The sequence below is a fragment of the Anguilla anguilla genome, chromosome 8 (assembly GCF_013347855.1).
Source record: "Anguilla anguilla isolate fAngAng1 chromosome 8, fAngAng1.pri, whole genome shotgun sequence".
NCBI lineage: Eukaryota > Metazoa > Chordata > Actinopteri > Anguilliformes > Anguillidae > Anguilla > Anguilla anguilla.
The window spans coordinates 15,923,990-15,996,078 of NC_049208.1; the positions used below are offsets into that span (position 1 = coordinate 15,923,990).

Below are 72,089 nucleotides of genomic sequence, written 5' to 3' on the forward strand. Positions count from 1 at the left end.
CACATCACTCTCTCCTCTTGACCTTGTGTAGTGATCCAACAATCCTGATCTTGTCACAAAGGCCTGTTTTAATGCATGTGTCAGGATCACTCCATGATCTAACAGTCAGGCAAGCTCAGCATGAACTCCAGTTCCCTCAGCATCTGCTCAGTCTCTTTCGTACTTATGCTGGACTCCATCTACAATTTTTGTTGTTTACACTTTGTACTCCTGCAAATTGGGTTTGAAATGAAACAATGAATATACGACTGTCAGCTGTCAGTGAACTATGCATAAAAAGAGCCGTAATTCCTGCAGGTATCACTTGATATGGATGCAAATATAGGCTACCCTCAAATTAAAGCTGACAGTCTACACTTTAACCTCATATGCATCGTTTCTTTTCCGATCTAATGAGCTAGAGTAAAGAGCCAAAACAACAACAAAAATGCGTCTCTGTCCAAATACTTACGGACTCAACAGATAAATTCGGCCTCTGTTGTGTTTCTTAAACCTGCACTGCTTTGATACCACTACTTTGCCAGCAGTGGATTTACGACTACAAGACACGCGGCATGCTGGCGCGAGCAGTTCCGACAGAAATGGGGCGTGAGCTCTGGCTGCAGTCTACGGGTGCACTGCAAGAAATGAACGCGGCAGACATGGCAATATTCCCGTCAGTTGCGCCTATTTTAAGGGCTGCTTTAAAATTGTCACCACCCCACCATATGGGTTAGGAGTTAATTCTCTTGTCTCAAGACGCGGTCTTTCCAATGGGCAGATAAACGTTAGACAATGATTCTCTGTGCCATGTCGGTATAAACTAAGGTTTTTATGTCAATTGCCCGTTTGTTTTGTCCTTGCTTAGATATGTTGTCCCTGTACAGTATTCTGCAGTTATCTCCGTGGTGCTGTATCGAAATGGTGTGGGAGAACCGCAAATCTGATTGGTTGATTAAGGAATTTCATCACTGAACACCCACGTTCAGTACCACTTTTGTCATAGGAAACATTATCTTGGTTTTACTTACCGCCAGCTTGTTTAACAGTATGCGCTTTCCTCATCAATTTTGGATCGCTGTGACGTTTAAGCAGTCAAACTTTCGCCCTCTCAATCTGTCAGATGAAGTATTTCTGACCGATAAAACAACTTTTCCATTTCTGCATTATTAGACAGTGACGATATGTGGTTGTGCTATTGTTAAAATACGCCACTATTACAAATAGGCCAGGCCACCGAATGGCAACCTGTTGTTATTGTTAGACAAATACATGCAATTAGTCTAATGTTGTCATCATTTGCAAGTTTTGTGATTTTTACAACGCATGTATTATTATTATTATTATTGTTGTTGTTGTTGTTGTTGTTGTTGTTGTTGTTGTTGTTGTTGTTGTTTGTTTTAAGAACTGGTTTGCCTACAACTTAGTTCAGTATTTCAATAGTTTAGACCAATATAGGAAATTACGTTACTTTCCAAGCATACAAGTGATTTCTGGAGATCTGCGCATTGTGACACAATAGATGTCTCTGAAGGCAAATCGAAGGCAAAATCCTTTACAAACTGCTTCAGCGCGAGTTTAACATCAAATTCAGAAGGTCTACATATACCGTATGACTTTCTCGCTAAATTGTCAACGTTGGTCTATTTTATTTTTACAGGAATGACTTTTACACTGACTGCGAATTCAGTGGTCGTAATGCTACCTTTTTTGAGTGAAATATGCAACGTGAGATAAGTTAGGTCAAATGTCCGTTTACGTTACGATTGTGCATTTTTATTTTTAGATTGGTGCATATTTACCCTACCGACTAGAGACTGTACTACAGATGTAACAAGAACCTGAGAATCATTTCGTCAGCATGTCGGAGTAACTGGCCTCCACCTTTCTCTAACTGTCAGTCAGCAGAGTGGCACCCGGCCGGAAGCCTTGGAGTAGAGCTGCAGATTTTAAAACGATCGGAATCAACGTTTCGCATTTCTGCAGGACGAATATTTTCTATTTTGGAGCAAATGCATATTTGTCAAAGTTGTCATCTTTCGGGGGACAGCAGAAGTGTGCAAAATAGTAGTGGACGGCGTTGGTAGGCTCTCCATTGGGGCGCTCAGGCAGCCAGAAATGCGGGGTATTTTATACCTTGCTTTTTAAATTGATCAGCCAGTTATATGAAATCAGATCTTTTTAGAAACGTTACGTTTTTTGACGACCTTTCGTCTTGAAGATGGCCTTTGCTGTACCAGTGCATGTATATTTGTAGATGCAGCTTGATCTCGGGTTTGAAGGAAAGGGGTGATTGTGGTGATTGAAGAAGAGGTGGTAGTGGCTGGCTAGCTAAGCTAGCTAGGGTTCCGTCATTGACAAGCTAAAACGGGGTTTTGGGCTATCGCTCGCTAGCTATGAGTGTTTGAAAAACAGCAGGCTAGCTAGCTAAAGTAGCCTCGATCCTGGCAGGATGTGGAGAAGAATACGCGTATAGCTAGCTAGCTTGCTAATGATATAGAACGAGCAAGGATAGCCTTTAGCTAGCCAATTTAGTCAGCTTGTCGGGTAGCAGTAGTCCAGCAACGTTTCTTTTTCGATTAGCGAGATATCGCTAGCTCCAGTTAGCTAGCCCATAAACATCGTTGTATATCTAGCTTGCGGTGGCTAACCGTGTTAACTGCAGTTTGATAGAGAGGCGCATGATAGCCAGCTAACGTTAGCAAACTAGCGTAGGCTAACAGCTCTTTTTTACAGCAAGACGAACTGTCAGTTACCCGTTCATTCAAATTCACTTAGCCAGCAAGCTAAAAATATTAGACTAAACATGGCTACTCCTGGCAGCATCGCGCAGTCCATTGCAAGTAAAACGAAGACGAAGAAGAAACACTTCGTGGCTCAGAAAGTGAAGCTATTTCGTGCCAGCGACCCTCTGCTCAGTGTCCTTATGTGGGGAGTTAATCACTCGGTGAGTCAAATCGCTTCATGCTCTTGCTGGATAATATTGGCTAGCTAGCTTTAGCTTGCTTTTGTCTGCCAGTGTGAACTTCATGTCTGCTGTCAGGTGCACCTGATTCAAGAAATGAATTGTTGGCTGCTCTTGCCTTGTCATTGTTGGCCTTTACGGTTGTTAACGTTTGCTAACTTACCAGTGTTTAAAATCTGTGCATGCAATGGCATTGTGCAATTTAGAATATCCAACCTTTTTGTTTGCAAATCGGTCAATGGATGTGGGCGATTCAAAGGAACATGATCAATCAATGTGATATTGCTCCACTTTCTCCGGGATTTGTTCTGGAGTTAGTCAGCTGCGTTTCATATGCAGGTCTTGTGTGTATCACAGTGTGCAAAGTGGTACAGTTATTGTCATCGTGGTTAAAGTTTTTTGTGTGCCAAAATTAAGCTGTACTCTACTGACCCATACCAATGCCGGCGTTGTGTTCTTTGCTAGTATGAACACCATAGCTGTCATAGTCCTCATAATGGCTTTTCGATGCATATTACAGTCCTTTCTTAAATATGATACTTGATTATTTTCTAATATCAGTGTGACTGAGATTTGCTTTTATAACTTTTAAGGAAGAAAGCTGCAGGCTTCCTTCACCATCTTCAAATTTGCCCTGACACTATTACCCTTGGCTTGTTCTGCCTGCACAGGCCCAGGTATCTTCCTCTCTAGATGTAATATTTGGGAAAAATCATTCAGCTTCCCCACCTGCCCTTGGAAAGAATATTTGATAGTGATAAACATTGTAAAGACACTACCACTTAACTTAAGTTACTTAACTTATGCATCTGTTTTGCGGTTCCAGCCATTGAACCACAAAAAGTGAGGCCAAAGAGACCTGTGCGTGTGTGTGTGTGCGTGCATGCATGCTTGTGTGTGTGTGTGTGTGTGTGCGCGCATGTGTGTGTTGGGGGTGGGTGGGGTTGGATCGGGACATGAAGGTTTCTACACAGGATTAAACACCTATAGCTCAACACCAGACATTTGAGTCAGTCAAAGATTAAGGCCTGCTGTCTGCTTCCGACACAAGTAGTCTGATTTCAATCCTATTATGCAATGCTTACACCAGGAATCTGGTTTACAATTGGTTGAAGTATTTGAAAGCTGTTTCACAAGCAGTTTCAGGTGTGAAGCTTGCTGCACTCGATGAAATTGGTTCAGTAAATGGACAAACACATCTGTGAACAAGCCATTTCAGCTGAAACCTCAGATTAGTATAGTATCCATTTGGATTTTTAGAATTTATATTCTTTACACTTTATGTGCAATTCTATTCTGTGGTGGTCTTTCAGTTCTGTGATATGCAGCTGGCTGATATGCAGTTGGCCTTTGTGAGGCATCTGTAGGTCTGTGACTTTTCAAAAGTAAATATTTCTATGGTAGAATTACAGAACCCAAAATCACTAAAATGAATACTTTTAAATAGGCCTGTAGATAACAACCCTGCACATAATGTCAAACATGCAGGTGCTGGGCTGGCAATAATTTAATTATGAAAAGTCATTGTTACATTGAATTTTGTCAAATAAATCAGTTTGAATAGACATAATAACATTGTAACTCCCAGGTGTTGGAATATATAATTCTGCTAAATCACACAACACCAACAACTGTAGGCCTCTGCATTTTCGATTAAATTCAATGCTTTCAGTACCCTTACCATTCTACCTGCCTGTCTTGATTCAAAGATTTAAAAAACATACTGTCTGTGGTCATTATGTGTTCCAGGCATAATGCAGAAATATACAGAATTATTATTAGTAATAGCCTAAATTATTATCATTCATCTAAAGTTGTGGCACCCTACCTAATGTGCAGAGACCACATAAAAGAATAGTGCTTATGCAACTATGTGAAACAGTTGGTGAGGCAGTGTAGTAGGGTCCGATTGCCAACGGGGTGCTGCTCTTGTACCCTTGAACAAGGTGCTTAACCTGAATTGCTTCAGTAATATGTTCAGCTATGTAAATGGGCTGTAGCCTATGTAAAATGTAATCTGTGTAAGTCGCTGTGGATAAGAGCTTCTTCTGAATGGAAAGATGTTGTGTAGTTTCGGATACATGATTCTATTTTGTCTTGAATGGATGGTAGTCATTTTTATTAATATTTATCTTGTTTGTCAGAGCACCCTCTAATCTATACCATAAGTCTCAGAAAATGCAAAGGAGACGGTAGTGTACCTGTATATTTCAAAAGGCGAGCAATCTTAAGGTTTACAGTGCTATGCAGAATCTAGGTTACCCTGTGGGGAACCTGAAAAACAGGTACCGTCCTGTCAGTCACTGTACTGAAATTCTCAGGTTCAGAGTTAACACATATGGGGACACTTTAACAGACACAGATTAAGTGTAGTCCCAGCCTAAATTCAATTTTGAATGGAGATCCATACAGAACTCAATTTAGTCCAGGGCTAAATTTAATCTGCCTGTGAAACTGGCTCAAAATAGGCTAAATAATCTGGAGACTATGGGAGGTGTAGCCTAAATCACATAAAACCAAAAGATTGTTCTTTCCTTAACCAGGTTAAACCAACCATCCTAAAAAAAACATGTTGGCCCCCGGTGTTTTGTATATTGAAAGAAAATGGAAATGTTGAAGCAGACCTGCTAGGCTAGTTTAAGAAACACTCCAAGAAATGTATAAAGGGTTAATTAACCTTGAAATAATGTTAGCAGAATAAAACTGTCACAGTGTTTTATCCTGACTTTTAAAATCAGACCTACTTTAAAAAGCTGAACTGCAAATATGCAAACAGAACACTACCAGCAATATGAAAATCGTACAGCTTAAAGGAATGTGTTAGCCTTCTGTAGGTTCCTTGATGGTTAAGAAAAGTGAAGCTATCATTGTGTTTTTGTGTTCTTAAAATATTCCGGACTCATATTAGCTTCAGCATGATTTGCGACTGCTGAGCTTTCTTTTTTTGAGTGCGACTGATGCAATTAAATGAAACTAAAACAACAGCCTCAATCGACAAAAATAATTGCTTTTTTTTTTTGCTAGAAAATGCATGTTACTACAAGACCTTATATGTATTTTTTTATATCTTATGTTGTTGAATAGCAGTATTATGTAGGTTCATGACTTTAGAACGTGACATAATTTGTTCACCTAATTTATTTTAAGTGTAGTGTACTGAATGAATATTATGGTAGATTACTAAATGTAGCTCTATTCCTTAAAGGAATGTTTAGTCTCAAAAGGTTTAGGCTATATTGCCTGCTGTACATGATGGGGATACACATTAACCTTTTTGCAGCATCCTATCAGTGCCTTTTGTATCTGGCTGATAAATGTGATAGTCATTTGATCAAACTTGGATCAGTTCCAGTTAGACTTATTTTCCCTTAAGGTGCAATAAGTCAGCTTATCCCTATTAAAGCTTTAGTGTCAATAAAATCTGTACATTGATGTGTGTTTAATGTTGAAGGATAGATGGTGAATGCAAAGCACCTTAAAAAATAAGGTTGCTTCTTCAAAGAAATGCATTGCACCGGAAAACTAGGCCTTGTATTATTGATGACTCAGGTTTTCCCTGGTTTTCCAGACAATAGAGACCAAGGCTGAATCCTCCGTCTGGTTCTCTGTCTGATTTTCTCCTATACGGAAAGAATCCTTATTGGTTGCTGTGTTTATTCAGCTCATCTTCATAACGATGGTGGTTCAAACGGGGCTAATAACCCGTTGTTTGCTGTGCCTAATTTGGCCAACCGAGAATTGATTTACTTGTATTTGCAAATCGCATGTCCTTGGTATTAAGATAAGGTTTTTTTTGCGGAATGCTTTTAACCAGCGCCTTATTTGAATAAACCCAGTGGACTTGTAGCCTCACAATGACACAAAGAGGTTGCATTGTTTTGGAAAAAATTTTGTAAGCTATAAATACATTCCTTGCATTTCCACTCACTGTACCAACTAAAATCTTTCACACACCCTCTTAGATTCTTCTCCTTCTATGTATTATAGACAGGAAGTGACATAAGTGACTCACTCATTCTAGAACAAAGCTTTAAAAACAGCAGGAAACAACACCTAGAGCACATACAAGTGTGCATAGACATCTGCTTGAAATTGTGGCTCCTGTCCATTATGCAGAACACATCCATGGATTGTAGAGTGTACTTGGCATTACTTGGGGTTGAAAAATATGTTCACAAAGTCCTGGGTTTTTTTTTTTCAGCTGATTGTTGAAGGTGCATTTGAACCCTTTATCGAGCTGATTATGACTATCGCCAAGCAATTTTTTAAAAAGGTTTGGACTCCCCTCTCCTTCCCTCTAGGTTGAACCTGTAGCTAACTTGGCAGAACATCCAAAAGCTTCTTTAAGGGAGCTCCCTCTCGAATCCAAATCAAGTCAAAAATAATTTACTAAGGGATCGTCTCTGACTGCTTTAAAAATAGCCTGATCTCCCCCTCTAAGGTGCAGACTCTGTCCTTGTTTTCTCCCGTTCATACCGTTGAAGTCGGTCTGATGCTGAGTTTGCATGGAGGGGGTCTGGAAAGGATTAGCCTACGTGCGGCTGAGTCATTCCCAGTCCTGGCCCAGAGCAGCTGCCTCTGGGAGAGCTTCCTGCAGACAGAACATGCTCAGCCCACTGTGGGCTGCGAGCCTCAGGCTCGTCTGCATTGCCAGCACCGGGCCCAGGATATATTTAAGCCCTTTTTTATTCCTTCTCCAAGTCGTGATGGAAGAGGGATGGGCCTTGCATGGTGCTGTAATCTGACCCCGCACCGGTTTTAGAAAGAGGCTGTCGACAGGTCTTGGATGAACTGCGTCTATACCCGCAAATAGCCTGAAAGGGAAAGCCCCAGACAAATGTAGAACTGGGCAATTTCAGAGTTTACAGCGCTGGCAGTGACGTGGCAGGATAGCGGATGAAATGTTGTGTGGCTCGCTGCCATAAAGACACTTGACAAAGCTATATCTGAGCTGATAAAATGCAGAGGGCGCATTCATACGTACCATCAACATTCGAGGGGCCATAATGGCTGCCCCCTTACAGCTCAGAGTACACAGAGAGCTTTAGATTATGCCTTATCTGGATATCTGTTATCATATGCTAGCTATTATCCCGATATTACAGATGTTAAGCTTTGGCAGCAGGCATAGAAAATGTTGAGTGTTTTAGCGGCGTAGAATGTCAGCACTTTAGCTCATAATAAGATCTGATTCCGGTGACTGTGGCAGATGCTCATGATGGAAGGAAACCTGTCGTGTGCTGAAGATTCGGTCGTGAGTCAGCCCTCGTCTGGGTGGAGATATCTTATCTTTTCAGATCTCCCTCTGCAATGCCAGGCGATATCCCCCTAACCTGTAACCATCTTCCACCAGACTGGCCCTCTGTTTCCTTGACAGTGTCATTCTGGCACAGCAGGAGTACCGCAGCCATCTCTGCATTTTGGCTGCGGTTTGAACACACTTTGCTGTTGGCTCTGGCGGAAGATGACTCTGGGGAATATGCGTCAATCACTAGCATCTCACTTTTGCACCTGTGCTTAAACACAAGGGACTTGCTTGGCTCGTTCCTCTCTCCTGTGTGTGTGTCTCTGCGTAAAATTCCAGTAACTTGGAAAAACAGCAGAAGCAAAGTCTGTGGAGTTGTCGGCGCAGTAAGCAACAGTGGGTTACCAATTTTAGCCACAAACGTGATGGGCTAAAAATGTTGGATGTTATCGCTCCATTTAAGGAATTAAACATTTGTCAAGGTGACAGCCAAAGGTTTCCCGTCAGGTGATGACTAGAGAAGTTACAAGCCAGAAGCCATCTATTCCTGCCTTCCTGAAAGGAGGCACAAGCGGACTGCAGCAGCCATATGTTAATAAATTTAGCTTTCACACCTATTTCACACCTGTTCCTGTTGCGCTTTCATGTTACACTTGTATCTCCATCCAGCACTTATAATGCACTCATATCATTATCTTGATGTTGTAGCTTGTAGTCATGCCTCTAAGTTTCACTTACCATAACTTTCTGACCTAGCCTGCACTTGCTGTGTGAACTGGACATAATGTGTTCATGGCTATGGATAACTGTTACATAATGAGTATTGTACCTTACAGACCTGTGTTTTGTAGTTGTTCCAATGACCTTCAGTATGCACTTATTGTACATCGCTTTGGATAAAAGCGTTTGCCAAATAAATGTAATGTATTGATGCCTTTCGCCTCACAGTAGGCTGATCAGTAGTCAAATCACGACTGTCAGCTGGGTAAGCTAAACCTGCAAAGTGAACTCTAATCATCCAGTATGGTCCATTTGTGGTCCTGGCAAATTTTTTCCAGGTCATTTACTTGTCTGGCACATTTATAACTGACAGGGGCAGTCTCAAATGGATTTGAAAGCCTAACCAGCACAGATGAAGAACCGTGCACTTATTCTTTCATTACTCTGCCAAGATTAGGGAGGCCTGCTGTCTAGAAATTCATATTATAGGACCTAACAACAATGGTTTAGGTTAAAGGAGTAAATTTGTCAAATGACAATTCAGATGGAACAAGCTTGAGCAACTGTAGTCCATACTCAAGGTCCAGCACCAAAAATATACTCCAAAATATTCCTGAAAAAATCAAAGTCCATTTTTCTTGTATTTTGTGAAATGAGCCAAAAGCTCTTTTGAGAAATCCTGAACCCCATTGATCTTAGTCACCTTTTTACAGCCAGAGAAAGATGATTGGTTGAGCCCCTTCTGTTTACATGGCAACATACTCCAGAGAGTTTGTGGGTTGCGTCACCTCAGGCACTCGGTGACCCGCAGTGATTCATTGATTAATGAAGCCGTGCCACAAACTGGAAGGGTAATTCGGCGAAAAGCGCTTTCCGCGTGTTTACTTAAGACAGAGCTCGGCACAGAGTCACCCACACACGGCTGATCTCCAGAGCACTGCGCAGGCCCTTTGGGTATCCTGCGAGCATGGAATTTATGGAGAGAGGAGGAGGCTAAGAATGCACTAAAAATGCTGGAGGCTGAAAAAGCACAGAGCCATCTTTATCTGTGATGACCTCATCAATTAGGACACATTGGCGTCTGCTTCCTGCAGGGCTGAGTTTTTTTTTCCCCCTCACTGTGCAGCGGCGTTCTAAATCACTTTGGTCTACTGCTGCGGTTGTCTTTCAGATAAAGCGATGCCTCTCATTCCCAGAAATGAGCAAAGAGGCAGTGGCATGCATCATTAGTGTTTCGCTGTCTGTGCGGAAGTGGCGTTGCGGCGTGAGGGGCAGCTCAGCACCTGGACTGCAGCTGGATCGCCTAGGAGGGCCCTTCCATTTTGGGAAGCGTTCGGGCCACACGCGTGAAGGACGTCTGCGAGGTCGTCCGAGCGGCTTTTCCGTTTCCCATCATTCACCCCGACAGAGTGCATCTCGGCGATTTCCACGCATTATTCATGGCCCATGTGCCAGCCTGTACTTAAAGGGTGAAGACAATAAAGAAAAGTTAGTGCGTAAATTCAACGAGAATGTGTCCTTATCTTAGACCAATAATTCGAAAACCAAGGATTTTGTTTTTCTTCACTAACACATTTTGCAAGTTCGGCAATGACTAAAACAAACTCAAACCAAATTGAGTTTAAGAAAAAGTGTAATACCTGTATTTACTTGTTTGTTCTTATGTGACTTAAGGTGTTGATTGAATCTCGGCCATAGTCGACTCTCAGACTGGGATGGTATTGAATGGGTCTCAGCTTGTGTGCATAGTAGTGTAATCCCTTAAGTACTGCTCATTGTTGGTGCTTCGTCTGGCACACGTTCAGCAGCTTCAAAACTGCAGATTGTATCACAGCTATTTACTATGCACTTGAAGTGGAAGCTCTCAACCCCACACCCTCAGACAGGAGAGCGTCTCTTTAATTCACAGTCACGGCTCGCCTGAAAAGTTTGTGGAACGGTGGAAGCTACGAGTCAACCACTGAAAGAGGCTCGTGTCCCAGCCGACGCCGCAGCCTAAGTTTGGTTTGCTACAGCGTCGCAGCGACGTGCTAGTGCTTCCTGGGATGCCAGGTGGACAGCGGCGCACCTGAAGCCAACGCTGACGGTGACGCTCGTGAATCATGCATGCGGCATTTCGGTCAGAGTGAGGTCAGACTACTAAGCCATAAGTGCCAGGCAGTCCTTGACCAGGAAGGAATAAGATCTTCTGCCTCATTTGACTAGTCCTTGAGAGCCATTTGACTGTGGAGGGCTTAGTCGGGAAGAGGTGAGCTTTATTTAGCTCGTCTTGCCCTCACGGTTTCTGGCCTAGTCATTCAGGACACTAATGCTGTCGTGTTCACCCATTCTGTCTCTCTCTTGAGCGATGGCTGGGAATGGCTCTAGGTAGGCTAATACAGAGACCATTACCATATCTGTATTACTCTGGTATACTGAATGATCCTGAATGGTCCTGTAGTGCTCAAATATCAGAATGTATGGATATTTTTTGTTAAATACTTAAAAACAAAATGGTTTCAAAGTATAAGAGTCCTTTCGCTTTAACCTACATGGCACATTTTCATTCAATACTTTAGGGCAACAAGGCAATTGCCTTCACTTCCAATGTCTGCTTTCAGTTTAATGTGTACTGTCGGAAACACTGAGCAGTTGTGTGAGAAGCGATAGTTTATGGAATTCTATCTCGGTGATAGTAGTAGACTGTGATTGAATTCCATTAAATCCTGATGGAGATTTAGAGTGTCCAAGTCATACTGAAACTCAAGTCCACTTATTGCAGGTGAAACTGCCAAGCCATTTTACTGAAGTGGACAGGTAGAAGATATGCTCTCTGTTGACTTAGTGTTTAATGTTTATTTTGTAGGCTAGGAAGACCAGTCCACTTTCAACATGTTAGCTTACTAATGCTTTCTGACACATGTCATTAGGTTTTATTTTTCAATTAGGCTGTCAGTTTTCTTTTCAGATTGACCCACTAATTGGGCTTTATAAATCTGCTGGGATTCTTAGATGTCTGGCCTGCGTTTTCACCACTCCATTCTCATCCTTCTCACATATTGCGCCCCAGTCTTGCCATTCTGCTTCACACAGCTGGAAACGGTCTCTCTGCGGCGCATTGTCACACAGGGCAAGCTTCGCAGCCTAAGCTTCGCTCTGTCTGATGTGTTTTCATGGTCAACTGCAAAATCAATGTCAGGCTTCGACCTGATTACCATACAGCTGCCCCCCTTCTGGCCGCGTATATTAGCATGCTGTCAGGCTCCTCAGGAGAGAGTGGGTCACCTGGCGGCTGTCGGTACTCAGGTAACCATAGGCTTTTGGATCTCAGTGTTAGAAAAGTCTAAAGGGGAAACTGTTTGATGGAAAGGTCAGTCTAAGTCACTATGACTGTAACTTCCTCAGACCAAACAGTTTCTCATAAAAGATCTGTTGTGAAAATTGTTTTAGGAAATTCATTATTATTAGTTGTCTGGTTTCTGTTCTGTTGAATGAATAAGCTTCCTTTATAAAGTGTCATCATTTGTCAGGACTCGGAGGGGAAACGATTAATGCCGTTAAATGTAATAATTCAGTCCGTTGCAAATTTGCAGTTCAGTAAAGGCTCAGAAATGCCCCGGCTGCATTTAATGTGCCGAGTTATCGCCATGAATAGGTGTAGCCCCTGGCTGAAAGAAAGCCCTGAAGATTAATTATCTGCCCTTAAAGCCCTGGGCAGTTGGTCTCTCTCTCTCTCTCTCTCTCTCTCTCTCTCTCTCTCTCATCCCTCTCTCTCTCTCTCCCCCTCTCCCTCTCTCTCATCCCTCTCTCTCTCTCAGGCTAGCCTATTTGTTTTCCCTTTCTGACGTAGACTACTCTGGTCTCTGCCAGGATTGCATAAGACGTCTCTAAAAATAGCCAAGATGTGGCAATAGGTGAAGGGAGACGGTGTGTTGGAAGCTGGGATGTTCTCCGCAGTCAGAGCATCAGGCAGAGGGGCGGGCTGGTGTCTGAGGGGGGCGGGCTGGTGTCTGACAGGGCCTCCACGCTACGAGGCAGCGCAGCCTGTTGTAAAGTACAGACCCTCATGCTTCAGACAGACGAACAGAGAACCGCAGTCTTTCCCTATCTGAAATCCTCTCGTTAGGTTTCGCCCGACTAGCAGAGCGTTAAGGGAGGCTGTCGGGGTGAGGGCTGAACCAGGCTGATTATGTTTTTTTTGTCCTGGGTGTTTGTCCTGCGATGAGTCAGGATGCGGTCCCCTTCAACAGCACAGCAGGGCTGTGTCTCAGAGACCTTCTCATTCCATTCAGATTACGAGCAGCAAGCAAACATGCTGGTCTCTTACTAAAAAGCCCATTCCACACGCGGGCTGGACACTAAATCAGCGGCATACCGCGGTTCTGCAGCGGCCCGGAGAAAGGCCGGCCGGCCGGCAACGTGAAATTTATTTTCCTGAGAGTAAATTTCACACCGCGCATTTTAAACAGGTGGAATTCGTCACGGTGCGCCGCCCTTCTCGCCCGCGGGACCGCGCCCGCGAGGGTCGGCGTTTGCGTTTCGCCGCTGCACTTCTCGGCGGGATGAGGGGGGCCGAAACGCGGCTGGGACGCTGCGTCAGAAGCGCCCCTCTTCTGCCAGCGCCGGTGGCGCGGTGGATCCCTGGAATAAGAGGGTCGCGGGCCGCCCCGCGGGCCGTTTTAGCTCCCGCCCAGCGAAGCTCTGTGAGCTGTTAGGCCAACTCTCTCATTCAGACTTTTTGGCTCGTGCTGGCGGTGACGCGTTGGGCTACTCCTGCGCGCCCGTGAGGAGAACGGTCTGACTGGGGTTCCCCCGGGCGTCCTCGTCAATGCCGTGAGCAGGCCTCAGAGCGGGCCTGCGGGGAGCTCAGCAGAGCTGGCCAGCAGAACACGCGCACTGAGTGTGCTGGCATTCAGGGATCTTCCTGTGAGCAGCGTGCCGTCTTCTAGGATATTAAGATCGTTTGCAAACATTTACCTTGCCTTGATGCTGGGTTGGTCGTCACAGGTTGTGTACGTCCGGACTGCAGCCGACGCTGCCTGACTGTCTTTGTCAATAGGGCTGGGCATGATTAGAAAGTGAATAAACCTGACGTTTGCGATGTGAGCAAAATGAGGCTGAATGAATTTGTGCTGAATGTTTTGGAGTAAATTAATTCTGTTTATTTCACCATGTGAGGTGACACTTATGGTGGATAATGAATTGTTAGTTATAACATCATTTAAGTTTCCTATTAGAAGCTAAATGCCATGCATCCTGTTTATTACTTCTCCTTCAATCCATCACCATTTAAAAACTCCTAAACGCTCGTTTGCACAAGATAAGATGTTAATTACCTCGCTTTGTTTTTGCTTTAGCTTTCATATCTAGCACTCTACGGAGCTTTGAAAGGATAGTTCGCCTTCTGGAGTTTTTTTAATATAGTTTCAGTTTTTGTTTATGTTTTCAATTGGCCCATTTACCAGCTGTTGTAAAGCTGGCTGGTTGTAAGAAACTTCTATAAATATCTGAAGTGTCCTCCATTGTACACAAACACTGTCTGGGCCATTCAAAAACATAGGCCTACATTAAAGCTGAAAATGCAGAAAGTCAACTGCCCCTTTAAGCCATTTTGGAAAAAGGATGTTTCTCATCTTTTTTTTTTTTCATTTGGGCATAAGCAGCTCTGAGACTGTTACTGCATTATCCCCGTTTCACTGCAAAATTACTTTTTTTTTTAAGCACACACAGATTTATTTAAAATTGGGCCTTACAGTATCAGATGCGGGTTGTTGGTAATTTCTAAGGAAATAAATGCATAAAAACATTGTTGAGTTGCAAATTTCTGTGCCAGTGTGAAAACCATCTCATCCATTGTCACCTACCCTGCAGTTACCATTAGCATGGGGTTGATTTGGTTTTTTAGAGTGACATTTCATGTAATGCAGCCTATTATTAATTCTTAATGATTTAAATAGTAAAATGAAGTCTAGGGTGAATATGCGCAGCGGCAGTGTCGAACAGTTCATCCGCTTGTGTACGCACCGTTTGCGTTTCAGAAGGCACAGGTAAGACTCAGAAGTCGAAGCGCGTAATGCAGTTTGGGCGCGGTTCACTTGGGTTATTGAAAGGGGGATGAATGCCTGCCTGCTTGTGGCCTGGTGTGAGCCTGCGCGATTCTTCGAGCGGCTTCGGCGGGTCTGAGCGGGCAGCGGAGACGCGGCAGGCTGCGCGCGCGGTCGGCGGCTAACCCTCGCCCAGCTGCGCTTCCTGCCGTCAGCGGCGCCGCGTTTAATGCGGGAAAACCTGACCTCGCTGCCATGGAGACGCGCGGCGGAGGAAGCGGCGGTATGAAACTCGGAAGACGAGACGAGCGTCGAGAGAGCGCCGCTGTGGCAACCGCTGCTAGCAACGCAAGAAGAAATGAAAACACCGTCCCCTGCCAGAGTCTCGTCTACGCACTGTGCTCGCTACAACTTTTTTCCCACAATTCAATTCAAATTCCCCTAATTTATCTACGTGACGGTATAAACTTTGATTGTGCTCATCTTGCAGAACACTCCGCCAAGTAACATACTGTATTACCTACGTTTTCTATGCTAGGGCTTTGGCCTATACTAACATGGTACATGCTGAGTCCTATTAGTGCCCTCTTGTGCTGTGCTCACATTCAGGTCTTGCAGTGTGGTTGCTTTCTGTTTGATGCTGCCAGGATTTGAGGAAAAACTCTTAAGGACAGCGAGGTGAGGAATTTGAGGAGAGGAGAGGCGCTGATTTGAGAGGAGATCTGGAGATGAAAGCCTGCAGAAATTGACAAATTTGAGAGGAGATCTGGTGATGAAAGCCTGCAGAGATGGACTTGTGTTCATAGTTCACTAATGAGACAGTACTGATCTTCATTCGTGGTTCTGGTGGCCTGCAGGGTCTGCTGGTTTTATTTTAGTCTTAATATCAGCAACCAGTTTAGACCCAGGAATCAAGGTAAGATGAGTTAAAGGTGTAACGACTGCTTTAATTTATCAATTAAGTGCCGAGTAACAACGAAAACTTGCAGACCCTGCGGTTCGCTAGGACCAGGAATGAAGATCACTGCGATGCAGCCAAATCAAAGTGGCTGAAACTAGACCTGGGCTGTACAACCCTGTTCCTGGAGATCTACCATCCTCCTGTAGGTTTTCATTTCAACCCTAATTTGGCACACCTGTTTCTATTAATTAGCGGTTTAACAAGATCTCTAGCTCTCTAGATTAAGGTGTGCTTTGTTAGGGTTGGAGTGAAAATGTACAGGACTGTAGATGTGCAGTAACAGGTTCGGGCAGCCCTGAACTAGACTATAGGGTTGAGCCCGCACTCATAGTGTCTCTACAAAGTGAACAGTTTGTAGCCTGAATATTAGCCTAAATCTTTGAAACCATGTCAAATTCATCTGCATAGTTTGAACTTATACCTTGACTGCATCAGAGCAAGTCAATTTAGCCAGTTAGTGCGAAATGTGGACAAAACCAATGTTTTCCGTCTGCAGTGTGCCATTATTTCAATGGGCTGAACTGTAGGTGCATATAGTGCTCAGACAGCATGGGGGGAGGGTACCTTAACACAAACGTGCCTCTGTGACCAGAAAACATTTACATGCACGGTTATTGACAGCACAGGTTTTTAGCTTCTGACATTTCACACCTTTTAGTTCTTGCTGTTGAGGTAAATTGGCTTACCTCTCACCGAAACCCAATTAAAAAGCCATGAAAAGGTTACAACTGACAGGTTTGCTAGAAAAAACGGGTCCTCTGTATTCAAAACATCTGAGTAAAGCATCTGCATGTCTGCTCTGCCTTGGTTAACAAACTGGGTCTACATAGCAGACCTGTATTATTATTCAGTCTTTGTGACGGGCACACAGACCCCGGAGTCTGGGGTTAGCGTAGCCTACCTGAGAATACACTGAGTATAGAATGCAGGAGGGGAGTTCAGTATAGGGTGGTCACATGACAGACACAGGAGACAGAAAAAACTGAAGGCCCCAGGGCCTATTTTGTCAATAAAAAAAATAACAAATTGCAGACTGCAGCCTCAAATGATTTTCTCCAGCTTTTAACAATTTCAGTTTCGATTGTGCGACTAATGGCGTTTGTTTCCGGGCGCTGTCAGCCCTGTCTGGTCCTGTGCTGCCCCAGCGGGCTCCACGTATCCCCCTCTCCTCTGTCCCTCTCCTCGTCTCCCCCTCTCATCGCTGATGACCTTCTCGACGCTACGGGGGAAGAGTAGTGTAGAGGAGATCAGTCAGACACTCAGTCCTTCTGGAGTTTTGGAGAAAGCGTCTGACTGGGGTTAGGCTTCGTCTTGCAGGTAACTAGCTGCAGAACTAGTTTTACGATTCTGGATTTATGAGTCTCACTTTATCCTTGCAAGCAAATCACTGTGATTGGTGTGTGTGTGTGTGTGGAACTAAATTTATAAACTGCAGCCCATCCAAATGCTCAAATCAGGCCTGCAGTCATCCAGCGTATGAACGCACAGGAGTGTGGTGTAGGCCTGTATGAAGTATTTTAATGAGGTATTTAAGTAGTAGTATTGAGTGGTATATGAGAGTACAGGAGTGTGATGTAGATCTGTGTATGTGCAGTAATGAAGTATTTCAGAGTGCAGTACTGAGGTGGCGCAGCAGTGTTTAGTGTAGACAGCTCTCAGGTTGCTCGGTGGGAAATTGGCTGTCTGGCCCACACTTAAATGAATAGCAGACAGTCCTCTGAATAGAAGTCCTGAGGAAGAGGAGGAACAGGAATAAAGACATGCTGCTGGTGTCTCCAGCAGGCTGTGTTGTTCTGGAGATGAATGGGACTTGCACCCGGTTTCCCCGAGTGAATTTGTACAGTTTCTCTCTCCTTTTTTAATCTCTTAGGGAAACTTGCTAAATTTGTTTTTGGAACCAAGGAGCGTGCTTGCTCTGTGTCTCAGGGCCAAGTCAAGCATAGGCTATTATTTTCTTGTCAAATAATTGTTTTTGGCTAAATTGTTATTGCGAATGCCCTTTAGGTTTTTTATTTATATAGGCCTATTTATTTATTTTGTTGGCTGGTACAATAATTGCAGCGCTGTTATGAACTTTGGGGTGAAATGTCCCTGCTCTACTGCCTCACTTGTACTTTATAACAGTCCTGTGCTTGGCTGATAGAGACTGTAACCCATGTATCCATTTGCAGGGGGTCTGTTCATATTAGGTTGATTCATTTGAAGCACAGTGGTAGAAGGATAACTGGAACCAGACCTTACTCCAAGGCTTGGGTTGAAATCTCTGGAGTGCTCTTTGTGTCTGTATTTTTACGTATCGTCTGTGTTCTGGCATACAGCTGCACGTGTGTGCGTGCATGCGTGTGTTTGCGTGTGAGTGTGTTTGTGTGCGCGTGCATGCGTGCATGTGTGTGTGTATGTGTGCGCGTGCATGTGTCATGCTGGGCTCATACTACAGCACTAGCAGCCTAGCAGCCGATGGAATGATGCTTCCCACGCGTCAGCCCCTGCTGTATTGAGCGTCTCTGCTGTGACATCATCACTGCCAGCGACAGCAGAGGAGCAGGCCGCCGTGACTCAGCTGCGCGTGTGCCTAGCTGTACCTGCGCACCTGTGTGCTCAGTGCTCAGCGTGCTTGCGCGCGTGGTTGTGTGTGTGCTTGCGCTTCAGTCTTACCCTTTTGCGTACCGTTTCTTTTCTTTTCCCGGCTGTCTGTCCGGTGTCCAGCAGAGCTGAGACGTGCAGTGTCTGCTCTCATTAACCCCACAGCGGGCCTTGGGCGTGCTCTTCAGAGACTGACGCACCGCGAGTCCTCCACAAGCTGTCTGGCTTAAAGACATCGCTTAGCACAATGCAGATGACGAGAATTAGAGCGGGCTTAGACCGAGTTGCTTGCATCATGTCCATAGTGTGAGCTCACATTCATTCAGTTGTGAAATTTTGAATGGATTTTGAGTGTCATCCAATGGGAGATGAACTGTGTGGGTTTTCGTGGCATTACATTGCATACAATTACATAACATTGCATTTCACAATTAAGAGTTTTTTTTTTTTTTACCTAATATCAGTTAATACAGCTGCATATAGCTATACTGCAGCTATATCCAGCTGTATTAATTGATATTAGGTGCCGTGCTCAAGGGTACAGCAGCAGCACCCCCATCATGACTGTGGAATGATGCAATGGGCGACACCATGGTGCAGTGGATGGCACTGTCGGCTCTCCACGCGCGGGGCATGGGTTCGAGTCCCGGTAGGGGCGGGTCTGTGTGGAGTTTCCTCCGGGCACTCCTGCCTCCTCGCACAATCTAAAGACATGCAGGCTAGGCTACTTGGTGGGGCATGCACATTCACTCAGCAAAAGAGCATGCATGCTCAGTCAACCAAACTACCTTAATAAATTATATAGATTAGGCTTTTCTTTCCAAATTGGTTTTTTCCCCTTTTTAATATCTTTCATTTAGATAGGGCCGGCAGTTTACTGTTTCTGTGTTTTTTTTGTTTTTTTTCCAAGTGCCTCTGAAATTGTTTTTTTTCTCTCTCTCTCTCTTCTGTCTTCTCCTTGTCCTGGTGCTTTCTTATGGCGCATGTAGGCTATGTGGTATAGTTAGGTTTTTTTCTTGTCAGGAAAATGAACCTTTTTTATTGCTGGCATGGCGTTTCCTTGCGTGTTCAGTGTCTTGTTGGTCATTACTGCGTGTTTTCAGCCAGTTCCTGCTGAACATTCTGTGCCGTTCAGTACGCTTCCTCGAGGGAAAGGTGAAATTGATTCCATTTTTCACCCTAATGCATTTATTCCTAATGATTTCCACTCTGCATCTCCGCCTGTGGGCAGAGGGCTCTGCGATCTGTGGATGAGTCTAGAAAACATTTTATTTAATGAACTATTCATGTGCTCAGTCAGAGAATGATGGCAGACACTTTTTTTTTTTGTGTTTTTGTGATAACGGTTGCGAGAAAAGGATATAGCAAGATGTCTAAAAATAAAGCAGGCACTGTAATGATGTGCTCTCCCTTTGGCTTGATTAGGCCTTGTGTGAGTGGTGCCCAGTTAATTACTCTTGCTCGTTAATTGATGCAGGATTTCTGGATTGCTCAGTAGCTGCTAGCCTAATTGATAAAGCTCCTTCCTTCTAAAATCGAACCTAGTACAGTATCGCTCAATCCTGAGTATTCTCAGACTTTGTCATGCCAGTTGTGTTATCTTTGAAGACAACAAAATGTAATCTGCAGAGAAATAGTAATATTATTATTATTAGTAGTAGTAGGCCTAGTAGTATTAGTAATAGTACAACTAATAATAATTAATAAGAACTTTTTGATTATTGTTATATCGATTGTTTACCAATCAGGCTATTGGTATATCAATCAGTATTTGAAAATGCCTTGGCTATGTTTGTGTGCTGAAGTATTGCTAAGGTACCCACAATGCACACATGTGCCAGATGCAATGTGTAATCCTTCTATTCCTGTTAATGCTGCCATGATCCACAGGTCATTTAATTAGAGTGGTGTACAGCTGGCTCCCAATATCATCCAATCAGCGGCACTTCTTCACATTTGTGTGTGTGTGTGTGTGTGTGAGCGCGCGTATGTGTGATTTGTGTGTGTGTGTGTGTGTGTGTGCGTGCGTATGTACATGTACGCAGCATTTGTGTGTGCTAGTCGGTTGGTTATCTGTCTGTCTACACTGCTCTATAAGATGGTGGATGCCTTGCTGACAGCATGTTACATTAACACTGTGAAACATGTGGATGTTGTCATTTCACAAGGTCACAGAGCCAGTGCACTGTTTGGAAATGTATGATATATTACGGGGGAACATAGCCTACCTCCTCTATAGTCCTCGCTGGCTGGAGGCGCACAATCTACTACATAATCTGCCTTTATCTGGACTACAAACGAACAAAAAACTACAGGCCCCAGCGTGATTGATCATGTAACTAGACAACATGCATTACAATGAGTGCAAAACATTGGCCCCCTTATTCGTAATGTTGTACAACATTTTTATCAGAACACTTTGTAAATGGTTTCTGCTGCACGGCTGATTCAGATGCCTTTTTTAAAATTCATTTCTTTTGTGTCTGTGTGTGTGTTTGAGAGGTGAGGATTAGTCATTCTGTGACATTAGCATGACAAAGGTGCTGGAGAGGAGATTAGCAGGCAAGGTGCCCGTGTCTCTCCCTCTCCTGAATCACTTAGGTGTCGGTGAGCAAATCTGAAAGCAAGACGGGCTGTCGTTAGGACACGTGTGCCGTTTTCCCGGATTGCTGGTCTGTCCGTGTCTAATGTACTGATAGGAGAGAACGGAGCACTTTGAAGCGAACCGGGGTGGATTAATCGTGACTCAGGTTCTCCTGCTGTGGGGGAACTTACAGAGGCACGGGTTCGGTAAGCTGAGGATAGGAGGTGCGCTTCAGGGTCGATGACCTCGGATTCAGTTCCCTAGCAACTCCGCACAGGCACATCACGCAGTGGCGCCCCTGTAGGCAACAACACGGTGTTTACACATGTCATTAACCTGACTCCCAAAGTGCAGCTCGCTACCGGTGTTACACTTAACTCTGGCCAGTTTGAACAGGTCCTGTGCGTGTGTGTGTGTGTGTGTGTGTGTTTGCATGCGTGCGTGGGAGTACAGATTCGCTGAGGTCGCCCGTTCTCCCAGCAGCCAGCGGGAACAGGAAGAGGAAGCGGCACATTTGAATGTCAGAAGGTAATAAGTCTCGGCTTAGCTTTCCGAGGGGAAGCAGAGGCATACCTGCGCTCCATTCCCACCCGCCCGCCGCGCTGAAAGATATATTCGGCAGAACGCTCCCCTGCCCCCGTCGCCGTAGAAACAGATGGGAGCGACGGGAAGGCGGGCCGAGACAGAACAACTTGCAAACATGTCAGCGGAGGCCGAGGTCGCCGCGGGGGAGGCGCCCGGGCACGGATGTAACGGAGGCTTTGGGAGGTGCCAGGAGGTGCCGGGAGTCAGAGGCTGAAGTCAAGGCAGCGGGTGACCAGTTACCCTGCTGGGACCTGCTGTTCTTTGCCAGGGCCAATTAGAAAAGGGACAACAGTGTTTTATTTTTAAGAAAGAGTAACGCCAGCTAATTCTACACATAATTTGGAAGCACACAGTTTGAAAGTTTGCTCAGTATTCTGATAAGTTAAAATTACATTTTGAATAATGTATGAATCGGCATGAATAATTAAAGAAAAAGAAGGTCATATAAAATAATTGGCTGTCGGAAAAAAAAAAAAGACTGGCAGGATTTTTCCGGTGATTTCCGCATTAGACGGGAGGCGCAGACTGCATGCGATGTGTGTGGTTAACGGGCAGAGGTTGGGGTAGGACCAGCAGGAGCTGAAATAATGAAAAGGCCGGTGCCAGGGCGAGACGTGTGGCGCGATCTGTAGCGTGGCGGATTCTCGAGACCTTTTGTGAGTTCCCTGCTGCTGTGGACCCTTCTTTTTTTTATTTCTCTGCTTCTACCCGTCTGAATAATGGAGAAAATGGGAAAGGAAGGCTGGCCTGCTGTCCTTTAAAAAAAAAACTGCTGCCAATGTTTGAACCCTGGATAGATCCAGAGTGTTTCAAATGTTGGGCCCTGTGTTCAGGGCAGTGGTTGAAGCTGAAGCTCGATCTGGGCTGACCGATCTGATCTGTGTGTGATTGTTAGTGGAGCTTGTCTTCCTGTGACACCAGAACGGATCCGTGCTGTGATTCGCGGGCTCTGCGTCAGTGTCTAACTCTGCCACCTGGGGCCTATTACCGTACTCTCTCGAACATCTCTCTCACTTTATTTCGCTGCAAGTACAGAGGTATTCCAAGCCTGATTCTTTTGTTTCTCACTGTATAACTGATGGGTGGAGCAAGTAGACCCTCAGAAGGCAGAATTCCTGAGCGAGTAGTAGGCTACTCGAAACGGGCTGGGCTCTGAGCATGTGGAACCCAAACGGTAGGACTCCTAGCATGTAGAACCCAAACTGTAGGACTCTGAGCATGTGGAACCCAAACGGGCAGGACTCTGAGCATGTAGAACCCAAACGTTTAGGACTCTGAGCATGTAGAACCCAAACGTTTAGGACTCTGAGCATGTAGAACCCAAACGTTTAGGACTCTGAGCATGTAGAACCCAAACGGACAGGACTCTGAGCATGTAGAACCCAAACTGTAGGACTCTGAGCATGTGGAACCCAAACGGGCAGGACTCTGAGCATGTAGAACCCAAACGTTTAGGACTCTGAGCATGTAGAACCCAAACGTTTAGGACTCTGAGCATGTAGAACCCAAACGGACAGGACTCTGAGCATGTAGAACCCAAACGGACAGGACTCTGAGCATGTAGAACCCAAACATTTAGGACTCTGAGCATGTAGAACCCAAACGGACAGGACTCTGAGCATGTAGAACCCAAACATTTAGGACTCTGAGCATGTAGAACCCAAACGGACAGGACTCTGAGCATGTAGAACCCAAACATTTAGGACTCTGAGCATGTAGAACCCAAACGGACAGGACTCTGAGCATGTAGAACCCAAACGTTTAGGACTCTGAGCATGTAGAACCCAAACGGACAGGAAAAAACAGGAAAAGGCAGAGGAAAAACAGGAAAGGTAATCCATGGATTCATGTAGAAAAGCGATCTGCAGTCTGATGAACTGTGTATTTTATTGGTGTTTTGATACCACAGAGGACCTCTAGTGGAAAGAGCTCTGAACAAAATCATTGGCTGGCAGAGGTGTACTGTCATCCCTGTCTTAGCCAGAGGAACCACCTGAATTCTTACTTGTCATTGGTTTATTGTTCTGCTTTACCACTGGCCTTCTTGCTCCTCTACAGTTGGTTCATACTCCAAAATATTATGGTAAGATTAGCTGAAGACCCTTTGCGTGTTTGTCCCCTGTTGCTGATTTCTACTCTTTTTGCGTCCATTTTTAACAAGGGTAATAGAATATGTCAGTTTATCTTGGGGAAAAAAATCAAGCTGTGTGAACCATTTAGACAAACTTACTTATGGAGTATGAGACGTGTATCTCATCAAGTCGCTCAGCATAAGGGTGTCCACGATGCATTTCAAATCAGCTGCAAACGCACACGCTCTTCAATGACTATGCGAATCAAACACAACTCCAAGGCCCTCGCTTGTCTAAGCATCCAGCTTTTACCTGTTGACATGTACTGTGTGTTCTTTGACATGGAGACAGCTGATTCTCTTCTTTAAAAAATGCCTTCCTTGTCTGATGAAGACGCTCTGCGTGCTGGGTGTCGTAAGGGGATCCCGTTTGTGTGGCGTTTAGCAGGGCCGCGCCGCGCCGCGACCCAGACCCTTTTGTCCGCGAGGCGCTTTGTAGAAGGCGCATTTGCATCGAGCGGCTAGCGCCGGCCCTGTAATTGCTTCGCGTCTCTTTTGTCGCGCAGGGTTTTTAATTAAAAGTGTGAGTCACCGCTCCGTTCGCTCTGGCGCTGGAGAGCGTCGGCGCGGATCCGCTCATTGTGCGTCGTCCACTTGAGCGCCGCTGAAGGAGAAACGCGCTGCTCTGTTTGTTTTGCATTCTCTCTGCGGAGAATGGCGGGTATAATGGGGAGCACGCAGAATGAGAATGCAGATCGGGAGCGAAAACAGCACGGTTTGTTAAACCCGTCCGACGACGCGTTGGGATTGTTGCCGTAAGCGACGCTCGTTAATGAAGACGTGTGCCGGTGCTTCGTGTGTGATGCTCTAAATTTAGTTCAGAGCCCTCAAACTTCAATATCGGGTCTAGTGTATTTGTAGAAGCAGAGGTAAGAACAAGAAAGGCAAACAGTCGGTCACATTTGTGCCTTAAAAGTCCTACTTGCTAATTTGTAGAATCACTAGTTTTTCATGTCTCCTGTTGGCTAAAAAGGCTCTTTCCCAGTGGTCCGTTTTATGAATGTGGTTATCTTGAATAAAAAGAAATATGTCACAATATGAATATATTTTTGTCTTGGTTTTGAATTAGGCTTCATCCTTTCCTCTTTTTGAGAAGACTGCTTGCAGAGAATCTCTCCAATCAGCTATCAAATAATAAGTCTGCTGGGCTAAATGCTGAAACAATTTACAATTTACATTTTTGGGCACATTTCAGCTCAAGTTGTCCCTCCATATTAGCTGTAGGTGTTTTTCAGTCCTGGAGCTCTACCTACATTATTGAGGAAAGCTTATTAAATAAACACAGATACAAGACTGACCATTATTAGCCCCAAGGTTAGAATGTAGAAAGCTTATAGCAAAAGGCTATGTTTAACTTATAGAAAACTATTGTGTGTGTTTGTGTGTATATCACATAATTGCAGTTGTCAAAACAATACCGCCTACCAGACAAAACAATTTAGACTGATCTGTGTATTTGTCACAACAGAGATTGCTGTTGAAATAGTCTGTTGATTGTACACTGCAATGCAGTTGCTTCACTGAAGCTGCAATAGGCTGGATGTTATTGTTTGTGTATGCATGTTAGCTAAATAGTATGTGGGGTCAGTCAACAGTATGTGTGTTTGGTTGGCCATTTCAGATTAAAACTAATAATCTTGCACTTCAATTTTGATAATTGTATAATCTTATAGGCTACATAAGTTATTATTAATCATCCTTTGGGAAATCACTCCATACATAGTTTGCTGCAATGAAAGTTCAGTTGTTCTGAATAAGTGAGCCCCCCCCCCCCCCCCCTACACACACACACACACACACACACTCATTTGTGAACAACCCGTGCTTTATCATAGGTTGCGGTATGTTTGTTTGCAAACAGAGCACGTATGATCAATATTCATGATTAAACTCTATCCTATCAGGTATAACTATCACATCTGATTTCACTTTACATCCTGAATAGTCTGTCTGTCCTCCACTTGTGCTCCGCTTTATTCCTTAGGATTGGCAGTCTGCACTGCTGACCGTTAAGGGCCGAGGGCATATTCTTAAGTGGCACAAAGGCCGTTTCAAGGTTTTCTGTTCCTTTCAAATGTTGCTGTTCCACAGACAGGGCAACGCCTCTGAGTTGGAATGATTTTAAGCAATGGAACTGTGTTACACGCGTGTGGGTTACGCATTACACAAGCTGTGGATTTAGGCCTGTGTTTTACCCTTCAGCCTTCCTTTGAGAGGACCCGCCAAAAGCACTCGGAGAATGTAATGCCTTCTGAATCTTGGCTGTGCGTTTTTAAAGTCCCAGGAAGGTACTGTTTGTGTTTTTGCTTACGAAAATAGCCTGTGGTAAAATGCACCTTTTAGCCCTAGCTCAGTCTAACCGGCCTGTTCCTGGCAGAGTCACGCTGAGTGATTGGCTATTGTCAGGGTGTAGCAGAATGCGAGAGAGAACAGCTGTAGGACTCAATGAAGGAAATGCTTTGTCTCGGATGCGGGTGGCTGGTACCCCGCTGTGTGAAGGACCGCTTTGTGCGCTGGAGATGTCGCTGCCTGAGGTCCCACAATGCACTGCTCAGACAGACATTGTGTCCAGCCTGCCTCCGAGACTTTTTCACAAACGTGTCCTCTGGGCGCTTTGCTACAGTTGTCGTCTACCTCCAAGGTCAACAAATCTGAAGCTCCGATTGTCAGCGGACTTCTCATTCTCGCTCAGTTGCAAAATGCAAAATTATAGGTCAGATTAGTTGAGTACAAGAGTCTGAGATTGGTCAATAACCACGGTATGGTCCACTGCTGAGACATATATGTATGTCATAATTGTTTTTAAATATAGCCAAACCCGATACGGCTCTTGTGAAGGCCGCCCATTGGTCCCTGTTATCTTCACTCGTGCCGCGTGTGCGCGGGCAGATAAAGTGCAGATTGTGAATAACTTATTTTCCTATGAAAAACAGACTGCTATCTTTAGTTTGTGTGCACGTGACATTTTCCATTCCTGTGGATGGAGATTAGCAGAGCCGCTCGCGTTCATTGTGTTCTGGAGCCACGTTGGTCCTTTGCTGTAGGATACGGAACTGCTTTCTTGGGCGTGGCCTCGTCGGTGATCGCATGACCCAATCTCTATGAACGTGCAGGAGATGTGGTCCCGGTCTGGGGAAGTGGGGTCCAGCTGTAGCGTACCTTTAGTGTTTACCGTGCAGTATTTGAGAGACAATAGAAGGGCAGTCCCTCCACACCGAATCCATCATGACCTCATGTCATGCCTGATGTAATGGGACCGGACCGTATTATAATGGACGGAAGGGTGAGAGCACAGACATGTCTGTGTACGACTCATTGCCTGTGCAGTTTGCATATAACCAAATACCGACCTTAAGACAACTAAGGGATGATTTAGGGATGGACATGTAGGATAATGGTGTGGGAACTGGGATGGCATTTCTTGGTTTGATTCCCAGCTTGGGTACTGGGAATGATGTACCCTTGAGCAAGGTGTTAAATCTGAATTGCTTTAGCTGTGTAAATGGAAAAATAACATATGTGCAAGTCACTCTGGGAAGAGAGTCTGCTAAATGTTTAAACATGGAGCTTAAGAGACATACATCCTCACACACTCCAGGAAAGAGACCCTTTCTTTTCAGTGTAACTACATTTGCAAGTCTTTTGCTTAATGGTGCTAGAGCAGTGCTCTTCCTGGAACGGGTTATGACTTAACTCTGTGTCCTTAACCAGTAGCCTACTCCATATTACTACCGGTACCTTACAAATTGGAACCATACTGTACCCACAATTCAGTGATGCTGATGTGATAGGCTTGTGTTTAAGCAGAACGTCATGGCTAACTGTTCTCTCGCCTTCTTTCTTTATTCACAGATTAATGAACTGAGCCACATTCAGATCCCCATCATGCTAATGCCTGATGACTTTAAAGCCTACTCCAAGATCAAGGTGGACAACCACCTCTTCAACAAGTGAGTGCGCCTAGTGCTGCATAGTGCACAGTCATTTATGTTTTAGCATGGTCTCAGTGAATGGGTTTCTGATCATGGTCTCTGCATATGTTTTTATCATGGTGTCAGTGCATGGATTTTTATCATGGTCTCAGTGCATAGCCTAGGTTTTTATCATGGTCTCAGTGCATAGGTTTTTATCATGGTCTCAGTGCATATGTTTTTATATTGGTCCCTGTGCAGGTTTTTCATGTGAGAATCATAAGCTGTAGATATTTCCATGCATGTCTGATAATGTGTTGATTTCAGAACTTTTTTAGATTTTTGTTTGAAAACTCAAAGATGTACCGTCAAGTTTTCAAAAGTACATTTTATTTTTGCTGCGATTTATCATTATTTTTGATCTATTGTATTTTTTTTTCAGGGAGAACATGCCAAGCCATTTTAAGTTTAAGGAGTACTGTCCTCTTGTCTTCAGGAATCTAAGGGAAAGGTTTTCCATCGATGACCAGGATTTTCAGGTACGTGGCTGCAGCCTGTCGTGCTGACTGCCCCATTCCTACTGCCTGTGAAAGAGAAGTTGCAGCTTTCTTCAGGATCTGAGTCTTTATTGTGATTCTCACATGTTTGTTAGCCTCAAACGCTGATGCTTATGCAAACAAGTGTCACAAGGTTTACATGATGTGCTGGCCTATGTTTGTATTTTAGTTTGCAGTCGAAACCACCTTTATCCAACTGTGAGTTGCACTTTCATATTGTCCCTGTAGGTTGGTTTTTTGACATTAACCTAGCACAATTTCCTCAGAACACAAGGTCATTGCACTGGCCACCCCTGTTTCTGGGTTAAATCGAACAAATGGAATGAATGAATGCTCCGCCCTTCTGATGCTGTAGACTTCAGAGTAAAAAGAGCTGACTGAACCGGACTCCGCAATTAAGCCTCAACCAGAACATGGCAATGGCTGTGAACAGCCAATCCCAGGTGATTTATCACGGATGGCATCACAAGGCTCGGTATTGCTAATCCACTGGGCATTAGCATCCTTGAAAGGGTGAAAATCAGAAATTTTAATGACTGCTGAATTATGTATGCTGTATTTCTGTCAAGCCGGAGAACACTGAGAGATTAATAATGCAGTTGCACTCCTGCTGATGGTTATACATGATGAATAAGAAGCCATTTTCCTCGTTGGCACTGAAACTGTTGTCGCAACTCACAAAATGATTGGTTCTTCTCCCTCTTTCCCCAAAACAAGGTAGAATTTTTTTGCATTCATTTTTGGTGTGATAAAATGTTTCTCAGTGGACAGAAACACTTAGCTTTATCGTTGGCTTTACTGGCATCTGTTGGGATTAATGTGTCACAATGAGGCAATAAAAAAGCCCTCCATGGCAAGAAGGGGAAATAGGACAAGTGATAGGTAGGTTAACTGAATCTTATCTCCGCTTGGCGATAATAATATCAAACACAGTCCTATTGCAAAATTTTAAGATTCAGTTTTAGTTCAAGCTATTCTGGAGGTAGTGGTACCTTGGCTTGGAAGGATTAGTTTGTGGAATCATTTTACCTTTAACAAATTCCTTGCATCTTGGTTTTTTTGCATTTCCTAATACTCCGGACAAGGAAAGCTAGCCAGCTGAGTAAGTGGATACCAGCAAGAGTCGGCTGGGTGTCCAATAAAATTCTTTCTGCGCTCTGACTGTCCATCGGTCTGCTGATCCTGTGTGAGGTAAAATGACAGATAAACGCAGGTCTGTTCTTCACGTGGCAAACGGGGGGGTGAGGTGGCCGGTTGGCAGCGCTGGGCTTCCCGTGTCCGAGTTTCCAGCGGGTGCTGGAGCAGGGCGGCGTTCCGAGCCGTCCCGCGGGCTCCTTTGATGCGTCGAGTGGGCGAGACGCCTGGGCCGTTTCTGATCTGCTGAGTTCTGAGACGGCGGGGCGCAGTCGCACAGAGAGAGCGCTGTTACAGACCCGCCCATGGACCGGCGCTCTGACCCCTGACCTCTGAGCCACGCGCGGCGGTAATGCGAGAGAGAAAGCGGCTCTGATAATGGACTCTTCTCATCGCCTCGGCCTCGTTCGCGGACAGGGGGCAAAACTCTGCGAGCCGTTTTCTCGGAGTGTATTTCCTGTGCCCTGCGCCGGCGTTTGTCAGCAGATCTAATGAATAATGAAATAACACTGCAGTCGTATGTATCTTTCATGGCCGGGGAAGCTAACAGCAGACATTTTGCTTAAATCTAGTGAGCTGCATGCAGATTCCAGTGATAGAGCCATGTGTGCCCAGCACCACACACGGACGGATGGACAGGCGGACGGACGGATGGACAGAGGAATATAGAGCGAGGAGTATGAGACAACCAGCTGCCTAGTTCCTTCAAAGGGAGAATGTGCTGCATTTAGGATGTCCATTCATAGAACTGTCCTGTTGAGAACTAAGCCCTCAACAGTTTCTAGGAAAGCCAAATTTCAAATTTTGTTACTGTTACGTGTTGTGATTTTTTTTGTCAAGGTCAAGGTCTTGAAAGATGATTGACAGGATTTTGTACCAAACATTTTCCTGGCACAACCAGCTGTAGTCATCTTCTCAACAGCTATATTAAGATAGCACCCTCACTGCTTGGGTTTTTGCGCACACACACATACACACACGCACACACACAAACACAAACACACACATACGTGCACACACACACACACACACACACGTACCCACGCACACTCATATGCGTACACACCTGCCTTTGAGGGACCAGCTGCCCCTGTCTCTCCCTGTAAACTGGTCAGGGGGAGACAGTCCCTCAACCCCATTGGGACGTGGAGGAGCACCTCATAGGTGTTTAATACCCCCGAGATCCCCCCCCTTTTTGAGGGGCTTGCTTGGCTGTCTGACCCGCCCGCCCCCTTGCTGATCGCAGCAGCTGTTTCCTGGGGATTGGGTTACGGCGGGGGCTTTGAAGCTGGCGGGGACGGCGCTGTGGTCAGTGACGCAGGAGGGCAAACATGAAGCGGTCCCAGGCCCGCCGCCGGGCCGGGGACTTTAAAGGGCATCTGGGGTTCCTCTGCGGGCGCACAAAGGCCAGCCATTTATAAACCAGCCCAGCGCCGCCGCACGCAGAAAGACATGAGACACTTGTGAAGTCTATGGTGTTTCAGAGAAAGAGGGAGAGGAAGCGATCATTTTGTGACATCGCTAAGTGAGTTATGACAACGGTTTCAGCACTGTCGAGGAAAATGGCTTCTTATTCATCGTGTTTAACCATCAGCATGAGTGCTGGCTACATTATTAATCGCTCACATGTTCGTCATGGTGACTGGCAGTGCTCACCGCTTCAAACGGTGCAGGGAAGGCAGGCCTTCACTTTCATCATCCCTGCTGATCTTGCAAGCAGAAGCACAGCTTCACCGTCTCACACAGTTTCTCTGCTTTCTTACTGTTCGGGCTGGCTTCCCTTCCAGGTGGACAGCCGTAACTGATGTGGATGCACAGAAAGCAGGTGCAAAATGGGAGCCGTGCTCTCTTGCTTCATAGCGTGTGGCGTAGGAGCAGAAGGGCAGTTGACATCTGATATTGATAAAAATGGGTCCTAGTTGAGTGTAGAATGTCAACGAAAAAGCAGACCGCCATCTTGGGTGGTGGCAACATGTGGCTAGATCTTGCCAGCGAGATTATGGTGCAGCACAACTGCAGTGCACAGGTTGCAGAAAGCTCCAGTGGTTGGAATTGTAAGGCAGCCTTTGCAGCTGCGTTCAGGTAGATGGGGAGACTGGGGAGACTGGTGGTGAAAGCCTCCAGTGCCCGTCTGTGTGTGTACTGTGCAATGGGTAAAGGACTCTTGTACATCCATTCTGGAGAAACAAAATCTGGGAGACTTTATGGGAAATTATGAAGCTCTGTGGATTTAAACCTTCCTCTACAGCTCGAACATCAAATGAGATAAACGTATATGCAGTACAGTACTGTAAACACTGCATTTATAAACAGATTTTGATGAGTAATGCTATATTTAATTATTCTCTTTCTAGCATAATGAATGTAATTTGTAATAAATGTAACATCAACATAAAACAAAATGTGAAAATAGTTAGAAATTGTGTTAAGTAATACACAATCTTATTACAATCATTACAAACTTCCTATATGCATCAGTTCCTACCGAATTGAGCAGTCCAATGCATCTTGCATGTTTAAAATTTTATAATCAGCTTGAATGTGTATGTTTTTTTTTTCATAAAATGATCATATTCATACAAGGAATGAAAATGGCTTATGGCTTATGTACTTCATTTCAAATTATGTATGGTCTCATAATTTAGTATCTTATATCTTATATATGAGAGAGAGATGTAAATGTTAAATTATAATAATTATTATTATTATTATTTATTTTTAACCAAGTTTTCTTGTTTCTTTTTCTGAAAATTTGTATTCAAATCCGATTTGAATTGTATATTTCTAATCTGTTGCATTGAAACAGGGTTTTTTAAATAGGTGGGTTCACTGCAGCTGTGGAAAGTTCAGTCAGCAGACACTTCGCAGATGGGCTCTGGGTGAAATTTCACCCTCCTGCTTAGCACAGGTTCATTTGTGAACCATAATCACTGCTATATTTAAGGCTGTTTGGCTGTGTGGGTGTAATGCTCGTGACAGCAGTCGGCCTGTGGTCAGGACCCGTCCTCTCTGAGAAGCATGAGAAGAGCTTTGTTGGAGAACGTGGTCTTCTCAGCTCTGCCCGATTGTGCTAATGCACCCCACCGCTATAAATAATACATTTAAGGACATATAAATGTGCTATAATTTCATAAATAGGTGTAGTGAACCTAATGCTGTGACTAACAAGGGGAACGTAAGTGTATTGGGTAGCTGACAAAATGCAAAAAGGCTTAACGGAGGGACAGAGCCATGTCCTCTTGACGGGAGTCTTTTTGAAATTCTTTGAGAAGCCTGTGGCTCTTTTTTTAGAGCTGGCAAATGTCTCCCTCTCGAAAGGTCGGTGCAACGGAGACCGCCCTGCCGAAGCACAGCGAATTCTTGCTTCAGCGGGACACTGGCTCTTTTACTAATGCTTAAAGCTGTAGTTTGCCTGAACTGTCCCTGTGGGTGCGATCGGCACTGATAAGTCCCCAGTTTGCAAAGCCCTTTGATGTGCTCTCACGTACCTCCTCCATGTTTGACTCAACCAGATGATGGTTATCTTCACTTCCTGCATCAGACTTGCTGTTAAGCAAATTTGCCTCCACCCCGTCACTCAACCCTCACAACCAATCAGCCTTCAGCAGTGATTCTGTCCAAGGTCATTTTCTTACCTTGGATCATGTCTGTAAAAGCATTTACGTGTAGCCGGGTTGTTTAGAGCAAGGCCTGAGTGCGCCACACACCGTGCCCTGTGTCAGGTAACCACGGCGACGCTTTGACCATTGCGCCTCCTGTCACCCCCTTGGGGCAGGTGCCCAGCTGGGTCCCCCCCTGCCCCTCCCTCCCCCTGTTGTGGACCAGGGGCACATGAGTCTGGCCCACAATGCACGTCTCTGGGGAGGTCGACGGTTTATTGAACTCTTTCCAGGGCATCACTTCTTTCACTGGCCAGTGTTGCTATAAGGAGAAACCAAATATGATCTCTTTCCATGTTAATGCGTACGCCCCAATAAAAAGAGACATCATGCATGTCTGTGTGAATTTAAGAGGCCTAATGACTCATAACACAGAATATCACCCAATGGTGTTTCCCCATTATTGCCTGTTTGACAGTAAAATTTGAAAGCAAACTTTGTTTCTCTCTGGTATTACAGTGCAATGACTCATACTTATTTTCTATGGGTAGAAAAGCAAGTTGTTAGAAGTCAGCCAGCCATTTAAAGACCTCTTGTGTGAGTCTTTGGTTTTATAGTGTTGTTCACCTCAGAGATTTGTGTATTTATTCACACCCACACATGAATCAAATCCGATAACAAAATTGATTTTCAAGTGGGTATTTCATTTTTTAAAACCGTAAAAATAGATTCTTGTGCGGAGTTGTGTGAGTAGCTTTGTGTTTACTTATTTGCAGTCCGTCTGATCAGTGTTCATTTGACAGCTGTGTGCCACAGAAAATTTTTCAGTTTGTCTTGGCTCATCAGCTTTTTTTAAGCCACAAAAGGACATAATGTTCTTGATAACGGGTACCGTTTCACTCACAAGACAACGCTCACCAGTGTGTCAGAATTTAGGACTGAATCAAACTGACCCCCTCATTGGAACTTAAAGATATGCCATGAAAGAGGGTGTGGTTGGGGGGTGGCGCAGGTGTCATCTTGCACAGTGAGGGTCAGTTTCAGCCGTGTTGCGGTGCCAGGTTCGTTGCAGCTGTGATCGCCAACCACACAGAATGGGAGAGGTGGAGAGGGGTGTGATTTTCGGTCACACACGCCACCATTTCAGACTCTGCTCTCTGAATCTGTGGGACTCGATGTACGCATCGAGTTGAGTGCGTTCATGCAGCGGGTCACTACTTTAACCCGCCCAGGATTGTCCATGGTTAAATACTCCCTTCCCTACAGGTCTGTAATGTGCTATAGCCTTCAGAGCGCCTGAGTAAGGACTCCGCGCGGTTTTAGCGTGCTGCCTCGTTCCTCCGCAGAACTCCCTCACGCGCAGCGCGCCCATCCCCAGCGAGGCCCAGGGTCGCAGCGGAGCGCGCTTCCACACCTCCTACGACAAGAGGTACCTCATCAAGATCATCACCAGCGAGGACGTGGCCGAGATGCACAACATCCTGAAGAAGTACCACCAGGTAACGCGCGCGCGGGGGAGGGGCTTCGGCCTAGCGTGTTCGACCAGCTTCAACGTCACGAAAAGCTGTGATTCAGTATTCTCCCCAGCTGTGAGGGAGAGCTGGTCAGTTTGTAATAAGATGGCCGTGGTTCTCGCAGTTGTTGGTGGGACCTCAGATCTGATTCATTTCAGCTATTATCAAAAGCAGAAGGGCCCGATTTTGGCCCCTGCAGTGCACCCCTTCCCTGTCTGACTCAACAGGACAACCAGCTGTCAAATAAAAATGAACTGGAGGCCAAGTTACATTTTGTCAGTGTCAAAAAAAGTGACACTGCTTTCAATTGGTGATTGCTTTATGGTGCTGGCTTTTCTCATTACACGTTAACTGACTGAACCCTGTACCCATTATTTTTTCTGCCTGCCTTCTTCCGTAGTACATCGTGGAGTGCCATGGAAACACGCTGCTGCCCCAGTTCCTGGGTATGTACCGCCTCACGGTGGACGGTGACGAAACTTACATGATCGTCACACGCAACGTCTTCAGCCACCGTCTGTCCGTCTACAAGAAGTACGACCTGAAGGTGGGTGTTTGTATGAATGTGATGGCGCTGTGTTCATGTAGGCAAAATCTCTCCAAAACCGAGCGATCAAGGCTGAGGCTGCGGATCCTCTCGGCATGTTAAGTTCTTTATGTTGGTGCTCTCAGGGTTCAGTATGAACTGCAAGTGTCTCCGCTGAGCGTAGCACTGGATTTTTACAGACTGAATCATGATCAACTAGTGGAAACATAGCCATTGATTTGTGGAAAGTGGCCTTAAAATCAGTGATTTGAAGTCTAAACGTTAATGTATCTGATGAGTAGAATTGGTGGTCTTGGGTATGGATCCCCATTCACATGGTTTTTGCCGTTACTGAAACAAAGAGGAAGTCCTGTAGATTTAATTATACTTTTTGACTACCATATGCTCCCTGAATTCATTAAATAGGAAGCACCTGCATTTATAAATTAAGGGTGGTGTGAGAGACGTCAAAACAAGTCAAACTTACAGTCAGTAAAGTAGTTTCACTAGAGCACCGTAAATGGACCAAAAGGAGTTATTATTTGGAAAGTTAAATTGAAAAAATAAAATCCCACCAAATTAAACGATTCGGGTTTCTACAGTTTTTATTTATTCTTATTTTTATTTAATAATTTGGGGGCAATTGTTTTTCAACTATTGGAAATACTGCCTCGTATTGAAATAAGATAGCTATGTATATTAAAATATTTCAGTGTGGCAAACTTGAATTTCAGAGAGCATTAACTCATATATTGCCTTTCTGGAATCAATTATGAATCAATCACTTGCTTGGTTTTTGTACTGAATTTTAAATAGAATTGCGGAATATTTTTGTTGAATAGATACAGTACAAACAGATATATAGACATTGGATTGAAGTAGACACAGTTGAAATTGAGTCATAAAGGGTAAACTTTATTGGTGAATTGATCTGTGAACCTATGTAACATATTTGGTTATTACAACATACAAAATGTCTTGTTGATGTCTGTCTCACACCCTGTTGATGAAATGAATAACGAAATGAGTCAGATGTGCATAAGACTGCATAAAACAAGATACAGTATCGGGACAACAGCCAGATATCTTTTTATTTTTTTCAGCAGTATAAAGATCAATAAACCCCAGTAAGACTAAATCAGTGTTTAGTTTCTCTTTAATAGTGTGGAACTCCTGTTATTTATGTCTTTATGGAGTGGGATGTTTCTCTTGTGGATTTCACACTGAGAAGGCTGCTCGTATTTCCATGTGTTCATTGTTGAATATTGTTCTTGATGCGTCACTTCCAGGTGCAAATCAAATTCCCGCGCACTGTAGACAAAGAAATAAAACCTAATCTTATGTCATCCGTGGAAAGTTGTTTATAGAGTAACAGGAGTGACAACAAAAAACGCATTTAACAGTGTTGGTTTTCCTGTCTGGCTTTATCTTCCAGGGTTCTACAGTGGCCAGGGAGGCAAGTGACAAGGAGAAGGTAAAACAGCTCTCTATATTATTATTTTTTTATTAACAGCTCAACTCATAGCATGAAGTGGTATTTTCTGAAAATCAGCCAACACATTAAGACATTCAGCCAAGAAGCAGATCGCCATGTTGTTCGAGTGGATAAGGCTTACTGGCAACCATGTACATCGTGGCTTTCTGCCTGTAACACTGTTGTCTATGAAAGCAATGGTGGGCCTAGCCATGTGTCTAGATGCAGGGTTGAAAATGTACTGGAGATTGTAAAGAGGGGGAGTAGATCTATTGGATGGATGGACCAGCACTTTGTCATTCCCCAAAGGGCAAAAGAAGTTGCACTAAAATCGGAAACGAGAAAGGATCCATCTTCTTTCTCCATTTCCTTCTTCAGTTTCTGTCTCTCTCTGTCTTTTGCTCGCTGTCATCCTTTCATTTTTTTCCTCTTTGGTTTCATCTTCCCCTAGTTCTGAGTGCGGGAAGCCTGACTTCCTGTTTCCTGTCCCAGATGTGGACCCTGGTTTTTTCTGCCTGCCTTGTTTGTGTGCATATGTCAGTGGCGCCCAATGGCCTCTAATCAGTTCCCTCTTCTCTGGTTGAAGGTGTGTAAATTAGTGAAATCAGCAGGTATAGTGATTGGTTGGAATGAAACCCTGGATACTCCCGACCCTCCATGGCACATGATTGGGCACCACTGGCCTATGTGAATATGTGTGTGTGAGTATGCGTGTGTACATTTACCACCTGTGTAAAGGTTAGGTAGGCGATGGTGTTGAGCAGTGCTTCTCCACCCTTACCCTTGAGGGCCGCAACATCAGCAGGTTTCCACTGTTGCTCGGTGCTTGATTGACTAATTAAAACAGTTGATTACACCGTCAACTCTCCTCAGCTGGTTTCTAGGATCTGTACTGGTTACTGGTTTGGTCTAAGGAGTTTTTACGATGTTGCTGTAAGGCGCACGCAGTCTTCAAATTGCTCTGGAAGCGCAGATGGAAAACATATTCCAACCAGTGACCTTACCCACTCCTGAGTGACCAGGGCTGTAACTGCAGGTGTCTCCAAGGGCCAGGTCACCCTGTCTGTCTCACCAGGCAGAGGGGTGTGTTCCTCCTCCAGGCACTGAAGGAGCATAATCCCAGCGTCTTTGCACATGGCAGATCGCCTGATTGGGGGGTTGCCATGAGGAACTCTGCACACGAGGAGTGTAAGGTGTTGGAGCGTAGTCAGAGAAGGAGTTTGCGGAGATTAAAAGTATGGTCAGATGGCCTGAAAGTGCCGGTAGCACGTGTTAGGAGCATTTGTCTCAAGCTCTCTGAAGCGCTGTGTTGTGTCGTCTGTTCTGAACCAGCTGAGGGCCCAATCTGTGGCTGTTCAGGTTTTGTAAAACACAGAGTTAAAGGCACCACTATTGCGTTCAAAAATAATGGAATTAATTTAGCTATAATCGAATTGCTCCCAGTTGCTCATTTCGCGGTACTAACATTTCTAGCTAGATACGTTAGGTTGGGTAACTTACTCGGTGTGAGTGGGTGGGGTTGAAGACAGAGGAGGAGACTTCTTTGATTGTAAACGCAGGCTAAGAAATCCTGCATAGTGTGCCTTTAGACGCTGCCATCCAAAGCCCTCTGCTTCATTGAGGGTTTTTTGGTTTATTTCCTCTGGCTGTAGCTGTATTGTGTGCTAACAAGCGGTGGGAGTTAGAGCAAGAAGCCGGGGAGGTGGGTTAGGGAGGAGGGGGGTTTCACTCTCCTCTCGGTTGTGTTTTTGCCGTTTGGTGCAGCGCAGTGGGAGAGCGACGGGTCTCTATATTGGTAGCATTGCCTGGTGGGAGCCCGTCCCAAGCATCCGCGTTCCTGCCTGTAAGTGGTGGCGAGCAGTGGTCATGCTGACTGGGGCGCTCAGCAGTGCGATGCCTCCGTTGAGGATTCGAGAGGCCGCTCTGTGAGCTTGTTGGCCCAAGGGCAGCAGGGCGGTCAAGGAGCGGTACAGAGCGGGTCAGAGCGGCAGTACAGCGGTCATGGAGCGGTACAGAGCGGGTCAGAGCGGCAGGTGGACGGGTTGTGAGAGCACTCTTGCTCTAATCCTGCTACAGGAATCGGATCCCCTCAGGGCAACACTGAGGGCTCTGTAATCCCTCTCCCCCGTCCCAGGACGAGGCACACCAAGAGATCAGAGGAAGCACACGTGCACACACATACATGTACACACACACGTATGAGTTACATAACACTCAGGCCTCATGTGACACAAAGAGTGTGCAAACAGAGATACCTCAGACACACACACACACACACACACGCAAAAAACACTGACTCCTTGCAGTGCTCAGGGTGCAGTACAGTAAACATACAAGATTGGAAGAATTTAGAAAACTGGAATTAACACCTTTTTATAGTCATAATCTCGATATACCTTCGTTTTCACGTTTTTTTATCATAAATGATTAATGTACAGTACTGACATGCAAACAAAATAATGCTCTCTAGGGAACTAATCATTTTTTTGATTGTAAAAATTCTAAAGCTCGTCGTGGCTTATGTAACGCACTGTACCAATCCCTAACAACTGCTGCACCAGTATTGCTTTATAACTATTCGCTGTAACAATCCAGTTCTTTTTGGACATTTATAAGCATTGTGTATGCTATGAATCACTGTCAGTCTGGTCACAGATTTTGATGGCATGTGTCTTGCATTAAGGTAGAGCCTTTCGGGTCTGCTCTATCAGACCATGTTCACTCATGTTTACAGGCACGACGTAGCATGACTCTATGCCCTGTATGTTCACTGTGTCATATTGAGAGAAGCAGTTAATTTAGAGCATGGACTGTCTGTCTTGCACACAATTGGTCTCAAGAGCACTGGCTGTCTCTGCTCTGCTCCTCTTTGAGCGTCTGTCAGTCCGCATGTCAATCATGGCCGTGTGACAGCATTACCCATAACGCCTCCCGGCCCTCTTCGCCCAGAGCATTAGGGGTGCATTTACGAGCCTGAGGTTTCACGTTGTAGCAGCTTTCACATCTAACTGACTCCACGGACTGATGTCTTCATAATGGGATACTCGAGGTGTAAGATCACAAATATATGATTATAATGTTCTTAACATTCTAATGCTGATGTCACAATCACTACTGGTAGCTGAAAGCAAGTGAGTTCTTAAACACTGACTTGGCAAATTTGAAAAAAAAGAAAAAACCTACTCTTCAATGGGCTACAGAAACAGGCTCGTTCACACCGCTGTTTTTTTCTGGTTTTATGGTTGTTATAAAAATCAGTCACTCAATCAAATATGGCTTGCTGTGGTGCCACCATGCGTATAGTAATTGCCACCATGTGTTTCGCTGAGCACACTTGACGTGAGCAATCAAATTTGTGCAAGATTTTTAACAGTTGTTTACAGAAGATTTTACTATTTGAGTTGACCCAAGGATAAAATAATTGTCTATACCGGTAGCCTGAACAAATAGCGGTGGTGCTTTAGCCACATTAAGTCATATATATGTGTGTGTGTGTGTGTGTGCGTAAGACAGTGAGAGAGTATAAAGGAAATGCAAAAGTGTGCAGATTAGAATCGGAGTGATTCCTCAGTTTGGTGAGAGTACGGAGGTGTGTCCTCACGGGACCCACACAACCACACACTGTTCATTGTGTGAGAACTGTGAGGAGCCCAGAGGTTTTAGTGGGTTCAGCCGAAGATCAAAGCTGCTTTGTTACAGCAGACTTACTCAAAGATAGGATTCTGCAAGGACAATTAAGATTAAGCATGGCCTGCTACTGTGGATGTGACCCCCCCCCCCATTCTCCCCAGAAGACTCCCCTTTTACCTGCCTGTCCTCTGTGTGTGTTCTCATGAATATATTTGTATGTATGAGCATGAGGTATATGCACGTCTTTGTTCTCCTCAAGCTTGCATTTCAAGGAATCGCGCACGTTTCTTTCCACAAGACTGCGAGGAACCGTTTTGAAACGCTGAGATTTTGCGCAAACTGAAGCGAAGCTGTGGTCGCTTGGAGAGAGGCAGTGGCGTCCTTGAGATGAGATTGATTGACACGCATACTAAGGAACTCCCGCATGTTTGTTTTTGACTGGTAATACTGTGCAACACATGTGCATGCAGTTTTACTTGCTCATTTGCATATAAAGTAAATCTTATTTGCACACTGTTGCTTCAGTGCAAGGTGTATATATTAGCTTTAAGACTTATATGCAGTGACTGCAGTCTCCTCAAAATGGAATTGTTCTCGACTCAATTCCTGACCCAGAGCAGTTTTTTTTTTTTTTTTTTTTGATACTTTGTTTTGTTTTTTGTTTTCCCATCATGAATTTTACCAGCTGGTCATCTACCACGGTCACTGCCAAAGAGAGTTTGAGACATAGCTGTCATTGGCGTCGAAACCACGCCACTCCACTGTGCATTGGTGCCATTGTGTTTAGCGTACGCTGTTCCCAAGCACTCGCAGTACTGACCTGCAGATAAAAGCCAATTTAACATTAACCTTTAGTTAATGTATAATTAGTACATTTATAATCAGTAAAATTATAACAGATTGTTAATTAGCTGGGATAAGTCCATTATAGTTGTAATAATATTGATACCATCAACACTCATAAAGTTATAGTGGAATATTTTTAAATGGGCCAGTGTTCTCAGGAATGTAGGTACTATCAAAATTAAATATCAGAAATGCTACATTATCTGCCTTTTTCTACTCTGGTGCATAAGGAATGACTTTACATCAAGGTATGCTGTGTGTATTAATTTGCTTGTTTAAATCTTGTGATTTTTCAAGATATTTTGTATTTAATGCAAAGTTTTCATTTCCTTATTAATCAGAATGGAAAAATACTAGGTGTCTAAGCCTTTGACACAACACATATGTTCAGAAAATGTCAGTAAAAGGTTAATGCAGTTGTGAATTAATGACATTGTCAGTAAAGGACCTACTACAGTGTCATATAATATATGGATCTAAGTATTTCAAAAAGACAAAAAATCGGACATTTATTTCTTCTGATAATCCACACATTAATTTTCTAATCTTTTATTTATTAAAATATTTCTAAGATTCTTGGTCACTCAGACAGGTATTTGTCATTTTCTGTAGTGTTTCATTATTGTATCCTTTTAATTCAAAATGCTAAACTTCACACAGTCTTTCATGTGCTCCCATGTTTGCTTTCTGTACATTTCACTTAAATTTCAAATGCAGGCATTTTCAGAAGACCAGAGGTGATATTTGTTTTAGAACAAAAATAAATGTGCAAAGCCACACACCTTTTTGAATGATATTGCTGTTTCCTGAGTGTTTTCAGGAAGGGTTTTTCGATTCCAGGAAGCACTGGCCCCTAGGTGATGTAAGATGATGATGTCATGGATGAAGTTGTGACTGAAACGCCTGCCTCTCCTCCCCTGTTTTAGCAGCCACGCCCCCCTGAGGAGGCCCCGCCCCACAAATCGCGATTGAGCCAAAAGCTTCAAACAATCAGGATCGCCACACGTTTTTACTGTGCCATCAAACATGTAAGAGACAACGGGGACTCTTAAGCGGTCGATGAATCCTCTCATTTATCGTTTTTGCATCCGATCACAGTTGCTCTTCAGAAAGGACCGTCCACAGGGATTAGGATGTGGTCTGGAACTCCCCATATAACTGCCACAGCCCTTTGACATGTCAGCTGAAATACGCCTGAGTATGAATCTTCCCAGGACAAGTGCACTGTCCAGAAGCCAAACTAAATAAGTAATTATTAAATTAGCACACTCCTAATGCTGGAATTAACAACATTATCTAAATTTACTTTTACATTTCCAGACAGGTGAATTAAGAGGCCATTTCTAATTCTCTTTGGTGGTTCGAGGAGATTAAAGAGTGGATATAACTGGGTATATATTGAGAATGTGCCACGTCTGCTTCTTTGGGGTTCTTCCAAATTCTGAAACCAGTACAAAAGATTGGCCAAATCCTGAACTGAATCACTAATGAACAATAATGCTTACAGGCTATGATAATATGCATCCTAAACTCAGATTTTGTCAGATTTTTGTAGCCTAACCAATAATTTCTCATAAACATATACAGTTGGCTACCTATTTGTTCAGTCTTGCAAATTTAAATAAAACTGATGAGATAAAATGTAAAATTAAATGGGCTGCCCGGGTGAATTTTCAGAAATCATACATCTATCGTTTTGGCGATTTGTGATTAAATTACATCACTAAATGAGCATTTCTTTCAGAAAAATAAGCCATTGGGAAATTGTTGGAGGTGATGATGAGTTGCGACTCAGCTTTCTTTTGTCTGAAGCCTCTGCTTTGTCTGTTACCGTGCGCTAACCACTGAAAGGCCAGCACCCTAAAACCGCGCGTGTGTATTTGCTTATGCAAAAACCGCATGTAAATTCCCGTGCTGTCGATTGGTCATCGGCAACTCTCAAGTGCGTTACTCTATGCTGGTTTTGTACATATCTGGTACATATCTGAGGAAAAATGCCAGGAAGGGATTTTGTGTCTTGGCTCAAGTAGTTGCAGCAGTCCAGCATCCTACACTGAGAGTATGGCTCTGTACCCATTACTTTTGTTTTGCCGAAGGCTGCATGAATTGCTTTAGCAGTTTTTGGATGAAGTCCACCGTTGGGCTGCAAGGTGTAGCATTTTTTCCCCGGAGTTGAATTTCTTGGCTGAGTCTGAGCCACATCTATTGTAGATTCAGTAACATGTGGATGCTGTTGCTAACTGTGATTGACTTGTCCCTGACCGTGCAAATGTGAGATTCCAACGCATGTGTCTTAAGCAGATGCTGTAGAAATGGTGATGTTGTGTGCTGCTTATCGTTCTTGCTACCGTGAGTTCAGTGTCGCAGACAGTGCAGATTGCTTTGCTGGACTCCCCTCCTCTTTCACTCTGAAACATGGCCGTATGAGACCCATTTGGCTGCTTGTTATTTGGCAGGTATCATTTCTTACCATTAGGCTACGATGTTCAACGACAGAAACGAGGCAAAAGAGGCAACTCAGCCAGCAGGAAAAATTGTGCAAATCCGGTTGGGTTCATCTAACATTACAAATGCCGTCCCAACCCAAATACGGCTAAAAGCAGGGAAAACCGAGTCCATAGGGCAGCCAGCTCTGAACCCGGCACCGGAAACCCTAATTAAGTCTACAATCACTTTAATTATATGTGGTGAATTCTTGGCGGGACGGTCGAATCCTTTGGGACGAGGATTTGGGACACTTACATTGGATGGACCCCTCTTGATTTCATACTGGACTGCCTTTCTAGGACCCTGTTTCGGGTTAAACGAAAAATAAAAATCTGCTAAATCGATGTAATGAAAACGCGTTCGTGAGAACAGAATCCCTGTTTGCAGTGGAGAAAAGGGCATTTTCAGTGCATGGCTCCTGAATAGAGAAACGTGGGTTGAACACCTGCATGCACTTGACACTGCGCTCTTCCTCTTATAACCCGACACCTGAGTGTAATCGCAGTCCGACCGCGAAAGGGACACCGGCGTCTGTGTCGCCCTCGCCCGTTTTCTGACAAAGCGGACCGGCGCGCCCCTGACCTCAGCGCCGCTGTGGCGGGACGCCGTAGCGGAGCCGCGCTTTATTTCCCGCCGCCGAAATCCCACTGTTCCGTCTGAACCTGTCCTCTGAGGGACGCTCCTCTCTCTCTCTCCTCCTGGCCCAGATTCCTGGGCCATTCACATTGGCTCTCCAGCGAAAAGCCTACAGTGGCCTTTTAGAACAAGCCTCACCTTCCCTGTGGGTTTATCTGATAAGACTGGAAGTGCTTCTGCCTGCGCCGTGTATTTCATTCTCAGTAAAGGTTTGTGTCTAACCCTTGGAAGTGCTTTGCAGCACACTAGCCTGTGTGCCTGCCAGCCTGCACTGCAAGCCAGTATTGCCTTCCTGTGCCTTTTCAGTAGATTTTTTTTTTTTTAGTTCTAGTCTTTGAGAATGAGTCACATCAGCATTTTTCATCATTGTAATTTTTAGTCTGTACTTTGCTGTGGACATAAATGGCCTTCTAATGGGAACATTATTCCATAAAACAGCTGTTTCAGTACACGCATGTACAAATGTACAGATGTACTTACCAGCTAATTGCAGTTCCTCTGGCTAAACAAACTGCTTGTACAGGTACATCTTGTATTATTTTTACATTGTGCTTAAAGGTTGTGTTTAACATTCTGATATTTGATAAGAAGCTGTGCTCTAGCTAGTTGCCGTTTTAGGTATTTTCAGTTCATTTAATCAGGATTATACATGTAAGAGACAGCTGTGCAAAATTATCCCTTTTGATTTAAATCATACCTTTACTGAATATTTGCTGTTTACTTTGAATACGTGATACAGACTCACCAGAATGTGAGTCTGTCACGTGGTGTAAAATGGGCAAACTTGCGCACAGAGATCAGTTTAGTTACGTTTGTGCTTGCATTCATGGGTGAGTTCCACACGTTCTGCTTTGCTGCATTCATAAGAGGGATTTTGATGATGAAGGACTGTGTTGACACTGCTTAAATACCAGCGTGGTGCTAATGACATCGTGTCTGTGAATCCGTTCGAGTTCACGGTTACTTCAGTGAGAACGGCGTATTTCCGGTGAACCTTATTAATATCTTCCATCTCCTTGACTGGAACCAAAGCCTGTTCTCCCTCGTGCAGACACTGTCCTCTTCTCAGTGGACCCAGGTCAGCTGCGCTATGGCAACGACTCACTGTCTTGGAATGCTGTTTGTTGCAGATTGTGTCACAATGGGGTTTGCATGCTGACAAAACCAAGAACTAGCCTACGCTTTATAGCTCCTAGATAAGATGCATGGGGAATGGGCTTGTGCTCTGATCTGCTAGTACGACAGATGTTCTACTGCATTCTTTTACTTGTGTGTCTGGCTGTCTGTGGCTGCTTTGCCCTTAATCGACGTGGCATTCCCTTGGGTGTGAAATGGGCTAAGCACAGTCCCCCAATAATGAATCCAGACTCAGGAAATGTCCTTCTAGTTCTCCCCAATGAAGAACTGCCTCCAACTGTCTGTTCTCGATTAATTACATCAATGAATGTGCGTGTGGCTATTACTTGGACACATTATGGCAGGAGAAGAATGTAATGAAGGTATGAAGGGGCTAAGATGGAACTGCAAGCGGTTTCTTGCCTCAGTTGGGTATAGAAAATGTGCACAGTTATATTAATTTTGTAATCTGAAAGGTAAGTATTTAGTTAATCGCTGCTACCATTTGTTTTGAATCCCACGTTGGGTGAGAAAAGGTCACTGTTGTTTCCACAGCGCATGTGACATTTGGTATGGAGTTATCAGCTCTCCTGTTAATTTAGCAGAACAAGGGAATGATGTGTTGCATGGAAACCCTGACAGGACGTCACAGCACTGATTTCTTATAGAGCTTTGTCTGCCCTCTAAGAGTCAGGTGCACTGTTTGCAGGCGCTCAATCAGTGGCTGTTATGTATGTGTGTGTGTGTGTGTGTGTGCGTGTGCATTATTGTGTGCATGCTTGCGTGTGTGTGTATGTGTATATGTGCGTGCGTGTGTGTATGTGTATGTGTATATGTGCGTGCGTGCGTGTGTGTGTGTGTGTGTGTGTGCGTGTGCTTGTGTGTGTGCATTATTGTGTGCATGCTTGCGTGTGTGTATGTGTATATGTGTGTGTGTGTGTGTGTGTGCATGCACGTGTGTGTGTGTGTGTATGTGGATGTGTATATGTGCGTGCGTGTGCGAGACGTGCAGGCCTGCATGTATGTTATGGGATGGTTCTGCGGGTGGGCGCGGTCCTGTAGCTGTGACTCAGTGAATCCTCTCAGCTCAGTCTTGCAGTATCAACAGCGCGGCGCTCAGCTTCCAGAGGCGGTAATGGCCATCTGGCGCCTCGCACTGTATCTCCCACTCCCCAGTGATACAGCCAGACCCACTCTCAGACAGCCCAACAGCTCCCTCTGCGGTCATTTCACCCTGCAAAGAACACGTGTTGTGTGGCGTGTGTGCGCGCGTGTGTGTGCGTGTGCGTGTGCGTGCGTGTGCGTGTGCGTGTGCGTGTGCGTGTGCGTGTGCGTGCGTGTGCGTGTGCGTGTGCGGCACCTGTCCCCATTTGCTCTGCTCTAGAGAAAAAAAAACATACGCAGACACACTCACAGAAAAACAAAATGAGGTTAGGAAGTGACTGTAATCTATTTTTATGAATCAGGCCACAATGGTAGTTGACGGATTGTTCCGGAAAGCCAGTGTAGGCAGATCCCCAGAGCATGCCTCTTCTTACCCGGTTGTGTGCCAAGCAAGCAGAGCTCATTTTCTGTTGGGTTCCCTCTCTCCTGATGTCATCAGACCAAGGAACTCCCAACGTACAAAGACAATGACTTCATCAACGACGGTCAGAAGATCTACATTGATGAAGACAACAAGAAGATTTTCCTGGAAAAACTGAGGAAGGATGTGGAGGTGAGTGTGGAACAGCAGTTCACATCACGAAATACACAAAATACTCATCACTATATACATCATATCACAAACTACACAATATTCACATCACTAAATACACAAAATTCATTAAATACACTAAAACATTTTTTGAATAAGATGTGCAATAAAATCTGTCACTGTTAATACTTTCAGTCGGTCCAGTTCATCAGCTGGCTAAGGAAACGTGAATCAAGCCCAACATTTTTGGCCAACCAAAAGCCCACAGAATTCACAAAGTCACTACATTGCTAAAACATTAGCAGCAGGACTTTGGCAGGCTGGTTTACTGTTGCCATCCCTCTCCAGTCAGCTCTTCAGCAAGATACGAGAAAAATTTGCCTCTGTTGCTATTACAGCAGCATTAGCAGTGACAGATTTTATACATAATTTTATTTTAATACACATTTTGTGTATTTGGTCATGTGAATGTTACATTTGTTACAGGCTAAGTAAAATTCAACATGATGGATCATTTTAATCGTATTTGGAATGACCTGAACTGAAAGGCTGCACTGCGCATTTTGTGGGTTTTTTACTGGCTCATTTTCACTCGTTTGTCTGTCCGTCTCTCCCTTTCTCCTCCTCCCATCACCCCAGCTGCTAGCCCAGCTGAAGCTGATGGACTACAGCCTGCTGGTGGGCATCCACGACGTGGAGCGGGCGGAGCAGGAGGAGGTGGAGAGCGAGGACAACGAAGGGGAGGACGAGGGGGAGAGTGACGGGGGCGTGGCAGGGAGCCCCCCAGACAGCCCCAGCAACACGCTGGACAGCACCAAGCCTCTGGGGCCCGGGGAGTTCGACCCCATCATCGACGTTTACGCCATCAAGAGCCATGACAGTGAGTGAGGAGGGAGGCCTGGATGTTGAATGGCTGACTTACTGGCTGACTGACTGACTGACTGACTGATTAACCGACTGACTGACTTACTGGCTAACTGACTGACTGACTGACTGATTAACCGACTGACTGACTTACTGGCTAACTGACTGACTGACTGACTGACTGACTGACTGACTGACTGATTGACTGACTGAATTACTGGCTAACTGGCTGACTGATTGACTGACTTACTGGCTAACTGACTGACTGATTGACTGACTTACTGGCGAACTGACTGACAGACTGACTGACTGACTGACTGAATGACTGACTTACTGGCCAAATAACTGACTGACTGACTGACTGGCACCAGTGAAAGGTATTGCACACACTTTTTGTTGAGCCATTCTTCTTTACCCACAGAGTACAGTAATGGAGTCCTACTGTGCCCCTCCACATCCTATTGGCTGTTCTCTGCTCCTGCCCCCCCCCCCCTCCAATGACATCACTAATGCGTTTGTTTCTCCTTAAGGTGCCCCCAGGAAAGAGGTGTACTTCATGGCAGTCATAGACATCCTGACGCACTACGACGCAAAGAAGAAGGCGGCCCACGCAGCCAAGACCGTGAAGCACGGGGTGAGTTTGCACGCCATCGACAGGCGCCCAACGCGTGAACCCTCCAGCCCTCTGAGTTACCGTCAGCTCTCAAAAAACACCTGCAGCTTCAAACTCAGCTGCGATTGTGACTGATTTTGTGCCACCGTGCTGAGGGATGGAATTTGATTGGGAGACTGTTTGCCCAATTACTGGGGTAACTCTGGTACTGTCCATTACCTGAGTCCTGCGGTCCCACAATTTCACAGAAATGTCTTAAACTTACATCTACACCTTCCTGTTGCAGGCAGGGGCAGAGATCTCCACGGTGAACCCCGAGCAGTACTCCAAGAGGTTCTACGACTTCATCACCACCATCCTGTCATAGCCTGGGCCTGGGTGAGGAGGGGGGGCGGGGCTGCAGCAGGGCGGAGTTGGGGAGAAGGGAGGGCCCGAGCTAGAGGGTGGCGGGAAAGCGTGCACAGGATCCACCCCGACGGGCCCCCTCCCCCAGCTGCTGCCGCCGCCGCCGTTTGTTTACATTAGTTTTTTCTTTCATTTGATTGGTTCAACCTGTGGAACCGCGTGGATGACAAAAAGGAGAAAAAAAATGTATATAAAGATGCTCATATGTGGGAATTTTGTTCAGCTTTCCTTGCATCCCAATGTGTGTTTTCTCCTCCCCTGCTGGCTTTCTTAAACCTTGCCGTCTGGTTTTTTTTTTTTTCGATGGTCTTTTTCGATGGAAGATAAAATAATGTGTGCTAGAGAGAGGAAAGTAGCCGCGGGGAAACATTTGTCATGTTCTCGGAAGGGGTGACAGCACCAGAGACGTCACTCTTTGAAACGAACACTCGGTACCCCGGTAACAGACTTTGTTCTAGTGGATGCTGGCCAAGGTGAACCAGGTCATTTCCCAAAGGATAGACGCACTGCACAGCTATTTGCCACACAGATGGAGGAACAGGAAGTTCGGCCCTCAGCCTCGTCGATGACACCTGGGGGAGGGGGGGGGGGCAGTCTTCCATTATCTGGCAGGACTCCACGTGACTTCGACATGACGCCTGCTTCAGTCATCGCTTCCTGTGACTCCTCCGCGCCGAGGACACCGCCATCACCGTCGGCAACCACGGCGATCGAGCCCCGCCGCCATCATCTGCGCTCCTGTTACAAAACAATCCTTCGCTTTCTTCCTTTCTCTTCTTTTCCCGTTCACCAGAAAGTACAAAAATAACACGTCGCTGTCGTTGATGTCTTGCTGTCTGTATACTTAAAAACTCTCCTTGTTTTTTGGAATGCTACTGCCTTCAGATGGAGATCTAGTCCTGTTGCCACTAGCTAAGAAACCCAGATAACCGCTCTGGCTTACCACTCACTTATTTCCTACGTATGCTTTGTGTTGTGATTTTAATATACCTGCAGAAGTTGAGGAGGTGTGGGTCTTTGTGATGAACATTTTAGGTTTCTGGATCATAACCCTTCAAACATAAACTTTTTCATTTGGATTGTTTAAGTCAGCATTTGGTTGTGAGCTTAAATTTTTATTTTTGGGTCATGTACTAAAAAATGTTGAATTGACTCCAAATTGATTTAAGGGTCAAAATAAGCTGTATATTTTGCACATGATAAAAATGCACCAGATCATTTCTGCATATGATCCTAGGTCACTATGATCTTTACAAGGGAAATACAATACCGGCTCCAAGTTAAGGTTAAATGTATTATAATAGTATAGTTTTCAAGCAACAGGTATAGAACCTTTAAAACTACACATCGTCCACTTGACTGTTGACTACCATCTCATTCTAACCCTTGCAAAAAGTTACATTTCTTTTTTTTTCTTTTTTTTTTGTTATATAGTTTATATATAAACTTATATTTTTTACATTCCATTTTAATCAAAATGTTATATTTGCTGGTATTTTAAGTCCCACCCAACCTGTGGGAAAGTGTTCTGCAGGATGAAGGATGTTACTGTTTGAATCTGTATAAAGTTTAAGTGCTTTGAAAAGGAGCACGTTGCCTAAAACTATATCCTATGTTTTTGTTGCTGTTGTTTGTTTGGTTCCAGAAACCCACAGTATTATGTTATACTGATATAGTCATGTACATGTTTTTTTTTTTCTCCATGATAGTTAAAGTAAAATAAGCCTAAATATGCTTTATACTGTGTTTTCAGTGTATACACTGTGCGAGAGGTGTGCCTTTTTATTCAAAATTATTTAATTTTGTATTTTAAATCTTTTTTTTTTTTTTAAAGCAAACATAAAAAACGTTTTTCAAAAATTGGGATGTTATTTCAAATCCTGCGGTTATTTCACCATTTATGTGTAAGTGTATAGGCATATACATCTGTGATGTCAGATTATTTGCGGCATATTAGGAATGATAAGAAACCAATAACCATCTATCACTGGAGGGGTGACTAGGAAAACATGCACAGCTTCGGTTCTACTGAAACAGGTGTGTGCATTGTGTCAGTTCATTTCGTATGGTGTCAGGTGTGCCTGTTCAATCTCTGTATGTTCCTGCCTCCCAGTTTGTTTGTAGAAATCTGAGTGTTACCCTTTGCGTCTCCTTTACCAGTTGGTTACTGTTGGATGTTTTCATACGTTTTCACCATCAGCATACCGTACGCTAAAGAAGAATGGGACTGGTCTTTATCCGTAACCCCGGATCATCTGACACTTTTTCCAGATTTCTTGCCAGTTGGCAGGACAAATATTTGATAGGGAATCGGAATCACCAACTAAGGGGACTACGGGGTGTACGCACGAGGGCAACTTACCAAGTCCTGGAAGGAATAGCCCGCCGCTTTCGTTCCAAGTAGCCAATTTAAACAAATAATAATAATTATGTTTCTGACGAGATTTTATTTTTTTCATCGCAACTTTGAATCCGTTGCGAACCGTCAGCGCACGGCCAGAACCACCGTCCCGCCCCGGAAGTCTGTTGTGTTTCCTCTCACCTTTTTTTGCCAAAAGCGGAATAGTTAAAGAGCTCACGTGCGCAGTTGATAGGTTCCGTCGCGACCACCTGACTGAATATAAAGGAGTCACGCTATGTCCTTGGAGCATTCTAACTGCAGGATTTCGTTTTACATTTCCCCTTTATTTCGTTTATTGTCATTTCCTAACCCTTTATAAAGACTGCCATTATTTTCTAATTTTACGTGACTTAAAAAAGACCATTAAATGTTTTCATTAAAGTATGACAGTATCCTCTCATGTGGCTGATGTGTTGTATTTTAAATTTTAAGGACGATGATGACAATAATAATGATCCGTTTAATACTGACAACAGAAATAATAATCCTCACAAACCATTGTCTGCAAGTCCTCGTTATTGTGAATAAACTCTTGAGAGTGAAGGCTGCCTCTTATTGTATGCTGTAATAAAGTTAACACACTCCATTCCGTATGCATTTGTTCAATAAACAAACACTCTGTTTGCTCAATCCAGTCTTCCCCCGACTGCCTGAATGTGTGATCTGTTCCAGACACAAATCACATGAGTCCATGTGATGTAGTTTTTTTTTTTTTGTTTGTTTTTTTTTTTTTTTAAATCACCCCATTTAAGTTAGTTAGACTGGGTGCTGGCGTCTGATTCGTATGATTTAATTTGAGGTACAGTGATATTTTTAATGGTTTGTGTGTAATTTGTGCAGTTCACTGTTTTTGACAGAACTAGAGATTCTGTTCCACTTATTTTTTTAATACCTTGGTTTCATGGTTTCATAGAGGTTTCAGCTGAGCCGAAGGGAATGGGCATATAATTGGGTGGTGGATGTGGATTGGCTTGTGATTACTCTTGGAAGAATTGGGCCCATTCAGAGTCCTGCCACTGGCCCTCAATACTTGTCTGAAAAGGGATGGGAGGGGAGGGGGCAGGGCGTGCAGGAAGCGTATAACAAACACTTTAACGCTTCTACGTTAAGAATCGCTTTCCTTTCATCTGCCGACACATTTTTCCCAGGCTTCATAATGCGCTTTCGGAATGTTTCAATTGCTGATGTGTGTAATCCAAAGGAAAAATAATTAAACTCCTTTGAAAACTGTCCCCTGGTCGCGCATGCATCTTGAGGCCATTAGGTTCCGTTTGCTCGTTTTTTAAACTCTGCCATGTGTCTTTGGATGGGAAAACTTGGGGTTTCTCTCGTCTTTAAAACCTCAGTCTGAGCATTGCAAGTAGGCCTATAATTGCAAGTCCTTGAGTGAGAACTCCACTGCGCAAACACATTTTTTATGTTGGTTCTTACCAATGCCCTTATCCTCCTGCCGTATTCCATTCCCTCAACCAAAAACTAAATTATGGCATGACTGTGCCGGCTCAGGTGTGTGTGTGTGCGTGTCTGCGTGCGTGCGTAAACGCGCACACGCACGCTGTCACTGGGTAGTTTTATCTCTCATTAAAGTCTATTTCCTCTGCTTAGTAATGATTCCCTGCAGGGGACGTACACATGTTGAGCAGATTTTGTCCTAACAGCCTGAAACTAGGAGGCAGTAGATTCCTGCATCCCCAATGCCCCGAAGCGTAGAAAACAAACAAAAATCACTGAGCCTACACGGTATGAAGCTCTGCAGCTCTCTATGCATCCCAGCTGTGGAAAAGACCATTGGACTTGCCATTGCCCAGTAAGACATAAGACAGATGACTACTCAGTCTTACCCGCGCGGTATTTATGATGTCATTCCTGAATTATCAGCCCAGTGATCATCAGAATGTGTTTGACAACACTTATAAACGACATTTCACTAAAGGAAAAATACGCAGTAAACAAAAAATTGCGACATGAAATAGGCTACAAATGAAAATCGTAAACAAATGCATTGTCGTTGTAGTGTAATTTATGATAAACGGTAATAGTAAAACTCATTGTGGCAGTAATTAAACGCGAATGCCCTCCAGATTTTGAAGTCCCGTCTTAACCAACCAGCGTTATGCGGTACAATGAACTCAGTCCTAGTTACAGATAACGCAAGGCAAATGAAAACACATAAAATGAATGCACTTTTAATACAATCTATTACGTTTGGCTGTGACAGCCGGGTACCAAGCTGGATGTTTAACAACCCCCTTGATGACTTTTTACGAAATGCGCACATACATTTTAAGAGAAACTTCCGCGCCGAAACATTGCAAAGGGAGATATGAGAAGAGTTAGTCGAAATATAGGCTACATATACATCTCAGTCAAGCAAAATATATGAACGGATAGTTTTGTACCTAAATGCATGGTGGAAATGAATAACCAGGGGTGATCATGTGCAACTCAGCTACTCAGTGGAACGGGCAGTGCGACGGGATGAAGCAGTGCAGGAAAACAGCCGGCAGGGGGCAACAAAGTATCATTCGTAAGCCTTGCGAGATCCTGTGTCTTTAACAACAAAAGATGATATCCCAGCATACCCTCGTCGCGATGAATCTATTAAAACGTTTGTCAAAATATGAACCCATGCCCAAATTATATATCGAATTGAATCTGTCAATATGTAGTTTCCTATTTGCATTGTGAATATCTGGAAAACGCTTACCCTATCGAGAGTAGGCTATTTATGTACAGCCTAAATCAGACTTCATTAGCTACCACAAATATGCAAATATGTATTAATAATTAAAGCGTTATGACATTTAAATCAATAAATAAATATATCAGTTATTAGACGACAGAGAAGAATATTGCAGTTCCATGTTATGGTATCGACACTAACACGGAAGCAGACGCTAAAATAGATTGATAGGCTATGCAGTCCCGCCTCCGACAGTTTCGTACTAATGGCAACGACAATATATGATTCCTTGGTCGCATTCCTAAAGACTAAAAAAGTCGGAATGGCCGACCTGTAATTATCTTTTCAGCACTGAAGGTAATTGTCGGCTACCAAGAAATGACTGAGGGCGCTGTGCAGTGAATGACGACATGATTTTTGTTTTTCCCGAGGGGTTTTCACGTTTAGCTGCTCAAAAATCCAAGAATGCGTATCCCCTTCAGTTAACGAATTCAAAAATCTTTAGGCTGGCACAATGCTTAGGAAGACTGCCCGATAAGGGCATCCCATTTTTCAGAGCAATGAATGCAGTTAAGGTAGGACACGAAATTCGATTGTACATTGAAAGGCACCCTATAAATATCGCTTTGGGGTCCACAAAAGCCTTGTTTTATTGTCATTTTGAAGAGCTGGGCGATGATCACCTTGTTTTCATCAGACCCTCATCCAATTCCTGCTTCGACTTGCTTCCTGTGGCATATCAATCATGTGCCCCGAACAGCTCAGCTGTGTGAACCCGTTCATTCGTCATCTCTGTCGTTTCGTCTGGTGCTGCTTTAATTTTAAAAGATCGCTTGGAAATTGATCGGACATCGAACTGAATGGTCGAAACGAGACTGTTTCTATTAAAAAATTAATACAAAATACATAGCCAGAATAATATAATCACAAAAATTAGCCCCACGTGTCTGCTTGATACGTACAGCTCTGTTATTCCATTCTGTGTTCAATGTAATCTGTATACCAATGCCTGAACTCTATTCGTTTATTTTAAATTGGCCAATGCAATGGTATCTTTCACCGCAAACCACATCTGATTGCATTAACAGCAATATATAGCCTACGTTCTTTCCTCACTGAAAAGCCTTGAGAGATGGCAGTTAGGCTGTACCCGTTTCTACATCCAAAATAATTTATGAAATTCAAAATAAAATTACACAAATAGAGACCGCGCCCATAAACAATATCCAGGTTGCAGTGCTGCTATTGGTGAGTTCGTAAAACAGTTTTACTGTAAATTCAAACTGTAAAAGTCTTCTCAAAAATGTAGGCTACGACATAATACGTTTTCCTTTTCCTTGCAAGACAGATGCATTTACATGTATAATGGTTATAATTAATAAAGTGTTATTTTTTAAAATTATCTATTATATAATATTATTTTATTAAAGACGTATGGGTCATAATTAATAATGCATAACGACTATGTGATTATATGTGATTTCATATCCATTTAAATATATTCAGCTTTACAATATGTATTATAGAAAGGCTGAAAATATACCTTCAACTTGCACATATTACATATAAGGTCTGTATTTTATTTTTAAATATAAACAACCTAAAAAGCAATTATTTTCCATTTTTATTATACCATTCAGCTACTGATATGTTCAATGGCTGCCTTTTTTTCTAAAATGCATCAAATAAATAGCTGACTCAATAACTAAGTCTGTAGAATTAGATCAGGATAAGATCTATACTCAGTCCAACCCACCTTAGGCAAAAGCAATGGCATCTATTGAATTTTCATTACATTATATACTGTCAAGAATTAGTCTCCTGCAATTACCTTGAAAGACTCTTTGTCATATTCCCTTGTTTTTCAAAGTGTTCTCCTTAATGCTTCCCTTAAGCTGATTGCATTGTCTAATTTATCTCAATTCAAATGACTAGTACGGTTTTCATTTACACTTAACTACCCAAATAATTAAATACTTTCTCAGGTGGCAATTTGTTCTGTGCTGTTTGACAATCCACATAAAACCATTCATCTATAATTTTAATACGTATTAGTAGTTTCCCTTTTGTTCTGCGTTATCTTTAGGCATTGCACAGATTTGATTTATTTTGCATTACAGAAATTTAGCATAATTAATATTACAACAGTAGAAATGATTCAAAATAATCTCAAACAAATAATAAATGAATTACAAAAGATTATATAATTTTTTGGAAAACACTTCAGTTTTATTCCTTTCAACTTCAAATGGGAGAAAAGTATGTTAGAGGGTCCAGAGGCCATTTCCTTTACCCACCTGGCAACTCAATTATGAGGTATGTCACAGTTTTACCAAGGCATGATGTCCACTCAGTCTAACAGTTTACAGTGATATACATATCAATTTTAGGCTAAATAATGATACTTGCATTACTATAGCCTAAAACTGATTGAATTGTGTTCCACTCACAGATATGAATATTAATCATTAGTTCCCGAAATCCAAGATTTCAAGTTTCCTCCTCGTCCAGCATTTGTAGTCCAGGGACTCTCAGAAGGTGTGGAGGGTTTAAGCAGTGATCTGAGGAGGTTTCATAAATGGAAAAAAATGGGTGGAGTTATCATATATAATCAGTCACTCACCAATCATTGTGTTTGCTGTGGTGACCAAGTCTGTGATTGACATCTAATTGTAGCTGCACCCATTTCACAGTTAATGAAACCTCATTCACCATCTAGAACTGAAGCACAGGAAGGTGTGTGTCCTTCAACAGCATATACTGCATTGGCTCTTTGGCCTAAGAGATAGAGAGACAATCAGATTAAAACAACTGTCAGAATTCAGTCTCAAAAGACAAAAATGGAAACAATACCCAAAAAGTAAGACATGCATCTACAGGGCAGTTTTTATAAAACTTTAAGACATGCTAGTTAAGGCATATAATGTTTGTGTTATGTTTGGGATGTGTTACAGAAATGATGAGATTTGTTCAGAATTTACACATTGATGGATTACCCAAGGTCATGTGCCATGTGCATCACTACGTTATAATTACAGCTATAATTCACTGGCACCAAATTAAATCTGTCATTTTTCTGGATGCTGCGTTGTGCTTAAGATGAAATTGAATCTTCTGAAAATCATTCATGTATAAAAAGTGATTATAAGTAAGGCATTACTTAAAATAAATAACTTCCGCAATGTCAATTCATTCAACAGCCACAACTCATTATGCTGTGCTAGTTTTTTTTTTAACTGAAAACTGTGGCAGGTGCTCAAATACAAACAGGTGCTCAGATTGCTGAGATCAAGTGTAAAATGCAATGCAGTCAAATTGATTCCAGGCCTCCGATTCGACTGGCTGAAATGACACGTTGCTGAGTCATTAGGATTGGTGTGTGTGATCCCAAGTAGTGCTTCCCAGCTAGCCCCTGAAGCCTGGTCTCTAGACCAGGTCGACTTGTCTGCAGGAAAATGGGTACCATCCCACCATCAAACCATGCAGAATCTAGGAATCCACCTATCCCTTCACCTTCAGGCCAGCATCGAGCTCTGAGGCTCTCCCGGGTCCTGTCTCGGCCCATGTCACCTGCTGGCTGCGTGTGCTTTGGGGGCTGCTAAGTAATGTCACTTGAAGGAGTCAGCAGCCATCTTCAGGGACTTCTCTGACTTCCTGTACAGCACCAAGACGGGAACCAGAACACCCCCATCCCCCCCAACTCTGTTGTACAGCCCTGCTGGGATGACCAACCTCCCTTCAGAGAGGAGGGGGGAGAAGGAACCCCTCCCCACATACACACACACAGACAGGACCATCATTTAGTCTGACATACGGGATGGGGGGGGGGGAGGTAAGAGGGACAGGCGCAAACAGTGCATGTAAAGGGGAGGGGGCAGAGGGGCTAAAAGATGGTGGGGGGGGGGCGTGCGGGGGGACTTACCCCTCCTTACATCTGCATTTCAAATCAGCTTTGGTAAGGATGCGGAGCAGCACAGGGGAGCAGGCAGCTGCTGGGACGGACACAGGTCAGTGACTGGGTCCCATTAGCATGCACTGTGTGTGTGATTGCATCTCTGTGTTTGTGTGTTTGTTTGACACTCTGTGTGTGCTGCTGTTCCTGTGTGTGTCTGTGTGTGTGTGTGTGTGTGTGTGAGAGAGAGAGAGAGATTAGAAAATGTTAAACCCTGGGTCTGCCTCAAGGTCCTTTGAGAGTGCTTTTTTTTCCACCAATAAGAACGATCTGCGGGCCATCTGAATGTCCCCTCATTAATCTGCACAATGAGGTGCATATTCTATGGGCCAGGGGGTCGGGGGTGGGGGTGGGGGGTTGGGTTGGTGGGGGGGGGGGGGGGGGTCTCTGCTGGGTCCCATTTTCAGTGACAGTTCTGTCACATGTCACCAGCTGGTAGAAAGAAAAGAAAATAAACACATTCACACAAGAGTAACTGCGCAACCAAATACACATATCAAATAAGTGTACGTTTATGAAATATGGTTACAGAACACAGATCAGATAATTTAGGCAACACAAGCCTCAGCCACCCTCTACCCAAATTAAATGGTTTTTAAATACCCTCAACATTGAATTATAGAATCATGTGCTTTTGTGGTATATATAGACTTTCATAAAATTAATTAACTGTTCTTGGTTCTATAACCAGGTTCTTGGTTATAAATTGTTATAAACATTATGAATAAATAAAGGTTGGTTCAACATTGAAATAATTCACGAGAAACATGACTAGTATCAGACTGCATATTATACAATTTTTTTAATGTGAAGTTTTCAAAAAGTATTACTCATTGCTAAGCATTCCAGTACATTGAATATAAAAGACAAATGGAAGTAAAAATGATGGTTGGATGCAATAAAAGTAACTTACTTTTCATGAGTGAATAAATCATCATTCTTCCTGATGTTTGGCACGGTGACAAAAAATAACAGCACAGCACAAATCCCGAGGTTCAGACTGCTGTATGAGAACCGTCTGGCTGAGACAAATGCTCCACCACATAATACTTTCATTTATACACCAGAGTTTTTGCTCCTCAGCATTCATATCAGTACATCATTGAGTTGTGGGGAAAGAGAGGAAAGGCTAAATCGTATATTTATGATGTATTTTCATATGGTATCAAACATCCAAATTCAAAGTTCATCCCCATCAGGAAGTGAATCTCTTCAGGTATGTTTTCCATTTAGCATACCAGACCAAAAAAAAAAAAGAAGCATTACAAGAGTTACAATGCTCCTGGGGTGTGATTTGCTGAGATGAACAGCTTACCACTTGAGGGCAAAACACTCTGACCGGTAATTGGCCTCATCCAGCTGGAGGGAATAACAATGGTTAACTTAAAAGGTATCTTGGTTTCTTCTACTGGAAAATAAATCAAGGGAAAGTGTTTGGTTGACTTTCCAGGCACTAATAAATCTGCAGAGTTTAAATGGTTCAAAGGGACCATTGACTTGCTTGGTGCTTGATACCTCAAATCAATCACTTTCCCCTAGTGCTCTGATCCAACAGCCTATTCAGACCTGAAAAATTAAACACTGTAATTAGATACATATTAAACAATCAAGTTAACGACTGACTCTGTCCAAGAGAGCAGCTCCACTTGCCCTTCAAGGCAGGGAGGGAATGCAGGCAATCCTTCCCTGGCACAGATTCTAAAGGTGAATCACCCCACCTGGAGCCGCTGGACCGTAGTGTATACACGTGTCTTCTTTTTTAACCTGAGTTACCAACATGAGGAGGCGTGGGAGTGTCTCAGGGCACAAGCGGTGGATTGTGGGTAAGATCATCCTCTGTGGTCACGCTGTGGTTGCTGACGATCTTCCAGGGGTTACAGATGAAAGGCTTGTGGTCACAGCACTCAAATCTCAGATGAACTCCTGATTTATGAAAGGCTCATTTTGGAAGACGATAAGAACTTCACTGCCCACTTTCTCTTGGCTGTGAAAATTAATTTATTCATATGTGTAGGGTGAAACAGAATTTTTTTTTTTTTACATTTTTAAAAATCTTACCAAGGTAGACTTTAATACCTAGGGCAGGGATCTCAATTGCCAGTCCTGAAGATCTCAATCTCCACATTGCATGCACTGAATTTGTGGTTTCCATTCAATCAGGAGCCAATTTGGGCCTTGGAAACTAGTGTGTACTCTTTAGGCGATCAATGGCATAAATTAAGAACTTAAGTGCTGAAACACATCAATAACCAGCAGACCTTTCAGCCCTGTGGGACCTAAGTTTGAGATGCCTTATCTATGCTTCTAGTACAGGGAAACCACACTCCATGATATGCATCAATCTTTAGAATCAAAAACCCTGAAATCCTTAAGACAAAGAATTTCATGTATGCCGAGTAGCCTACACTAGGTGTGTTTTCGCTGTAGCCCGCTGGCTGCTTCAGGCGAGTCCTTATTTTCAGTCAGTAACACTGAAAAGGGAGCTCCTCAAGTACAAAGTCTTGTGTTCAGTTCCTCCAGATGGCACACAAGCTGCAGGAGAATGTCTCTCTTTACGGCCAGCTTGGCCAGGTCACCGTTGTCATTGGCAAGCTTCCCCAGTGCTAAAGCTGCAGTCTGTTGAATAGCTGGGACCACATCCAACAGAAGAGGCCTAAAGCAGGGACAGCACACCTAAGGCAAATAAAGGGCCATCTTGTATGCAAACACAGTTAATTAGGAACATATTTAAATAGAAAAGCTTACTGACTTATGCCCTTGTTTTCTTCGTATCAATATTACCTTATCCATATACTGCCAGAGTTTGACCAACGTATTTCAAAATAAGAACTATTTACTTTGTTAATACTTTACCTGGGTGAAATTAAGCATAGAATCATCAGGTCAATTTTTTTTAAACAACAAATGAAATGGGCGTTCATATTTTTTTCATTGCTGGACAGTTATACAGTTGCTGTGGGCATGTATGTACAATCAACGGGCACCACATTACGTACTACCTGGGTTGCTATGGGAAACAAGCGATAGGAAGCTATTTTTGTTAGCAACAGTAACGATTAGGCTCGGGTAACAACATGCCAACTGCACATTCATTTATTTCACATACTGTACGCTGTTGTTTTTATCATGTGACGCTGATGTTGATTCATAACTGACACAAACAACAAATCTGTGCGATGAGCGGTGCAAAAAAAAAAGAAGAAAGAATAGCCCACTACAGAAGACCTCAAACCGCTCACATTCGGCAATTTCTCTGCGACAACCTTAAATTTCACTCGGTGGGTGTAGTTCTGACAACAAACCGGAAGTAAAAGAAGAAATCCTCCCCCGCTGCTCGGCTACAAACGAACGCTGACAGCGAAGTGTAGTCAGGGAATTACACGAAATAAAAATAGTTCAAGCCTGGAAAATGCGACGCAACGGATGATTTATCATGATAATTTAATCATCTGCGGTGATTTGTTCTGCAATTGTCGACTTAATAGGCCGAGTGTTTAACCCAGGGTTGTCCGCATGATAACTCACTGCATAGTGCTTGCTGTTCTCTCCCTCCCATCTTCCGTCCTGTCTTCCTTCCAGGTTTCCTTTCTCTTATTGGTCTACAGGATTACTCAGAAATCCCATCGCTCAAAATGTGTAGGCTACTTGGCTATAGTTTCCCATTTTTCATGTTTTCATTAATTTACCCTAACAGATGGAATGTAAGCACCTCCGCTTTTTTGATTTTCTTGTATTCTTTTATGTTTGGCTACATATGCTAGGCTATTTAACGCCGTGTATAAAATTCCCTTTAAATTGAGTTCTCATTGTACTGCTTGAAAAAACCTAACAGGTGTAAAAGCCTACCCTATAAGAGAATTACGTCATTTGTTATCTGGGATGTGATGTGAATTCCGTAATAGAGCAACAACAGCAATAATAATACCTAGTAATAATAATAATAATAATAATAATAATGTTGTTTCTAGCTATTATTATTGTTGTTGTTGTCATTAGTAGTAGGCTAGTAGCAGTGCACAGTAAAATGTCCAGTGTTAATTCAACACTAGTGTTATTAAACTGTAACATATAACATTTGGTCCCCACTGGTATATGTTAGTGTTGAATTAACACTGGGCATTTTACTGTGTAGGCCTATTAGTAGTAGCATAGAAATAGGCTAGTAGTAGCTGCAGTAGTAATATCTACTAGTACTAGGCTATATTATTGTTGTTGTCCTTGTTCTTACTTTGCAGGCACTATGTAAATCGATAGGTCAGTTAAAAAGCTTACCGCCAACAGTAAAACCTTCCTCTAACACGAACACAAGGAATGTTGCTTTTTAATTGACCTATCAATTTACAATTTACATAAGCTTATATATCAGCTTCAATGTTAAAATAAATCTATATTTTATACCAGGTAGCCTATTTGTAATGCACATATATTATTTAAGACATCGTGTTTTGAAGCTCTCCGTATGTATCAGCTCTCAAGCTTTTATGACTTTTTTCTCATTCAATTATTCGTTTCCAGATTTTCGGTTTTCTCACATCTTGTTCATATGTAGCCTACATTTGCTGCGTTCGTTCGATAAATATTTACCGAAATCGTTTCAGTTTCAGTATAGTTTAAAGTGTTTGTCAAATGCCTTCGCATTTGTGCAGACTACTTCTTATTTAATTCCAAATGACTACATCGAACGCGACAAATCCGTGGTGTCGCTGAACAGTTCTTACGCAAGAAGGTAAGTAGCCTAATCCCTGTTTTGCTCTGATGAATTATTGGAATGGTTGGTCAAGGTGGCACTCTACTTAACGCGCGCCTGAATTTATGAACGTGTTGAGGGATGCCGCTTTTTCCTAACCACATTAGAGTCTGAATCTCATGTTAGAATTTTTTATTCAATTTTCAAGTGAGCTCCTGCAATTGCTGTAATAGTCTCAAAATTCGGGGGGGAAAGTACACAGCGCTAGTATCCAGTGTTAATTCAACACAAACAGTGTTAATTCAACGCTAATATAATTTGGTCCCCATTGGCAAAAGGCACGAAATTTTTTTCTTTGCAGCTTGTTTCAAAGGTTGAATAAAATAAAATAAAATTATAAGTACCGTTGGCCAACTGTTAAAATTCCAGTAGGCTATACTGTATCAATAACAATGTAGCGATCTATGCGCTAGCATTGTAAATGGATTCCAATAGGGTTTTTTCAGCCAGCTTTTTGTCAGTAAAATAATGTCCGCAGGGAGGTCCTTATCAAACAGTTCCATTCTTACCATCTCTAACGTGAATATTCTTATCACGCACAGAAACACCTGATGTATTGGTGTATCGGTGTATTGAGGATTTGTAACTTTCACTTCTTTGTTTCCGCTGGAACAACTTTACTTGTATCCTCTGACCAAACAAATTATTATTATTATTATTGCTGTTGTGGTTCATGTTATCATTTGGCTATTTGATACAAGGGCATTAGCCTATTCACCATTTGGAATGTTAAAAATATAAACTTTGTAGAACGGGTCATAATTAATGTAATGGAGAGACTGATAAGGAGACCTTGAGATGTAGGCTAGATCAATTTTCATGTCGGTGGCTAACTGGAGCGCGTACTCAGTTACCCATGATGCAATTTGAAGAATGGACTCATGTTGTCCCGTATTTTCCAATACAAAGTTCCACACACAAAGTCTTTCAGAGTCAGAGAGTCAGAGTTATGGTAGCAGGCCACGCTGTAAGAACTATTCCGCTGTGCGTGCGTGTGTATATGTGTCTGTGTGATTTATCTGTGTGCGTCAGAGAAGCGAATGCTGTTAAGTGTTTTTGTCTATCCTTTCAAACAAAATTTTCAAAGTCAAAATTTTCTGATGGGGCTATTCCTTATTTTTGTGCATTGAAGATGGCAACCCTAATTGTTTGTGAGCATTTCTCTTGGCGATATCGATATCGATACACTCAAGTTCTTTTGCAGTTGCCTACGGTAGCCTGCCTGGTCTCGTTTCTGTCCATGAAAAAAAAATACCGTCGGAATAACTCGCTTTTCTGTTCACACTTGCTGTAGGCTTCTGTCGGCTTAGAGAAGGCATGTTCTTCTTATATAGTCTATGTATTGTCATAAATAGAAGGCTGTTGTTTGTTAACCGGGGCGTGTAGGATATTATTACATTTTAACATATCTGAAACATTGAACCTCTATATTTATTAAGTTGAGTGAATCGCGAGTATTTGTGGCTTAAGCATGATGCCTGCCCTGAAACTACAAAATAGTTTCTCTGCATAATTTAGCAGCAAAAACAAAAGAAATAAAAACATTTATAATATAGGCCTACTTTGCAGTTTGGTAGCCTAAAATTGTGTCGCTCAGTCAAAAATAAGCTAAATGTTTATATGCAAACTGTAGTCTACAACTATGTAGACTAGCCAACCTTCGTCCTGGATTCAGCTTTTTGAATTCATTAATCAATAAATCATATAGGATAAAGGGAAAGTCTAACCCATTTATCAGCAATTTAACTGTACATTTGTACATTGGACCAATTTTAAAACTGAGAATCAGCACGAAATAGACGAAATAGCACGACATAATAATAATAATAATAATAATAATAATAATAATACTCTGTTAAAGTAACATACATTATAAGCAACATTTACAAAATCTATATTTTGACAAATTTGCTGAGACACTTACACAATGTGTCCTTGTATAGGTTGTAATCTCTTATATATATCTCCTATATACACATAATTTAATATCAACAATTATTTGGTGGCATTTAAAATAACGCTTTTTAAAACCAATTTAAAGCAGAGCAGTAAGTGTGCACGCTACTGTCCTTGCGTCCTGTCTCATTCAGTCTTATTCATTAATTAATGTAGTTATTGGTGCGTAAAATCGTGGTCGAGAAATTGACCTATAAAGAATATATTTCACAATTTTAAAATTAATTAACAAAACATTACTTGATAATTTGAGAGTGATATTACAGGGCAACATATTCTTTTTCTGTAACAAATGAGAACGCAAGAGTAATGGAATATCTCAGCTTTTAAAATAATCGGTCCAGATAACAAGATAAAACAAAATCTTTCTATTATTATTATTATTATTATTATTATTATTATTATTATTATTATTATTATCATTAAGAACAACAATACTACTACTACTGCTACTACTACTACTAATAATAATAATAATAATAATAATAATAATAATAATAACTCTATAGGTTCTTTTCACGTGGTATGTTTAGAAGGAAGTCTATATAAACCTCTGCAATAAAGAAACAAATTCTAAGACTGACTGGTGTTAAAGAGTAGGGTTCGCAGAACTTTGGCCCGTACGTGCTGTCTTATTTTTATTTATTTAGATTTTTAAAATTTTGTTTTTTAGTTTTACAGTTAGAAAAAACTGTAGTCTACGGGTTGTGAAAGTTGATTTAGCACATAATTAACACACAGTTCATTATTTTTGGTATTTTACTTTTATATCTGATATCGAATAAACAGAGATTCTTGATAATCCAGTTGCGTAAATATTAATTTAGTAAATTAGTTAGTCTTTCAAGTTGAATGTTCAGATGTAGTTTATACATGTAAAATCGATATTTTCTGTACACTTGTTTGTTCAGTCGCTCTTTGTCATGTGTATTCAAAATTTTCTTTTCCTTATGGCAGTGCATGATAGGCGTAGAAAATGGAGTGATTAAATGTAGCCATATTCCAGAGAATAGGCCTAGGCCTATTTAATAAAAAAATCACAAGTTATGATAGCACAATTCAGCCTGTTCAGATGAGACTGCAGTTACCCACATGTAAACAAACTCAATTATAAGTGCAAATAATGATCTATTTATTAAGTGGTTTTAACGACTTTTCAAAAAATTAATTCAAGTGCCGCCGAACTTATGCGCCTAATTATTGAAAATGGTAAACCTTGTAATTCGGCTTATTCAGTGCAAAAGCACAAAATTATTTCATTTTTTCTCCAGAAATGTTTTTAAATTAAATGCAGCTGTCGCCAGAACCCATGATTTTACGAAGCCACAATTATGTTCATAGGCTACACTGTGACTCGTTTGAGGAAGATACTCTATATTTTTATTTATCTATAAATTAATCTACACGTCAAAGGAAATGTCAAATCATTCGCAAAATAGGCTATAAACTCAGGCTACCGAGCACATTTTCTTTCAGATCAAATCACCGTGTTCTTTTGAAACGGTCAGAACTGAAATAGTTGTCCACCACCACCGCGACTTTTAACTTAGGCTATTGAAATTACCCTCAGTATATATGCCTAACTCACGACAAATTCAACCATCTTCCTGTGAAATTTATGCCGAAAAAAAAGAACACATCCCATTCAGGAATTGCTTGTTTCCACACTTGGGTCACTTGGATTTCACATTTCGTTAACTTACATGCTACATGCTATTGTTACATGCTGGATCATATTTCCCATACATTTCACACGAAAATACCAAGCCTACTTATATTTTCTCGCTGCCTAACATGGACTGTAAGAATTCAAAAACAAAACTACAGAACGTGCTAGAGATTAAGTAATAAAAATGTAAAATGTTTATTTAGATAGAAGTTTTTATACTGTGCAACAGTAACAATACAATAGTTTTACATACAGTCGACCAAATACAGATATTTAGAACACTGTGGAATAGACACCACAAAACACTTGAAACAAAGATTCTTCTTGTATAGGTTATACAGAGGAATACGTGTTTACCAAACGTATGGGACATGTTAGTTTATTCCACCTCTATATATCAGCTAATAAAGTAAATAGGCATATATACACTTCTCTATCCGGACCTTGGTCTCGTGCCCTGTGGTGGTTGATTAAAAACTGCGCATTTAACAAAATAAAACCACAGCATGAAAAGCTTATTTCAATTTTTAAAAACTAATAGCAAGAACTTTATGCTTTCTAGTCGTTGTTTTCAGCAACACGCTTTATAAACATAATACTGCCACTAACAGGGATATTGAGGGCGTGGCCTATTCAAGGGAAATCTAATTAACGAATCTGCAAGCACAAACATCAAGCGGTTTGATTTCATTTTTGTTTAGGACACGTAGGCTACATGACCAGGAGTGTCACTGAAACTACGGTAATTCTACACATTTAATTTTCTTTCTTGTATTTTCCATGAAAGGCAGTGTCATTTATAATGGAATATAGGATTCATGACTGTAACTGTATATAAAAACAGGCCTATTTGCCTTTTTCGGATGATGCCATATCTGCAGTTAAAAATGAGTTCAAGCTTATATGAAAAGGAAAAAGGAATAGTGACCAACCACAAAACTAAGCCAGTCCCAGATAAAATCCCAGCACAATCTTCTTGTTAACTTTAGGTGATATCACCAAGTGTTTTTTTTTAATTATTATTATTATTTTTTTTATTAGGTTACTTTCTCAGCATCTGTTGGTTTGTTGTGCAAAAACTACAACATACTCAATGTTAATCCTTAAAGTTGTGGAACAAGAACACTGCACTTCAGATCTGGGTCTGGGTCTTTGTCTCTCTGATGTAATAACAGCATTTCAAAAGTTAAAAGTTTCAAAAACTTTACTTAACATTCCCTATCAAAACCCCCTTTCCAAACGATACTTCATGTGTTTGACATACTTTGGCCAAAAACTATTTTGTGAAATACAGGCACCCTCATACTCAAACTGGTTTTCCCACTGAAATGTGACTTCCACTATACACTTTCACATGTATGATAACATAAGAACAATAATAACAATAACAACCATGATTAAAAAAAATAATAAAAATTAAGCATCTACAATATAGCTATATTGGCATGAGAGAGAGCTGGAGAGGCTGGCGTTGGCAGCGTTCCCTCGGGACAGTCATCCGGAGGAGGCCGAGGAGCCGTTGAGCGAGGGCTTGCGCGCTTTGCTGCAGAACAGGGCCGGGCGCTTCGGACTGGGGTTCACGGAGGTGCCGTTGACGGCGCTGGAGATGTGCGGGAAGTGGGGGTGCGGCGACTGGACCGGGGTGCTGGGGCTGGGGAGGGAGGAGGAGGTGGAGGGCAGGCCGCCGGGGCTGTTGGCCTTGTCGCTGCCCGAGTCGCTCTCCATCTCGGAGCGGTTGGCGCTGCCGCGGCCCTCGCGCGGGTGGCTGATCTTCACCTTCTTGCAGCTGGGACGCACTCTGTACTTCAGCGGCAAGGGGCCGTTCTGCAATGCAAGAGCAACGCCCAATCAAAATGAGGAAAAAAGACAACTGATGCCAATGTGCTAGACTGACACCAAAATATTCCTCTCATGCTATTGCTATGGAAACCAATTATGCACCTGATGCAGAAAGAATGCAAAGAAACAAACCCTTCAAAGCCAGTACACACTTTAAACAAGCACAGGCCATGTCAGGAAAACACCAGGATCCAAACTATTTTTATTCATTATTAACTTTTATTTCAGCACCCACAACATTTAAACAGCATTCAGTAAACATTTTCCAGTTTGCAAAAATTAAGTTAAGCAACTCATTATTATAGTGTCAGGCAAAACATCACAGACCTGCTTATTAAATGCCCTCCCTTTAAATTAAAGGTTAATCTGACCATTACTACAGACAAAAAAGCAGCTTCATTCCAGGTTTTTCCTGTGGCAAGTATGAACAAAAATGACATGAATTGTACTGCTAATCATTCATCATGCAAAACACTGGAAGGTTACACGGGATTGCCCTGTTAAAAAAGAGAGGCTCACCCTTCTCCAGGTGTATATGTAGGCGATGTCCATTAATGTGTAGTAATCTTTCAGGGGCTCATCTTCGTACATTACTTCAATCTAGAAAATAAATTCATTCTTAAATCTGAATAATCAACATATAGTCAAGAAATTAAAATCAAACACATTGAATTAAATAACAAAAAAGCCAATTCTTTAAGTCATCAATTTTAAATTTAAATGTATATGATTTAATTAAAAATATTGATTTATTGATAAAAAATTAATAAAAATACTTCAAGAAGAGTTACATGGACATGTCTTTATACATATTGACCTTTAACGTAATCATTTGACCTCAATCATTTTTTAAACCATGTAAATCAATTTTTAATGGCTGGTATTGCTGGTAACATATTGCTTTATTGGCTTAAGAACAAGAAGTAATTCAGACTTGCCTGGAAGGTGCATGGAATATCCATTTTACTTCTAAGAAATTTTCTGAGATGCATCACAGTCATGGCAGCTGGACACTGCAAGTACCGCTTGTCATTCATCTACAAAATAAATAAAGAAAATATTCACATTTTTAAGTACAAGACCACAAACACTGATAGATGTATTACTCACAAAACAGCCAATTGTGCCAGCATGCATTGTTTCAACCACTAAATATGGAACTGTAATAGTGAAAACAAGCATTACCTCCTCCTTCGCTTTCTCCTTCTCTCCATTATCTTGTTTGTCAATCCTGAAACACAGAGAAAAGCAAACTTATCAATAGTCCAACTAAACAAGCTACTGGCCACATTTACAGTACTTTTTAAAATTTACATTAAACACAAAAATGTATCAGGCAGTATTATTTCCAAGAAAAATAAGTGAATATTTATTAAAGTTCCACTACAATTAAATTGTGTTGGACTGTATTGTTTGATAAAATGTTTCTTCTTCAAAACATATTTCTCCTTTGATATATCTTTCAGCAGACTCCCTGAAGTTATACAAATACAGACTACTAAAAACGTGGAGAAGTTACGCAAGTGACAGCACAGCAGCTGGGGTCTTTAAGGCCAAACTTGAATCACTGCCGATTGCTCAATACATGCACTGAAATAAAGAAAGCGTTAAAATATGAAGAGTGCCCACGCTTTGCCGTACTTGCTCTGGTCAAAGAACTCGATGGAGAGGCTGATTATCTCATCATCCGTAATTATCCTTTTGTCCTCGTCCGCCACTTCTCCTCTGTCTTCATTCGATCCATTTGCGGCTTGGAAAATAACATGTAAGATAAATTTTAACACGGATTCTAAACAGGAATTATTTTCCTCCCGTAGCCAATGTTTAAACCCGTCACCCTTAGTCCACCAGTACTGATGGTGGCAATAATACTAGACAGCTATATGGACAACTATGTGACAGTCGTTTGTGTGCACTGGGTTGAAAGAGGTGGTTACCATCTACTGAAGGATGCTCAGCATAGAAGTCCCTTCTTCGCTTCATTTCATCTGCAGAGGAAAAAAACATTGCTGTTTCAGACCCAGGGTTAGGAGGGCCAGCCACTGACAGGAACGGTCAAATGGTAAACAACTTACTTTTGAAAAGGCCCGGGACCAACTTGTAGACTATGTCTTGAAGAGTCTTATCAGACCTATAAAACCAATCATGAGCATTGAAGACAGCAGTTCAGATGCAGTTCATTTTAAGTTCCACAATATGAGAAAATGAGAAATACTGTTTACAACATCTTTGTTAAGAATACATGCTGAAATTTGTGGGTTGTCATAACTTGAGCAAATATAACATTACAAATTTATTATTTTTGTGGGAAGTAATCAGTAACAATAAAGGCTCCACTGAGTGTTTACACTTCACCATTTCATTCTGATACAAAATAATGTCTTTATCTGTTAAGAGTTTTTTAATACATTCGACCAATGTTCAGCAAAAATCCATTACATGTCAGCAGTTATGTTTAAGTATAATTAATATTTTTATGGTGGAGCAATTATTGGTGGACTCTTTTCAAAATTAGTAATGCCTCCCAGAAGTTAGGAAAAGCACCAAACAGTGTCTTCCCTTTACAGTTATTTTTCCCCCCATAAAAGAGTAGTCCACAAATATCAGTTCCACAGGCCTAACACCAGATAACTTCAAGGCAGAGGGATGAGACAAAATTACTGAAATATACCAATACTTTATTGTTAGTTGTTTTTTCAAACTGAAAAAAAGTTAAAGGACACTTTTTTTTTTTTTTGCCCATCATCAAACACTTTGAGTAGAATGTTAAAAGGCTCTAGCTGATGTGTTCCAATTTGGCATTTATTAAAGATACCACTGAATGACATCTGGTCTAAAGACCAAAACAAAATCTTACCTTATATTTAAAAGAGGCTTTGTTTTGTGTACTTGGACATCGCAAATTGGGCAGTATTTGCTGGTCTCCAAATATCGGACAATGCACATTTTACAAACTGAAACACATTAAAATGAAACCAAGTACAGATTAAATCACAGAACACATACACCATGCAGCTCTGTCAGCCACTACAATCGATGCAAAAGTAGCATAATAAGAAAACGTAAGCCTTATTTTTTTTATAGGCTACGTAGATTACTTACAGGAGTGCAAGCATTCCACGATTGTGGTCGCATCTATGAAATATCCGCCGCAGAGCACACACATCAAATGCGGATTTAGCTCCGTTATCTTTATTCTTGTTGTTCGATGCATCGTCATGGAGATAAACAACCTGTTGTGGAGAAATATACATAAACATTTATGAGCATGTGCTTTTTTGACAGACGCGATATAAAGTCGTAGACTTCGGAAATGGGGTCATTTGTGCCAGATACGTTTGGCTTAATCGGGATTTTTCTTCGAATGATGTCGAATTACGAGCCAATTTCAAGCGGTAGCCAATTGGACGATGCACACACGGATTGACAAGGGTATCAAGCTGGCAAATAATAATAAAAATTCAAGACATAGACCTGTATGGTTTAGGCCTACAATTGTTGCAATACGCTTCGCGGCAACATCACCGATATAGCATATTATGCGTTTATGAATCATCTTCCTGCCAATTATTTTCGCGTAATGCAGTCTGACTCCCCTAGACGAAACTCGGGTAGTCTATAGGTCCGCTACACAGTAGACTACCCCTGAATTTAAAGTAGCCTAGCGAGGAACGTCCGATTCCACACAATATTGCATGCTTTGTTACGGCAAAATGCATCACAACCGAATTAAATGCGTGCAGAGCATTATTCGGTCGTTTGAAGACCGTGAGTGGTATCCGGTGCCCAAACGCTGTAACTCTTACTGTTGCTATAGCAACTTAGGTTATACTTGGCATCTTGCCAATGAAAATAGAGCCGTGCTTCCAAAGGAACCACGGCTCGTGCAGATGTGACGAAGAACAAACCCGTGGTTAAATACGCAAGTTATTTAACCAACCGTAATTTCACGAGGTTACCATCCCAACCAGACTTCAAAACGTGACCGCCTTAACGCACATGGATTCTGTTTTTTTTTTTTAAGTCTGTCAAGGGAGGACTGAACACTGCCGCGTTAA

The 72,089-nt window shown here is 42.7% G+C and overlaps 2 protein-coding genes across 3 annotated transcripts in view; one reads left to right on the forward strand and one right to left on the reverse strand.

The window, feature by feature from the left end:
* The first annotated feature begins 1,850 nt into the window (after window positions 1-1,850).
* Window positions 1,851-51,815, forward strand: pip4k2ab (phosphatidylinositol-5-phosphate 4-kinase, type II, alpha b). Of its 2 annotated transcripts, XM_035429767.1 has the most exons (11): window positions 1,851-2,926; window positions 27,629-27,726; window positions 28,130-28,226; window positions 34,324-34,476; window positions 34,892-35,038; window positions 36,453-36,491; window positions 41,894-41,995; window positions 46,810-46,923; window positions 47,542-47,782; window positions 48,297-48,400; window positions 48,666-51,815. In XM_035429767.1, the coding sequence occupies exons 1-11, from the start codon at window positions 2,786-2,788 to the stop codon at window positions 48,744-48,746; spliced, it is 1,317 nt and encodes a 438-aa protein (XP_035285658.1). In that variant the 5' UTR covers window positions 1,851-2,785; the 3' UTR covers window positions 48,747-51,815. The 2 variants fall into 2 exon arrangements, with proteins under 2 accessions (XP_035285658.1, XP_035285659.1); XM_035429768.1 differs by lacking the exon at window positions 41,894-41,995 and having other exon boundaries at window positions 1,855-2,926.
* A 14,548-nt stretch (window positions 51,816-66,363) lies between these two features.
* LOC118233788 (polycomb complex protein BMI-1-like) overlaps window positions 66,364-72,089 on the reverse strand; it is a 16,121-nt gene continuing 10,395 nt past the window's right edge. Inside the window, 9 exon segments of the mRNA XM_035429735.1 lie at window positions 66,364-68,016; window positions 68,551-68,631; window positions 68,970-69,068; window positions 69,217-69,262; window positions 69,673-69,781; window positions 69,969-70,019; window positions 70,107-70,162; window positions 70,889-70,985; window positions 71,134-71,264. Of these exon segments, the coding sequence (XP_035285626.1) occupies window positions 67,687-68,016; window positions 68,551-68,631; window positions 68,970-69,068; window positions 69,217-69,262; window positions 69,673-69,781; window positions 69,969-70,019; window positions 70,107-70,162; window positions 70,889-70,985; window positions 71,134-71,264 (1,000 nt within the window). The 3' untranslated portion in view covers window positions 66,364-67,686.

What these genes read in the sequence shown, in the direction of transcription:
- pip4k2ab (XM_035429767.1), top strand. Translation starts at nt 2,786, where the DNA reads ATGGCTACTCCTGGCAGCATCGCGCAGTCCATTGCAAGTAAAACGAAG. An exon ending in TTTACTGTGCCATCAAACAT is followed by an intron (nt 41,996 to 46,809) that starts GTAAGAGACAAC and finishes TGATGTCATCAG; the next exon opens with ACCAAGGAACTCCCAACGTA. An exon ending in CCAAGACCGTGAAGCACGGG is followed by an intron (nt 48,401 to 48,665) that starts GTGAGTTTGCAC and finishes TTCCTGTTGCAG; the next exon opens with GCAGGGGCAGAGATCTCCAC.